Below are 72089 nucleotides of genomic sequence, written 5' to 3' on the forward strand. Positions count from 1 at the left end.
TTCAGGCAGAAGAAGGGATCTGTCTTTGTCGTGGCTACAGATACACTTTTCTCACCTGGCTCTTATGTCTCACATTGCATTATCATTCCACCAATTCCAGACTGGAATAACAGTGGCAGAATGTATCACTGCAAATGATTATATGGAATAGAAATGTGCAGTTTTCATGCTTGCATGTGCATTACGGTTAAAAAGAGGCTCAGCTTCATATGATATAAGCAAATATTATATTTTCTGATTTTTTACAAATCCGGAACCAATATTTGTCAGGTGTTTTATACTCGTTCTGCTTCTGAGCTGCAGTGAGCAGATCATTTATTTCAGAATAAATCCTGGAAAAGAATGGAACTGCTTTTTCATTAGCGATTACAGTGTGCAGAAGTTAAATATATGACGTGATTTAGTTATTGGTAATTACTGACTGTAATTGTAATTGACCAAATTGTAATATTTTCCCATTAATCAACAAATAATATCAGCTGCCAAAATATCATGCACCCCTTATTTTGGAGCAGATGGGGACACTCATTTTCCCCTAGGTTTTTTTTCTGCTGTCTTCTGTTTTTGAAACCATCTGCAGATTCTGCACCTACTGCCGCCTCGGACCAGCAGTTGTTCCACCTGCAGCCCATTAACACAGATGTCTCGCTGCACACAGATACAGATACAAATACACACACACACACACACACACAGATTCAACCATTGCCCCACACACACACACACAGAGGCACTGCTGTGCTGTCTCACCCCTGAGACAAAGCTCTCACTACCACACCCTCCAAAAATAACCCCCTTTTCTTGTTCCCTACTCCAAAAAAATGTCACTGTCACATTGCGATTGCAAACAGGTTCACCTGAGGTCTGTATTTTGCCTCCTGCCTTTCTCTCTGTCCTTTCTACTTCTTTTTCTCTATATATATATTTTTTTCCTCTGTAACTCTCCCACTCACGCTACCTTTTCCAGAAGGCTCCCCCAGGTTGTGCCATTGCTTCTCTCTGATCGTCATCCCTTCAGGGCTGTAATCATTATGTTCTTCCATCCTCATGAAGGGAGATATATAGCTCTTTTCCTTCACTTGAATGGATGTGTTTTTTTTTTTTCTTGTCTAATGTCATCATTACTGGTAGAGACTACTGCAGTTATGCAGAGAGAGTGTTGCTGGAGATGGGGACTGGGGAAAAGAGGGAGGGCAATTCATATCTCACCCTTCAAGGCCTGGCACCAATTCACACTGGTACACAACCACTTCACAGCCACTAGAGCCAATCTAGCTGTAATGCAACCTCCTCCAGTCAACCAAAGCAGCAGCAGTGACACTTAACGCATGCTCATATGGCGAAGACTCTGTTCCATCAAGCCCATACAGCTACTGCTCAGACAAAACAACTGCAGTCAGACAAAACCAATTCTCACTTAATCTCAACAATATCTTCCTTCACTTCCTATATACAAGAATATTAAATCTTTACGTGACTGGCTGCATTGATTAACATAGAAGGAAACTGTGCACGCCACATGTGAGACATAAAATATAGTACCATTATTTAGGTAGGCTAGCCTTTGCTGCAGACAACATAGTAAAAAAATGCAGGAGGCTAAACTAATTAATCAGAAAATATGTTGCGCAACTTATGGGAGCTGCTGTTATATTAGTATTTTTCTTTTCCTTTTGGCACATATTGACAATGATGTTTTTTATATCGTCCAAAAAAGAAAAAAATCAATGATAAACAATCTAAGACTTGGAATAACATCTATTTTAATTAAAGGAGTAAATCTTTTCTACGTAAGTTCCTTTTTAGTTTTATTTTAAGCCATTATTCTGACACCTAGTGGCCTGGACATAGGTGTTCTGTATTAAACCTTTTTTAAACATGGCTGCCCCCTTTTGGGGGACACAATCTATGGAACACAAACAGGTTCATTCCTAGATTACAAAGCATTTTGCGAGCAGTCTTTTATATTATAGTATTATATAAATTGTACTATATAGACAATATTTTAAAATAACTAGTATAAAATGTTTTGTTCTCCCCGCATCCAAAAACACATGTTGGTATGTGGATTAGCTAAAGTGCGTGTGAATGTGTGAGTGAGTCTCACACTGTGAAGGATTGGCACCCCCTCCAGGGTGTGTTCCCACCTTGTGCCCACTGATTCCGGGTAGGCTCCGGACCCAACACAACCCTGAATCAGTAACAGACAATGATTGGATGATTTTTGCTACGTTATGTTGATGCAAATGACTCCTTCGCTCCTTTAACGTGTATCAATTGTTTTTGTCTTTTCCACCTGAGGTCACCTGAAGTTTTCCGATAGTGAGGAAATGTGGTGTTATGAACTGTCCTTACGAGGGCTATACCATACCTGTGAGTGTCCTATGGGAGGTGGTAGTGAACTGTTGTCTCATCAATGTGTCCTGGAAAGACAGATGGCCCATGGCAAAAAAATAAAAAATAATGAGAAACAAACAGAAAACAACACATTCCTGAGAGCATCCAAAATGCCAGGCCTTACTCATTCATTTATTTATTAAACATGTGTCTACTCCCCACCTTTTCCTTTCGTTCAAGGTAAGAATGCAACAATGACATTGAATGTTAAGTGCAGGGTGTTTATTTGTTCTTTGTCTACCTTGAGAGAGAGAGAAAGAGAGAGAAGGGGGGAATAAACCTGCAAACAACAACAAGAATAAAAAAAACTACAAAAAAACCTGATTCCCTTAAGCCTTTCTCTTTCTTTTTACTGTTTTCTGCTTTTGAAATCAGGGCTCTCTTCTCCTCTGGTGGTCTTAGGTGATTTGACTCAAAGAGAAGCAGAAGACAATGAAGAAGAAGAAAAAGACTATTTTTTGTAATGTTCTCTTTCTATATGATTAAAAGGAGATGAAAAACCCAGCAGAGTTTGATGTCTGAGAAAAGGTTGCTTGCATGTGTGTGTGTGTGTGTGTGCATGTGTGTGTGTGTGTGCACTGACAGTCTGTTTGTGCTTGCCTTCTCTGTTTTTTTTTTCTCGAAATCTTTCAGTTCAGTTTATTTCAAGGTATGTCCAAAATTAGGTAGATCCCCTTTATAATGAATGTAGACAGACTTCTACATAAACCTCCACCTCTCTTGTTATCTTTGTTTGGTGCATTCTCATTCTTATTCACTCACTTCCTTTCTGTATATCATAACATGATTTTTGTCTCTTCTATGAAATCTCATTCATTCTTTTCAGTATTCACTTTTTTCTTCACTCTTCTTCATTCCTGTATGTCATCTCTCTCTCTCTCTCTCTCTCTCTCTCTCTCTCTGTATACATACATATATATATATATATATATATATATATATATATACAGGGGTTAGACAATGAAACTGAAACACCTGTTATTTTAGTGTGGGAGGTTTCATGGCTAAATTGGAGCAGCCTGGTGGCCAATCTTCATTAATTGCACAATGCACCAGTAAGACCATGTGCACCAATGGTTCAAACATTGTATCCTGAAGGCGATGCCATGTATCAGGACGACAATGCACCAATACACACAGCAAGACTGGTGAAAGATTGGTTTGATGAACATGAAAGTGAAGTTGAACATCTCCCATGGCCTGCACAGTCACCAGATCTAAATATTATTGAGCCACTTTGGGGTGTTTTGGAGGAGCGAGTCAGGAAACGTTTTCCTCCACCAGCATCACGTAGTGACCTGGCCACTATCCTGCAAGAAGAATGGCTTAAAATCCCTCTGACCACTGTGCAGGACTTGTATATGTCATTCCCAAGACGAATTGACGCTGTATTGGCCGCAAACGGAGGCCCTACACCACACTAATAAATTATTGTTGGCTAAAACCAGGTGTTTCAGTTTTATTGTCCAACACCTGTACATATATTTTCTTTATATATTATAAAGAAAACCAATGTTTATGTTTTTATGTTCTATTTTTTATGACCACTGGTTCTTAATATACACTGAAAACCAAAGAGTTTTGAAAAATGGGTGTAATTTCCTTTAAATCAGTTCTGACTGATTTCGGATGATTAGATTGTATTGAAACACAGTCACATTTTTAAAGGCTCTGCACATTGTGTTCAATGTGTTAAAAAACAGATAATTGACAGAAATACGAGGCAAGAATTTGAATTTGAAAATAGGGATATGCAGGTCTGGGCATGTTTAGAATTTAGATTAATTTTCACCTCGCTCTCTTGCTCTCTCTCTCTCTCTCTCTCTCTCTCTCTCTCTCACACACACACACACATACACACACAGTTTCTCTAGCGCTGTTACACTACTAGATTGTGCTCTGCCCTTGCCACCTATTCTCATTCCACTTTTGCTTCTCATTGCTTCAATGCCCTTACTACCACACTGACCAATCACAGCAGAGAGAGAGAGAGAGAGAGAAGGGAGACACTGAGAACCTGTAGATCAAACGAGAATGACAGAGAGGGAGAGAGAGAGAGAGAGAGAGAGAGAGAGAGAGAGAGAGAGAGAGAGAGAGAGAGAGAAGGGAAGAGACATACTAAAAAGCTAGGACGAAAACAGAGGGAAGGGGGATATGACAAAGCAAAGGTTTAGAATTACATCGAACATCAATTTAGCCCAGGAAAGAGCGATTGTTTCTGTCTATCTGTGCACCTGGGCTCTCTCTGAACAGAAGGACAGGGAGAGAGAGAGAGAGAGAGAGAGAGAGAGAGAGAGAGAGAGAGAGAGAGAGAGAGAGAGAGAGAAGAGAGCGAACACAAGCCACCAGAATTATTATTCTGAGTCAACAGCCTTCCGGTCCGTGGGGAAATAATCTGCTGAAAAAATAATTCTTTTACTCGACACATTTGGCTGTTCAGAAATGCATTTCTCACCTCAGAGGGAGAGAGTGAGAAAAAGTCTGTGTGGTTTCCACACAATTTCTTCATGTTTTATTGCGGACCACCTCATTTCTGGCCCAACACAGACCCCCCACTCTGATCCCAATACACCTTTAGAGCGTAAATACATTGACTGCCAAAAGTCTGGGGACAACAATAGTTCAATTTGGTGCTACATATTGATCAGTTTGTAATAAAATAACATTTCAAAATTGATGTCTAAGCTTACTGCCTCCCTGGCATTATAATATCCATTTTAAGTTTTGCAAATCAACTGATTAGCAGCCACATTTGAATCTACGGTTGACATGCTCAATGCCAAGCATTAGACAGATGGGTATAATTCCCCCCAGCATTGTGCTCTGGTGCAATGGGGCTGTTCTCAGAAGTGATGGAGCTCCATTCAAAACTATTTTGGATGATTTAGAGTGATGTCAGTGATTCAGAACTAATCAATACCTGACTTCACTAATGCTCTTGTGGCTGAAGGCCAACAACTCCTAACAGAAAAGTCATAACATCTGGTGCAAAGTCTTCCCAGATAAGTAGGGACAGTTCCTATTAATAACCTTGATGTCAGACGAAATGTTGAACAAGCTATTGTCTGCATACTTCTGGCCATATTGTGTATGTGATTTGTAAACAGGAAGAAAAAGAGCAAGAAATGAACACGTACACACACACACACACACACACACACTGGAAATGTGTGTATGCCTGTCCTATCCACTCAGTGTATCTGTAGAGTAAGGCAGATAAAAATGAAGACAGATGCAGATCTCAATGTAACGTGATGTGACTGGAGGCTGAATATTTGGTGTGTGTGTGTTTGTGTGTTTGTGTGTACGCACCAGGATTTCCCAAACCAGGGGTGGTAATCCTAGAGTAAGTCAGTTGATTTACAAAATGAATTATTATCAATATTTCACTCACAAGGCTTTCTCTTACCACTACACGGCTGAGTGAAAAGAGTTCCTTTTTTTGTTAGTTCACTTATTTATGACTGTTACCCACATATCATAAACTCATTCAACCTTTTCAGTTTTAATCCCTCCATTCTCCCTCTCTTTTACCGAAGCCCTGGAAAACTATGGTTTTGCATATTGTTTTTTTTCGCTTAGTTTTTATTGTGATAATAAATTCATTTTAATTGTTGGATCAAGATGCTGCATTATTTATTTCATTATCACAATATAAATATTGTTTGATTGTGATACATTTTTTATTTCATTATTAGGACATATATTTTTTCAATAATGTCAAGTCTCATGAAAGGGAGCATATGGAGTCATGGGGACTCAGTGTTGCCCTATGAAAACACCCAAAAATACAAAACACGTATTATTAAAAGTTTGGATGATGGGATGGATGATTATTTGGTCTACATTATACAATCATGGGCTACTCATTTCTGTTTAACTCCATCAAATACAGATTGTTACTGTGCCTTGCATACAGGATGTGCAACAGCTTAAGCAGCTTTAACATAAATAAAACTATAATAATTTGATATTTCAATACAATGTTTATAATGTCATTATAATATATACAATAATTTGTTATTGTGACAATGAATACTTGTTATTATGATAAAATGCAATAAAAATATGCAAAACCATGTTTTCTCTGTGTGCTCCAGTTTCCTCCCATGGTCCAAAAACATGCATTGATAGGTGGATTGGCTACTCAGTGTGTAAATAAATGCACACAGATGTAATATGTCCAAAGGACTATGGACAGCCCTAATAACTGATTTAAACTGGGTTACTGTTGCAGCTCTTTTATGAAACATCTCTGTTCTTGTTTTATTTTCCAAACGTGGATGTACTCTAATATATTTGTGTTTGCATTTTTCTGTGAGGAATAAACATTTTGTGCATGTTTCTCTGAGCAGTCACTTGAAAAATATGTTTTGACCATCTTTTCAGGATTTTCTGCTACAGTAATTGGACAAGGTGCCAAAATCCTGAATCTTTTACGTTTTCATGTTATTATTCACTTTGTGTTCAGTGTGTAGTCACTGAAGACATCTTGATAAAATAGCTTTTATGTTTTCTGACATTATTTCTTGGATGGAATAACACTGGATCATATCAGCATTCATCTGAGATTTGTAGCTTGCTAGCAGCAACACCAAGTCCTACTCATTGGAATGACAGAAAAGTAACCATGCCTCCTGTTTATTGGCTGAAAGTTAAGGTCTTTTTATCTATTGTTTTTTGTTTGATTCTTTACAAAGCCTAGGACAGATACAAGAACCAAATTTTTCATTTGAGTACACATTTTATAGAAAGCTTCCAGGACATGGAGAGAATTACTCTAGATATTAAAATATAGGGGGTCCTCGACTTACGACATTGAACCGTTCCTACGTTGCGTTGTTAAGTCGGAACATACGTACATACTGTACGTAAATAACATACTGTAAGCACTTATCCTATCCTAACACCTATCCTAACACAATTATCAAAAACAGCTCGGTCCCGAGCCGCGTAACCGTGTATTCTTCCGCCGCGCACACCAAACACGAAGTTCGCGTTACGACGTTTACGACGCAAAACCACTCAAGTCGAAACAAGGCTTTATACAGTAAATGGGAGATGTGTCGTAACCACGAAACATCGTAACTCGGGACTGACATAACCTGAGGACCTCCTGTACATGCAGAGTATTATGGGATTGTGTCACACGCTTGCCCTGTCCTGTACTGTCCTATGTCTGTTTCCCTCATATAGCACATGGCCCTGTTTGTTTTTGTTCTTGTCTCCGCTCTAGTCCAGCCTCTGTCATTAGTGTTTCCAGGTGTTCCTCATTTATCCTGTCCATTTATACGCCATTGTTTGCAGTGCTCTCTTGTGTATGTAGATGTGTGATCCATGTCTCTGTGTCTCCTAGTTTACCCATGTCTACCCTGTCTGTCCCTCTCTAGTCCTGTTCAGTTTAATGTAGTTTGTTTTCTCGTGTTGGTTTTGTTATAGTTTTGTTTTGTCCTTTTAATAAACACACCTTGTGTGTGCGTCCGCCTCTTCGTCTTCCCTGTCCAGCCATGACAGATTGTTACAGGAACTGGAAATTATAGAGTAAGCATACAATATCACACTGTAATATAATACTGTAAAACAGTATTTTATTGCAAAAAATATTGTAAGATTTACTGTTAAATAACACCAATTATTTTCAATGTAAATTCATGCCATTACATTCACTTCTCACACACTTACTAATCTTAAAGCTGTCCATTGTCCTTTGCACACCCTGCTGCTCAGGGCTAATGTACAGTAAGCTTGCTTCTGGTAGAGAAAAAACAAAAGGAGTACAAAGAGGTGGGTGGTTATGTTAAGGCAGAGTGTTATGTTGGATTTTGCTCAGACACACACACACACACACACACACACACTCACTCTTTATTGATTACCCAGAGTGAGGCGGAGGTCACCAGTCATGCGTCTGACTTTTTCCCGCCCTTCCGTCTCCCTTCTTCCATTTGTCTCTGTCTCCATTCTTCCATTCCCCCTTCTTTTCCCCTCTTTCCTCCCTCCCTCCATCTATCCATCTGTCCCCTCTCTCTCTTTCCCCTTGTCTACTCATGTGTCCTTCATTTGACACTCATAAATCAATCAATCAATCCAATTTCTTTGCCTCAAGCTGTGGCCTGGAAAATGGAAAGAGGAGGAAAAAAAATGGCGAGAGAAAAAGAGGGAGAGCACGAACATTGTTCTTAATCTCCATTCAAATCTTATTAAGATAAGGGATTGAATAATGAGGCATTATTTCATTTGATTAACGTTCCTCAAAGCTTCAGATTAGGTGTGGAGAAGCAGCATTAGGGCGAGTAAAAAGGTACAAATAAAGGCAAGAGAGCAGTCTTTTGTATGTGTGAGAAAGCGCCAGAAAGAGATTTTATAGTGTGTGTGTGTGTGTGTGTGTGTGTGTGTGTGTGTGTGTGTGTGTGTGTGTGTGTGTGTGTGTGTGAGCGAGTGTGCGTATATGTACACTGGGATACATGATGGGGTCAGCAGTATTTTGCTGTGCTGTTCAGGGAGAGAATTAAAAAATCGAAGTGACCGATGCTGCACCCCGTACAGGAGAGAACAGCCACAAACGGGAAGCACAGGGAAATTTAAACTAATCCCTCATCACACACACACACACACACAGTAAAACTGCTCTCTGGCTCTTTCTCACACAGTTTCACGCGCACACACAAATCCCCTCATATGCTGCTTTATAAGGAGAATGGCGTATAAGGAAGAAGCAGTATGGTCTAAATGTACATGTACACTGTACGTCCATATGTATGCAGACAAACACCCTTTATGGTCCAAACTGAACCTGACCCCAGCCAAACCAGACTCAACCCGGCCAAACAGGACAGAACATGACTGAACTGTATGTGAGGAAATAGAACAAACTGGAACCAAACAGACAGAACAACTAATACTTACCAAACTGGAACTAACACAACCAGTCATAACTGGGACAAACTGATCTAACATGATCATACCTCATTAACTTAAACTGGATCAAAATCGTGCAAACCCAGTGAGAACCAGACTGAACTGGACCTAACTAAACCTGTTGTACTGGACTGACCTGGACTGAATCTGATGTGAGCAGTTGAGCCCAGTTGGGTTCAGATTAATGCTTTATGATCTGCAAGGAACTGCAATGAGTCTACATACAACACCCACATTCACGGGCACAACACAGATACAGCCTGCAAACATGAAAAATCAATAACACACACCTCTCTCCCTTTTAACTCTCTCTCTCTCTTTCTTAAATTCAAATTCATATTCAAAGTTGCTTTATTGACATGACAAATATCTACAGCTGTATTGGCAAAGCTATGTTCAATATCTTTACTACACTATAGAATTTATATTATTCAATTTAAACAAGTAATAATGGACAGGATGCTAGTAACAACAATAATATTATTAATCATAATAGTAGTAGTAACAATAGTAATAATAGTAGTAATAATATTAATTAATAAACAATAAAATAACATACAAAAATCTGTCTCCTCTGATAGGCCTCTACATGTATCCTCTGTCTCCTTTCTCTCTCTTTTTTCTGTTCCCTTTCTCTCTTCCAGCTCTCTTTCCCTTCTCCTCGTTTGCAATCACCCATTCACTTCTGTTTTCCTGAACCTGAATCAGACTTTTCCAAATGCAGCACTGACCAGCACTGACCCCTCACTCCCCAGGGCACAAGACACACACCTCACACACACGCACACTGCTATGATTTACTGTTGACTCTCTCTCAGCTGCACACTGCCGTTCATTACACGAGCCACTGCCTTAATCCTCACTCACTCCCCACCCAGCCAGCACCATCCACGGATCAATACAGATGGAATAAATCAATCGATTCCTGCAACACCAATACTCTCTCTCTCTCTCTCTATCTGTCTTCCTCTTGTATTTCTTTTCTTTTCCTGCTCCCTCTATCTTTCAGTCCCACCTTTTTGTTTTCCATTTCATTTCTTCACTTTCACACACCACCTTCTCCCTCCACATGTCCTTCCTTTTCCCTTCATTTGCTTTTCTTTTTCCTTTCAACCTTCCTCACCTCTCCGCACCTTTCTATGTGACCTCTATCCAGTTTCTCCAGAGCATCTCTCTCTCTCTCTCTCCTTCTCAATTTTCCTTTCCTATGCTTTTTCACTCTTCTGATGGAGGATCAGTTTATCTACCCTTTCCTTTAATTCTCTCTCTCTTTCTTACAATCCTTCCCTCTCTACTATACCTCCTTTCTGCTCCCCTCGTCTTTTCTCGTTTATCGCTTGCCTGCTCCATCCCACTCTCCCCTGCACTCTCTAAGTGTAGCTCTCTCTCTCTCTCTCTCTCTCTCTCTCTCTTGTTCTCTCTCTCTCTGGCACAGCCTCCCTCATTTTTCTCTTCATGCTGTCGCTTCTTCTGCAGGCAATCTAGCTGTGCACTGGGCTGTGAAAGACACACAGACACACACACACACATAGGGTGAATACACACTTGAATGCAAATGTCCACACATCTAGTGTGAGCACAGAGACCACATACACTAACACAATGACTATATCTCTCTTTCATACACTCTTTTGCTCTCTCTTCTCTCTCTCTCTCTCTCTCTCTCTCTCTCATCCTTATTCAGCCCCTCCTGCTTTCTCTTCTCTCTCTCTCTGTCCACTTTCAATCCCTGCTCTCTCACACTCTCTCTCTCCCCTCTTCCAAGTCTCCCTCAGTATTTTCTTCTTTTCCTTCACTCTTTCTCTCTTCTTTTTTCTCATATTCTCTCCTTTTTCTTCTTCCCAGTCTGTCTTTGTCTCCTCTCATTCACTGTTTGCCCCCATTCCATCCCCACTAACTCCCCTTCCCCACTCATTCTCATTGTCACCCCTCTCTTCTCTCACTCTCTCACTTCTGGAGCAGCAGCTATTTTGACGATGAATGAAGAGAGTTATGCTGCGATGGAGAAATATGGTTTGCTAGTGTCTCTTTCTCCTCTGATAGGCCTCTACATTTATCCTCTCTCTCTCGCTCTCTCTCTCTCTCTCCAACAGCTATTATGCAAACCACAGCAGAGCAGCACACACCTGAATCATCCGCAGCTTCCAGAGCGTGACAAACAGCGGCTGCTCTTTGAGCTCAGTGGGTATTAACAGTCTCAGCCCAGATGAAGTGTGTGAAACTGCAGAAAGCCGTCGCTCAGCATTACAGCCATTCATAAATACACATCAGCAGCCTAGCCGTGCACCATAACTACTCTGTTTTTATTCCCACCTCCCACTTTATCAACTTTATCAGAAATAGCAGCCTTGCAGCACCACTTCCAACAGAGATGTTCACGCGAGGCAATTGCTGCTTGTCTGAGTCATGTCTTGAGCGTCTGGAGTGCTAGACCAGGTTCGAGACAATAGACTCAGGTGTGAATCCAAGGTGAATCTCAAGTCTCTGGGGTGTGAGTCCAAGTCAAGTCTCAAAACTCTGAGGTACCACTTGGAGTTGAGTCTCTGATCTCAGGGATTTAGGTCAGTGTCTGGTGTTTGTGGGCTGTGAGTTTGATTTTAATCTAGAGTCTTTGGGGCATGAGCCTGAGCTGGGTCTCCAGCATCTGGGTTATTTGAGTGGAGTTTTATGTCTCTGGAGTGTCAGTCTGAGCCAAGCCTGAAGTCTCTGGGTTCTTGGATCTCTGGAGTGTGAGTCTGAACTGAATTTCAAGTCTCTGGATTAATTAAGTCGAGATCTGTCCCATAGTGAGCTGGTAGGCACTGACTGCACAAACAGCTGTTTAAGTAGGCAGCTTTCTAACGGTCGTCTGTCCTCATGAGACTCTTAAAGAGCGATTGCGTCACGGCTTGTTCTCACCCACCGCACGCAACAGGTGATTTTATTTATTTTATTTATTTATTTTTTTTTACCTCAGTGGCTAGCGTTGCCTCAGGGCTTCAGTGGGGTAGAATCTAATGTTCCAGTTTCTTTGCAATTTTAATTATATTCGGCCAGATTAAGATATATTAGTAGACAGCATAGTGAGGTATCTAAGAATTGTGACAGCCAATGTGTTGGGAGCAGGTAAAATGCTCTCTAGTTAGACAGCTCACTAGGTTTTGGGACAGACCCTAAGTGTACTAGTGTGATTCCAGTCTACTGTCTCCAGGATGTGGTTCAAATGGTGCTTTTCCACTGCATGGTACCTACTCGATTTGACTCGGCTCTGCTTAGCTTTTGCTGCTTGGCCCGAGAGACTTGTAAATAACAATGAATTGCAGACATCCAGCAAAAACTAGCCCTTAATATAATCTCCAGTCTGCAGTAGTGATCACATTTGTTTTTATGTGACTCAAACAGCAGCTGTTAAAATTACACTATGGTTTTTGAAGAGGTGCAGATACTCCTTTGAGTTAGTGGTCAATAAAAGACTGTAAAAGTTGATCTCTCTGAACTGGTGCATGGAGCCGTGTTCAAACACAAATTACAAGAACAACATGCAAATACAGAATGAGTAAACAGTGCTGCTATTGTTGTGGTTTCCAAAGCTTGTGGTTCCTGTTAGAGTTTGTGTTTTGTGATGTCACCGGCTACATTTATGGGAAAAGCCATAAAAAACCTACTAAGGAAAACCTACTAAGTACCAGGTCCCAAAAATCAAAAGTAGACACCACGCAGTGGAAAAGCAACAACAGATGAGAGTCTCTGCAAATGGAGGGGAATCCTAATTGTATCTTGAGACTCTGAGGTACAAGTCGACTTTGTAGAGTGTCAAATATTGTACTTCAACTACCCTGTAGGCAATAAGCAAACAAGATAATGTGTTAATGATGGCATGAGGGAGTAAAACAGCTGTACAATTCAGAAGATTTTTCCTCATTTGCTAGCTCTTTAGTCTGTCTGTGCACCAAAATCTGATCTAATGTGTTGACAAGGCATTAGTGTCAGTAAAAAAGGAAATGAAACAAAGGACTTGGTCACACATTCTATTCTTTCTCTGCTCGTGGCAAATAGACCTCCAAACGTTGAAAATCATAAAAAGAGATTAGGCCACTGCCCTACTCCTGCATTTTCTCCTCAAACACGCCGTTCCAAAAGATGCTTACTTAAACAAACTAGAGAGAACTGCTGTCCCTCACATTTGTAAAAGTTCCCTTTAAATCAGTATTAAAGCATGTTAATCCAGCAGTTGTTTGGACACCTTCCTTGTATTTCCACTTAGTGGTGACTGTATTAGAAAAACCTTGTAGGTCCACTTTCAACAGGGATGTTTGTGTCTGTTGATACGCCTTAGTCAATTAATGTCAGTCCAAGTCTCCAGTCTCTGGGGTGCAAGTCTGAGTCAAGTCTCAAGTCTCTGGATGTGAGATTAACTGACAGCTGACAGCTGTAATAGCTATAATAGCTGACCATTGATGAATGCTGTAAAAAATTGGCTGACAAACTCTTCATGAAAGCAGGGAGTCCCCAGTTTGTAACTATACATTTGTAGAGTGGGCCTATAGGGTACATGTTTCTAATAAAGTGGCCACAGAGTGGAAGCACTAGGAAGGTGTCTAAACAACTGCTGAGCGCTAGGCTATATTTATATTGACTAAATGACCGCTGATTGGACAGAAGGATTGGAAAACCACTAAAATTGACAAAGACTCTAATTTAAAAATGTCATGTACTGAAAATATTGATTGGGGAATGTCATACCAATAAAACTTCTTTGAGTTGACTTGGATGACCTTTTTGGGGAATGGCCACTGAAAGGACAGAGGGTTTAGAAATAAGGCTTCACTCACACCCTCACTCCATCATTCCCATATTACCTCATCATCTTTTTTCCCTCGTTCCCCTGGATCCTTAATATATCTTTAGTTTGCTCCCTACTTCACTGATTACCTCAGTCATTCACTCAATCTACATCACATCCCATTCCATCATTGCCTTGTTTCCCCACTCTGTTGATCCTTTGGTTCCTTACTGTTTCATTGTTTCATTCTCTTTTCCCCTAGACCCTTCCCTCACTCCCTAGTCACTTTGCATCCTTGTCCCTCACGCTCTTATTCCCTTGCTCCCTCACACATTCATGGCTTTACTTCCTCATTAGCGAGCTTATTTATTCCCTCATGCCCCCCCATGATTGCATTTCTCCCTTATTACTTCACCTCTTCATTACTTTACTACCTTTTTCCCTCATTGATTATTGATTCACTGTATATTTTTTCCTAATGTCTTTATTCCCTTACTCCTTCTTTGTCTAGTTCCTTTCATTCTTTTTTTATCCCTCATCTCTCTCTTGTTCATATGTCATGTTGAGACAAAGCAGAGTGGTGAGGTGGTATCCCGCTCACTCTGCGAGACAGACATTGAGAGAGAGAGAGAGAGAGAGAGAGAGAGAGAGAGAGAAAGAGAGACTAGCCAAAATTATATGGACATTTGAACATCACACATTTCACATTTATTAATATATAATAAAGTTGACACAATTTGGAAGCATGTCTAAATGGATTTGTATGCAGCAGCATTACCTTTACACTTTGCAGAACTGAGGGATCGAACCCAAAATCTGAAAAGCAGCTCAAGACAATAAATGCTCGTCCACTAAAACCTAAACACTGAAAATATGCATTCTGGTAGGGACCGCATATTTTCTGGCATTACAGGACTACTTTTTGCAGTGCATTGTGGGTTGTTTGAGTGCAATAAATAAATAAATAAATAAATAAATAAATAAATAAATAAATAAACATTCCCCACTATGTTTTAGGACACTATTACAAAATGGCGAACCCCACTATGTAGTGAATAGGACACCGTTTTGGACCACAGCGTAAAATGCTACAGACATGTTGTTGTTGTTCACAATTCTCTTGACTTATTTAGTGAGGATGTAAAGTCATGAGAAATGTGTAAATTGATACTGATGGTTGTAAGTGGTAACATGCATTTAAAAAAAATGCTTCTTTATAATTCTGTGTGTGTCTTAGTTTTTCCTTTTTTTAATTCATGAAATGGCTGGAGCATGACAAGCCATGAATATATAAAAACATACAGCCATAGATTACATGCTACAAGCACTGCAGGGGTATACATCATAATGAAAGCTATCGAACCTAATGGTTTACACACATACACGTGCACGCACGTGAATACACACACACACACACACACACAATACAGAGAGAGAGAGAGAGAGAGAGAGAGAGACAGAGAGAGAGAGAGAGAGAGACATAGACTAACACTGCCATCTCGTGACTATTTATGTCAACTACACTTTTCATTATTCAGTCAATTATCTAATGCTTAGAGTTTAAGGAATAATTAAGTGATGTAAAACTTTTTGTTTGTTTATTTATTTATTTGTTTGTTTGTTTTGTTTTAATCTAGGAACCTTACCTAGTTCAAGAATCCTTTGTGATGGTGTTCTTCAAGTATCTTTAATAAAAACAAAACTTTCCTTATTTCATGGAGGCATTTTTAGAGTTCTGCTAGTTCCAAAAATTGAAGAACCCTTAAAGGATCTATCAGGAACCGTCTGTCTTTTAGTTAAGCTTTCATAATTCGCGAACCAATACAAAAGATCACAAATGACAAAATAAAACCTCTTTACATTCTTTAAAATTGTTTTTCCTTCCCCTTCTGTCTCCTGAAAACATATAATTCCAGTTACAAATAGTTTTTCTTTTGTTGTGGTTTGTTTGTCTGTCAGCAACATACTGTGAATGTATGAACAAAATGAGACACAGAAATGAACAAAACAGAGAGTAAGAAAAGGGTGTGAGGGAAAGAAAAAGGAAAATCAAGGACTGAAATTGAAAATAGTCAGAGGTAAGAAGCAACAAAGAAAAATGATGAGAGTGAAATGATGAATAGAAAGAGACATCAAGAGATAGAGATAAAAGGCAGGAAGGAGAGAGAGAGAGAGAGAGAGAGAGAGAGAGAGAGAGAGAGAGAGAGAGAGAGAGAGAGAGAGAGAGATGGGTATTGATTTCAGCCTCAGTAAATGGAGGCTGTAGCTCCTGCTGCCGCTGCTGCTGGATGAAGAGCTTTTGAATGAGAGCTGCTCCTCAATCAGAGACCCACTAACAGCTGCAGTGGAATGTGTGTCGGAGTCTGGTAATCAGTGGGAGCTCAGACACCGTTCTTGATTCTGTTTATGACTGGCTCAAAGAGATGCTTCTGATCTACTCTATACAGATGTTTCTGATACAAAAACACTATATTAATATCCCTGAGATTATTAATATATAGAGCCCTTTGAACTCCCATTTACTCTCTTCAGAGGATGCTGTCAAACTTTTGGATATTCCAGCGCTTGACTGCTTTATACTCCTTGAATATGCAGATGTTAAAATCACATGCAGCTCGTCTAGAATGTCCCTTTCTATTGGGAATGGTTTTCTAAGTAGATTATACAATTTGCAGTTTTTTCTCCCCATTAAACATAGTATAGTATGGTGGAGGGCGGCACGGTGGCGCAGCAGGTAGTGTCATACAGCTCCAGGGGCCTGGAGGTTGTGGATTCGATTCCTGCTCTGGGTGACTGTCTGTGAGGAGTTGGTGTGTTCTCCCCGTGTCTGTGTGGATTTCCTCCAGGTGCTCCAGTTTCCTCCCACAATCCAAAAACACACATTGCAGGTGGATTGGCGACTCAAAAGGTGTGTGTGTGTGTGTGTGTGGGTTGCCCTGTGAAGGACTGGCGCCCCCTCCAGGGTGTATTCCCGCCTTGCGCCCAATGATTCCATTTACATTTACATTTACATTTATGCATTTGGCAGACGCTTTTATCCAAAGCGACTTACAAAAGAGGAGCTAACATTCGAACTACAGCACAAATTATGCAAAATACCTTACATTAAGTGCAGTATGCCAGGAAGTAATAAGTGTTGTAGTAGGTTAGTTATGTTAGTTAAATGTTAGTAGGCGCTCCTTTGAGGAACGGAGAGGGCGGGCGCTAACGTATGGTTTTAAGAGTCTATTGAGGTAGATGGGAGCAGAACCAGTGAATACTCTGAAGGCCATCATTAGTGATTTGAATTTGATGCGAGCAGCTAAGGGTAGCCAATGCAGCTCAACTAATAGGGGCGTGACATGTGCCCTTTTTGGTTGGTTGAAGACCAGGCGTGCTGCCGCATTCTGGATCATCTGTAGCGGTCTCACAGCACAGGTCGGAAGACCTGTCAGGAGGGCGTTGCAATAGTCTAGACGGGAGATTACTAACGTCTGAACGAGGAGCTGTGTTGTATGTTGAGTTAGGTATGGCCTAATCTTCCTTATGTTGAATAGGGAGAAGCGGCACGATCGAGCTACAGCGGTAACATGATCTGCGAAGGTCAGCTGGTCGTCAACCATGACACCTAGGTTTCTTACAACCTTGGTGGGAGCCACTGATAGGGACCCTAGCTTGATGCTGATGTTGTGGAGAATAGCTTGCTTGGCTGGGAGGACCAGTAGTTCAGTTTTGGATAAATTCAATTGGAGGTGATGTTCCTTCATCCATGTAGATATGTCAGAGAGACAGTCAGAGATTCGAGTTGCCACTGAAGTGTCTCCTGGAGGAAAGGATAAATAGAGCTGTGTGTCATCTGCATAGCAGTGATAGGAGAAGCCGTGCGAATGTATGATTGGGCCTAGAGAGGTAGTGTACAAGGCAAAGAGGAGGGGTCCCAGCACCGAGCCTTGGGGCACACCTGTGGTGAGGTGGTGTCGCGCTGATGTTTGTCCAAGCCATGACAGACTGAAGGATCGTCCAGTGAGATAAGACTCAAACCAGGAGAGTGCATTGTTCTTGAAGCCCATGTCAGTGAGTTTGTTTAGTAAGATGATTCCAGGTAGGCTCTGGACCCACCACGACCCTGAATTGGATAAGAGGTTACAGATAATGAATGAATGAATAGTATACACATAAATAATACATATTGTGCAAACCTTTTGTGTACCTTATTGCGTGTAGTCTTCAAAATGTGAGATTAATATGTTGGTGTTGCTGTAATTCATTAACAACATTGCTATTATTAACTAAGCTTCTAGAGTAAATGTATGTTCTAGTATGTTCTCCGTGTGTCTAAGTCGTCAACCCTGCAGCTGGGGCTGTTTATGAAATTCCCTCCAAGTTGAACTTTCCAGAACTAACAGGAATATATCTGACTCATGTTCAGCTACATTTCTTAACGCATTCTCAGCGCACTGGTTTCTGATTGGTCAAATTGCACCGGTTAAAAGTGGACAACCTATCAGGGGAAAAAACGCATTTACAGCGAAGAGAATGGTCATGCATCGAACACGACACTTCAGTTTCGACAGTGTTGAACGGGTTGCCAAGTTGTGCACAAACGAGGCCTGCCATTTTCGTGGTGGAAAATTCTCGATACTTCCGTTTACTTATATGTGCGTACCATTTAATGTATATGAGTCTATGAAGAGTCTTTGATGTTAATTCCAAGAAGCTGTATTTTTAAGTTGCAATAAATATTTAATATAATTACCACAGTAATATTATTATTAAAATATGCAGAACTATACATACTGTATGCAACCCAGTATCATGCTGTTCCAAATTTCTTTACTTTTGGTTTATATTAAACTAAAACTAACGATTAAACAAATTGCATCCCACATATACAAACACACTATAAAGCAGCCGAATTCATTATTTACAAGAGGCATTCTGACAACGTATGTGTATATATTGTGGCCGTCTTTAAAATATAATATAAATAAGCTTTACATTTAGAGAGCGCTTATGACACAAAATCTGAGGTACAATATAAACGATTGTGGTCATATATATATTTTATTGTACTAGGCGTACATTGCAAGAAGGGGAAGTCAAATGAAATCTGGCAACCCAATAGTTCATATAGTGCGGTGGGCGGTCTGCGTCCGCTGTCGTCTCACAGTAGTTTCTGGAACCTCATGGTTACACCATGGAGAAGGTAAGTACCATTACCATCGAGAAAATAAAGATTATTTTCCATTGTTTACAAAACGCAAGCATCAAAACAAACTATTATTAGGAGAACACATCTGCTGAGTCTTATAATGTTCACGGAGGCTGTAATATCTGCGAGACAAATCAGTAAAAGCGGCAATGATAGAAGTTGGTTAGCTGGAGAGCTAGCATTTGCCGTTCCTGTCCTTGTGTGACAGGAGCGGCTCATTGTTAGCTCGGTGCTAAATGAGTATTTCAACTGATTAAACAGTAGCGTTAGCGAGTTTTATGTGGCAGATTATATATTCTCTGGTATAGATAGCGTACTCCTGTTTCGTTATCTGTTCAGTTTATTCATTGGTAAATTAGCTCGTATCGGCTATGAAATTAAGCGCTTGGCTTAGCCAGAGTCTTGGCCAAGATTTTGCTGTTACTGCAGGGGACTGCGACAGGTTTAATGTGTTGTTTACTGCTCTGAGGCCCATTTAAACTAACCAATTTCTTCTGAAATAAAATGCTCGTTCCTTGCATGTTTATTAGACGTTGCTTTGGCAGAATTCAAACATAAATTGAAACTTGACAGTTTAGAACGTTAGTTAACGTTTTTCAGTCAAGCAAAAGTGCCTTAAAATATTTGACAACTCTTGGAAAAGTGTGAATTGTTGTTATGACCCGTCATTTATTCTGAATATAATACCCCCCCCCAGGTCCAATGTGTTGTACATATCATATACTTATCATATATGTAACATCACCGTTTTCCAACCTTCCCTTAGTCTTCAGTATGAAACAAAATGTTTTCAGGTCGTTCATTAGTAAATTAGTCAATCCACAACAACCAAGAAAATCAAAACAGCATTTCTCTGGCACAAAATGCACTTGACAGATAAGTGTATGTTCTGATTATTCCCACGAATCACGTGATATACTGCTGTAGGCTAAGAAAGGCTGGACAAAAAGAAAAGTGAAAATATATATGGTAGTGTTTAAGCATAGTTTCTATATATGTAAATATGTTCTGTCTTCAGTTATTGAAATTAGGTTTGTAAATCATTTATGTCCTGTAAGGCACTGAGTTGGAACATTTTAGCAGACCTGTTTGAGTACCATATTTATTGTAATTTGTAATGTGCCAGTATATATCTCTTGCTCATTAAGTGGTCATAAGGGGTTGCTGGAAATTCTGTATCAGTTTTGGAAGTTGACATGGAATTTGTCCAGGTAAAAGTTCTGGAAAACAAACTTCTAAAATAAAGTGGAGTCTGTGTTAGGAGTGCAGCTATAAAGTGGTGCAATGTGTCTTTGTAGCTTTACCTTTTCCATTTCTTAAGCTGGTCAGCTGTTGCAGATTGAGATGCTATAGACAGTAAACTATTTTTTGTCCTAATTTAGTTCACATATCAGTTTTTTATGCTTCAATCTTTAATTTATCTTCTTTACATTTATGGTACATTATGGTATGCATTGTAATACAACTAAATGTATACATGTAGGCAGTCTCCAGGCTTTGAATCAGTTTGCTGACTCAGTTGTGGCTGCTGTTAATGATCGTCTGTCAGTGACATTTATGGCACTCTGTTCAGAACATGTGCGATACTGCAGCTGACACTTGAGTTCCTTTTAAATACAATAAGAGACCATGGACCTCTTTGGATATACAATGTGTTGATTATGATTTTACTATGGTTTTGTGAACTTTATAGCTCATTAGTAGGTTGTGTTTGCTGCAAATCAAAACACAGGTACAGTTATTTATATAGAGGCTGATGCTGCCACTTTTATTTGTAAAGACTTAAAGCACATTTTCTGAATCTGTTTCAGAGCTTAGATTAAGGCTGCTTCATACACCGAAAACCTACAAGCGGATGTCTGGCCTGTTTTAATTGCAGTGCTAGAGAATATCAATCTGCTACATGTTGCCGTTGTGGTTCTGGTAGAGATGTTGATACAAATTTTAAGCACTAGCATTAGGTCTAATTCTTAAATTCTGCTGTATATTTTTACTGTTTTTCTACTGTTACCATACATATTCTTCTGGTTTATAGTGTGTTGTGTTTACTTTGAGATTATAGTACAATTATGGAAAATAGAAAGTTCCTTTCATAATAAATTTATTTCATGATTCAAGATTAAACCCATGTAGGAGAGGTATGTGATGGAATGTTACTACAGGACTAGAGATTGTAATGTTATAGGCCTAGAGATTGATCCAGGATATAGGATCTGTGTAAGATATGATACCCCTTAATTTATGCACTGTAGGCAGATAATGCGTGCCATGAATGATGCAGGTTAAATTGTTAACATTGATTTAATCATAATTTCTATAATTATCTGAACCAGTTACGTAGCAGGATACAAGGAGTTGTATGAATTATTGCGCTGTTAGCCTCTTTATCCTAATCATGTTGCTTTGTTTCGATACATTTACTGTTCTATAGGTAGTGAATTGTGGACTGTTGCTAGATTCTCTCATCAGCACTGTTTATTGGTGACTGTTTGCTCTCAGCATCTTTCCACAAACCATGTTTCCACCCGTGCAGCTGGTTATGTTTTGAAAAATGTACCCTCTGTACTTTTTGTTTTGGCGGAATGAGTATTTCCCTTTTTTTCTTTGTCTCTCTCCTGGGCATCTTCACATGTCATGACAACAGTCTAAATACTCTTTTTAAATTTGACATATTAATGTATTAATATGATATTTTCCCAGGTATCTCAGCTGAAAGACCAGGGAAATAAGGCGCTGAGTGCAGGAAACATTGATGAGGCAGTGCGCTGCTACACTGAGGCTTTGGCCTTAGATCCAAACAATCATGTCCTCTTCAGCAACCGCTCTGCTGCTTACGCCAAAAAGGGGGACTATGACAATGCACTGAAGGATGCCTGCCAGACCGTCAAGATCAAGCCAGATTGGGGAAAGGTAAATAAAATTATTACTACTTTTTAAAGACTGATGTTCTATTTCGTCATTGTCAGATCAGGTTAATTGGTGTTAAGAGAAGTGCTTAAGTGCTCAACATGTGATATGGGAATTCTGGGTTGATACTGATATCCGAAATTACAAATACTTGCGCAAACACTCTCTCCCCCTCGCTCTCCAAAACAGATAAAAAAACTCCAAAAAAACTATTTTTGCTTAATCCAATGTGAATTTGCTTTAATTACAAAAAGATAAAAAAAATTATCAGTTATTAATATCAGTGTTGGCTACTCCAAGGTGCTAATTATCTGTTTTTGTATCTGCCCAAAAATTCAAAATCGGTGCATCCCCAGATTAAACGTAAAGAATTACCAGTGGACCAGTAGCATGGTATCTATTTACCAATAGAGTAATTTAGAGTGTTTAAGCACTAACTCTGTGCTTCTCCACACTGTTGGAGTTGGACGAATCAGCTCTCTCCTTAAGATCAACAGCATTTCCCAGTGTTCTTCTGGCATAAAATAAATGCATCAGCATTTATTGGTTTGAAATATTGGCAAAATCAAAGCCTTACCCCAATGCTGATGATCTTTGAAAACGTAACTACCTGCAGATGCCAATAGAATCCCCATATCATTGTGCACCACTAGTTAAGGATAATGAAGATAAAATACTCTTCACCACGCGCAAAATAAATTTTCTCAATTTTTTATTGTCTGGGAACATATCGAAATGCAATGCAGCTACTTGTGTGTAAAGCCAATATGCAGAGGGGTGGAAGAACGGTTGCATTGTATGGTCGAATCAGTTAATCATGCACATGCAAAGGTTTCACCTGGAAGAACACAAGGAGTTCCTGCTAGCTAACTCACAGGAAGACACCAAAATGCAGTAGACTCTTGCTGATGCTCTCGAGAAATGTTATGAATGTTGACCTGTATGTTAGGTGGTACATCCACTAGAGGGCAGTTCAGAATCTAAAGTCTCTAATGACGTGGAAGTGATTGTGTGATATGTTCTTGCTATGATTAAAGGTGAAAGGGGTTATTTTGTAAACAGCAACAGTCTGTGAGGCCATTAAATACTTCTTAAAAATGTTTTCATTCGTTTGTCTGAAGGCAGTGGTCATGTTTTGCTTGAACTCTCAGCTCAACTGCCCCAGAGGTGGTACTGCCCCGTTCGGTCTATCCGTAAGCTTTCAGAGCATCCATGTTGACAAACATAAACGCAGATTATGAACAGCATGCTTAGTGTGTATTTGTGTTGAAGGTAAATGAGCCTTTAAAGTTATTACTTGTTTAACAATGATGCATATATTGTCACTCAGGGCAGGGAACACTAACATGATTTAGTTGTTTTAATTTCAGGGTTACTCACGAAAAGCTGCAGCCTTGGAATTTCTAGGAAAACTTGAGGATGCCAAAGCAACCTATGAAGAGGGCCTCAGACAAGAGCCATCCAACCAGCAGTTAAAGGAGGGGCTTCAAAATATTGAGGCACGGCTAGCAGGTATAAAGTCTTTATGGCATGCTTATACCTCAGTATCTTTAATTCTGAGAAATCAAAATTATTGCCTTTACAGACTACTGTATCAAAGCTGCATCCAGTTGCATGTCTTTTACAATTGGCAGCTCTGAATCTGGTGCCTTTTTTTTAAGTGATGTAGCACATCAAAATGCTGTGCTGCTATTTGTGTGTAAAGCCAGTAAGCCAAGGGGTGGAAGAGCAGTTGCGTTGTACAATCCAACCGATTAATCAAGCACATGTAAAGGTTTCACCTGGAAGAACACCAGGAGTTCATGCTAGTAAACTCACAGGAAAACACATGATTAGTCTTCATTAAAACTGGAAAAAAAAGCTAGCTGAAATGCAGAGAAAGACTTTCAATTTATTTATGTGTTTACTGTGTTACCATATTTCTGACCATTTGAGGCATGCTCAACACATGATCTTGATGCTTTACAACCCATGACTCTCTACATTATTGATGTATATTACATTGCAGTGGTAATTTTCTTTCTTCAATGCGTTCTGCCCCAGAAAAGAAAATTATGAACCCATTTGCCATGCCCAACCTGTATCAGAAGCTAGAGGCAGACCCTCGGACACGGGCACTGCTGACTGACCCCAGCTACAGAGAGCTGCTGGAGCAGCTTCGCACCAAGCCATCTGAACTTGGAACGTGAGTTCTGTTCCCTTCAAAGCATTTCCCTCACACTTTCATCTTTCTTTTCCCAATTTACTCTTTTTATTTAATTTTATTTATTTATTTATTTCCTCAGACTATTTTTTTTATTTAATTCTCTCTCCAAAGAACCTCTGGCTGCACAGAGAAGTTTGGATCACTTCTTTCCATTGCTCTTATCTTTCATTTCCCCTTTTGTGCCTGTTTCTCTCTGCCTGTCAATCCCCTAAGCCCATGCTTCAGTAGTAGTGTTCTTGCACACTCGCTAACATTTCTATTCCTCCAGTCCATAAACTCACAGCTCATCCAGTTGCTTCTTACACACCTTTCCCACACCTAGTGCTTTGCTGCTTTCCACTGCTCATCCTTTTTTATTCCTGTCACTGTATAACAATATGATTTTCGTTTGTGTTCTCTCACTCACTCACTCACTCATTTGCCCTGTGTAGGAGGTTGCAGGATCCAAGAGTGATGACGACTCTTTCAGTTTTACTGGGTTTGGACCTGTCTGGCATGGATGAAGATGAGGAGCCTTCACCACCACCTCCACCTAAACCCAAAGAGACAGCTCCACCTCCTCCCAAAGATGAAGACTTGCCAGAAAACAAGAGACTGGTACAAACTCAATCATAAATGTTGACAAGAGTATGACATTATAATAGGTCAATGTTCCAAATTGAGCTAAAATTTTAAACCTATTTTTAAGTGCTTGTGGGGAAAATGAAACGGACATTATTATGCAAAAGTTGAGGGTGAGCCTTGTCAGATGTCTCTCTGAAAGGCAATAACTGCCCAATGTCTCCAGAAAACACATTTCTGTTTCTTGTAATGCAGTGTTGCTTTGTCTGTTGAATTTAACATGCAGTATTGCATATGCTAAATGTAAAGCACTTTTTCCAATGTGTAACTCGATAAATAAATTAATTTGTTAAAATTAAAGCTTTAAAAAAAAATCTAGTCCAGTCTGAAATGTTGCATAAATTTTATTGTTAGTCTGCTAAATTGCTGGCGGGTGAATAATCAAATGTGTGTGTGTGTGTGTATATAAAGATGTTATCATGTCACGTTAACCTGTAACATTAACATTTCGAAAGGAAAAAGTGTTTACATGTTACATGACTTATGAAACTTTGCTCTTTCTTGTAGGCACTGAAGGAGAAAGAGCTTGGGAATGAAGCGTACAAAAAGAAAGACTTTGCCGCTGCCCTCAAACACTATGAGGAGGCGTGCAAGCATGACTCCACTAACATGACTTACCTGTCCAATCAGGCCGGTATGTATTTTAAATGATAACATACAGCATCTTTTCATTTTTTGCACTCACGCTTTGTCTACTCTCCCTCACTGACACACACACACTCACTCGAAGTGGGTTTATGCTCGCACAAACACACACCATATGTTGCAGGAGCTGTTTGTGTGTAGCATAAATTTCCCCAAGCCCCCCTCAAGCTGCTTGTTATATTGGTTCCACGGTCAGACAGTGTGCCTGTTTTTTCTTCACAGCAGGGAAAGCATAAATATTTAATAAAGTAACCCTCCTAATTGAAGCGTTTAACATAGTGTCTCTCTCTGTCACGCTCTCTCTCTCTCTCTCTCTCTCTCTCTCTCTCTCTCTCTCTCTCTCTCCAGGGCAAAACTGTCTTTAAAAAAAAAACAGCTTGTGTTGTCTGTATGCATTTATTTGATTATGCATTAGTCTCAGGAAGCACCTTGCATTTTGATGTGTTCTAATTGGCCATGCATACGTCAGCTTTACTGAGATCTTATTTAGCATTTGGAAGCATCTGGTGTCTTTGACTTGCAAATATTGACATCTAGTAGTTCTATCTACTGGACACTGGTGAAATTATAGATGAAAATCTTATTGAAAAATTGTATGTATGTGTTTGTAAAATATATACACATATTCACCAGTCACTTAATAAAGTACAGCTACCTTGTATCTACATTCATTGTCCATTATATCAGCTCCACTTTCAGTGACGTTGAGGTGGTGGCATGTTATGGTATAAATGTTGACACAGTGCTGGTGGAGTTTTAAACAGGTAATGGTCAGTGTTTGACTGAGAATAGTCCACCAACTAATAACGTCCATCCAACAGCATTCTGTGACCACTATTGACAGACTAAAGGAAGACCAGCACAAACTGTCCAACCATAGATGAACTACCAAGGAAACAATTAATTTCTGTCTTTATAGCATGCTGAAATACTGATAGTATAAATCTACAGATCATAATCTAATCATATACATACCCTACAAAAACATTTATGGATACTCGGTTACTGCCTTTGTTTCTTTCTGTAGGGAGCTCTCTGCAGCATGAATGTACATATTTATTCTTCCAAAGACTAAAATAAAATTTAATAAAACTTCCTGGAACAGGAACAAGAATAAAAAGATGAAAAAAAAAAAAAATATTAACACTGACCTTTTGCCATAATGTCTTTCAGACTCTGGGTAGTAAACTTGGTTATTAAATCATACATTCAGATAAAGTACAAATTATGGTTTGCTTTAACATTTTCAGTTATAGTTGAGGTGAAAGTGTCTGTATTCTTTTGTGTCAGCATTTTTGTTTTAAATTCATTTTCAGCTGTGTTCTTTGAGATGGGAGAATTTGACAAGTGTAGAGAATATTGCGAGAAAGCCATTGAAGTTGGGAGAGAGAATCGGGAAGACTACAGACAAATAGCCAAGTAAGTGTTTGGGTACATGTGCTGTTATAACCATTTGTCCTATTGTAGAGAACACAGCAGGGGTTAATTTACTGTCCACACACTTGGTCACCACAAAAAAAGATGTTCACAGATATTCAGACACTATTCTGCCTTGTCACCTCTCAGATCATAACGGAATAAAAAATAAGAGTGTAACATGGACATATTTAGTCACATTTGGTTTTCACTATATTGTGCAAAGTTATAATTTTATTTTCATTCTCAGGGCCTATGCCAGGATTGGCAACTCCTATTTCAAGCAGGAGAGGTATAAGGAATCCATTCAGTTCTTTAACAAAAGTCTGACAGAGCACCGCACTCCCGAGGTGCTGAAGAAGTGCCAGCAGGTAAGTTGGCTCTGAAATTAGACCATAGCCTGGTTATTAAAGACAGATATAAAAAAGATACATCAAATAAAATGAAATCAAAGTTTATTTGGCACATAGTCATACATAAATGCCTTGATAACTGCTCACTTGTGAAAGAAATGTAAAGTCAAAAAAGGATTGATCTGTAAGACAAATATTAAGATTACATAAAATATAATTCATTCATTATCTGTAAGCACTTATCCAGTTCAGGTGGGTCCAGAGCCTACCTGGAATCATTGGATTACACCGGAATACACCATGGAGGGGCTACCTAAAATATATTTTTTTTTAAAATGTTAAAAAAAATGTATTTATTATAGTATAATATAATTAGTGGAGTTGTGCAAATAACAGTACGGTAAACTTCATTAGAGAGATGAATTTGTAGCATGTAAAGTGTGAGTACATCTTCAAAATAATTGAGTTGTACTTTTTTTAATGTTGTGCTGTTGTTCAATTTTCCTGCCCATTGACCTGTCATAGGCTCACAACTTCAACGGTTCTCAAACTGGTCTTTTGAACCCTCCAAAATGTTCACATTTATTCTGTGTTGTTGTGGGATAGCTCTACAGTGAGGCTGAAACACTTTGGGCATTGTTGAGTAATGGTTTTAGGACCACTGGGGAAAATGGGCATTAAAACATACAGGATATTGCTGCTATAGGAACTGAAACTTCTAGACCAATATAAGAATAAGGTTTTTACTGTCATTCATTTCAAGTGAAAGTGTGTTTTGTCCTACAGGCAGAGAAGATAGTGAAGGACCAAGAGAAATTGGCTTACATTGACCCAGATCTGGCACTGGAGGAGAAAAACAAGGGAAATGAGGCCTTCCAGAAAGGTATGGCAGTCTTGAAGTGGTTGCACATTGTGTGTGATTGATTGATTGATACGTTGTTTGATTTTGTTTACTTCACTTGACAAATTTTGTTTCATTCCAGTAACTGATTATTGTCATTCGAGAGGTAATAAGTGTTGACTTTACAGAGCTACAGAAACACAAATACACCATCTTGATAAAGTCCTGTGAAGTGTGTTTTTGATTAAAGCTGAGCCCTGATATACATTTTATGACACATTTTCCACACACTGATGCAGTTTTTCAGATAGAGAGTGTAGCAAATCTGTCTTTAGCCATCCAATCTATCCCCAGAATGATTGGAGGCCCTCTTGTATTTTCAAACAGTTTCCTGTTGTGTAAAATGGTCTGCAATGTCACTGGTCAAGTGATTCATATAATGGCAAATAAGAAAGCTGGAAGGATAAAAAAAAAATAAAAGATGAACAGATTCACAGGCGCAGCATGCATGCAGTGGACCACAGAGATGGAGGAAGTGCTATTGAATACTAGCAAATGCACAAATGGCTTGGTGTCAAATAATTATCACACCTCAAATGACAAAGAGGTTGGTGATTGAGAAAGTCGTGCTGTGTAGGTTTATCTTAAGGTGAAAAATGCTATATGATTCAAATGATTCATGATTTTAATATCCATGACTAGTGGCTTTAATATATGCAAGTCATGAAGTGTCTTGGAAGAAACTCAAGAAATTAATATCTGAACAAGTCAGGAGCTGTAAATGACTGCAGTCTCTTTACTGTGTGTGTATACATTTGTAGGAGACTATCCTCTGGCCATGAAGCACTACACAGAGGCTATAAAGAGGAACCCCAGTGACGCCAAGCTCTTCAGCAACAGAGCAGCTTGCTACACCAAACTACTGGAGTTCCAGTTGGCACTTAAGGTACAGAACTGAGGAATTGTAAACGTATCCTCAAAACTAACTTAATTACATGCAGCACTGCCCATATTTTATTGCATTAAATACGTTCATGCATTTATCCAAAGTCATGATTTGTTTTGTCTTTTTATATAGGATTGTGAGGAATGCATCAAACTGGACCCCATTTTCAGTAAGTTTTATAACTTATTTTAAAATGTTTTATTGCTTAATTTTTTTTAAATTAATTTATTTATATAAATGTGTTTATTTTTTAATATAAATCTGTCTTGTCTGCTCATATAGTTAAAGGGTACACGCGTAAGGCTGCAGCACTTGAAGCAATGAAGGACTATTCCAAAGCCATGGATGCCTACCAGAAAGCTCTGGAGCTGGATTCCAACTCTAAGGTATTACTTAATAACTCAAAACACCAATAATGAGTGACGGAAATATACCTTGAACTTTATGTTACTGATTTTAATTTAATAAAACCTTACAATAGCTGAACATTAGAATATAAACGTTGAATATTCAATGTTTGAGCTGGAAAAATATTGCCATATTCAGTCAGCTCAAAATGGGAAAGATTATTTGATTTCCCCAAGTGATTTTATGTTACTGAACTAGATTTTGTTTTTCTTCCTCAAAATGCAACACAACAGCAGACATTTAGATTGTTTAGTTTGCATTCCTTCCAACCACCGAAAAAATAAATGTTATGCATATCATAGTGCAGAAGAATTATGGTATCACCCACGCTTATCTGTGTGCAGGAAGCAACAGAGGGTCTGCAGCGCTGCATGGTGAGTCAGGCCGTGCGAAATGACAGCCCAGAGGAAGTGAAGCGGAGGGCCATGGCTGACCCCGAGGTGCAGCAGATCATGTCTGACCCTGCCATGCGCATGATCTTGGAGCAGATGCAGAAAGACCCTCAGGCCCTCAGCGAGTAAGATATCCACACATGTCTGGCTCATGCTTTTTTCCACCAACCTGTAATTTCTTTCACTCTTGACACTTTATATCACTTATTTAAATATGCTTAGAACCAAAAAAATATTAGCTAGTTGCATATGTACATAGTGGAGTTACGGCATCAGTTTTAAAATGTCCCCTAATACAAAGGAATGTTCATAGAGATGTGTCTGTGTGTGGTTGCCGTGGTCAAGTTACTGTGCCAGACTGAAACTTTTCTTTCTGTCTCTCCCTGCAGTCACCTGAAGAACCCAGTTATTGCCCAGAAGATTCAGAAACTGATAGATGTTGGACTCATAGCCATTCGGTAATCATTAGAGAACATTGAGAATATCCAGGGCTACCACCATCCAGATGAACACCGCCACAAGACCACAGAGGGAAGAAGATGCTATTCCAATCAGATTCTCGCTCACCAAAATGTACACATCTTTGTGATAGGATTTTTTTTTATTATTATTATTATTTCAGTGTAAGGCCTTAATTAGCTTCATAAAACCTGTTATGTCAAACATATAACATGCAAAACTACATTTTTCGCAGAACAATCTAGTTCAGGTGTTCTATCAAGTGTTCATGTCTCATTTTATTTTTTTTGCCATTGAGAATGTGTAGCTGAAGCTTGTCAGTGTATTAGCACATAAAGAAGCACTGGAGAGAATCTTGTGTTGTACCAGATTTTTTTTTTTTTTTTTTTTATCTCATCTCCCCAACTCACTCAATTCACATCACACTTAGACTGGCATTTTTTTCATGGCCCTCCTGGATGCAGTATGAATTGCAAAAACATTTTGAGATGCTTATTGCTATCATTAAACAAAAACATGACAATTTGTTTATTTTGTTGCTACTTGGGGTGTGGTAGTATGTGATCAAGATGAATTTCAGGACTCTTATAAATTCTTATCAGTCACCTCGGGGTAAGAGTGCATGTCTGTGGTTGGTTTCTTGCTGATACTGTAATCATATTCATGGGAAAGTCACCATGTTTTAAGATTGGCTGCCTACATCTGGTTCAAAATCACTGTGAAACTGAGCAGTGTGTTTGATTATTTATACTTATTCAAGCTCAACAGAAGGAAGGCTAGGCTCCTTGTTAATCCACCACCACCTGTTTAGGTATTAATTTCCAGAAGGTAACTGCTTCTTTGTATTTGTAACCTATTTTAAAAAGAAGGGGTGAATTTCATGCAGGTGAGACCGTTTTAATATGGACATGAAAGCTGAGGCCCAAGGGAAAAATGATCCTAGATTAGCACTCTTAATTTGAGGAGTCAGATAATATGCAAGTTCCCATGTTGTAGTTCAAATAAAATACTGTTTAGCTTTGCTCAGTGGATTGAGACAAATTTAGAAACTAAATCACATCGTGGTGCTCATAAAATATATATATCTCACATTTATAGGTTGAGCTCTGTTTTATTGATTGTCGCAGTGATTTAATATACAAAGAAACATCTTAGGGACCCACCCACCCCTTAGTGTTTTAATATCTCTAAAAAGATACTAGGCTTCAAATCTGAAATAGCATCTTAAGAGTTTCAAGTGTTTCACTTGTTTACAGGGTGCCTTTGAGTTACAAAATTTGGAGGTGGGTCTCTCTCTGCACCATGGTTCCCAGTTTACCTGAAAAAGAGCTTCGTGTCTGTGGGACTTGGGAGCACCCCTTTGCCTGTTGTTCATCTCATGTTTTCATATTCAGCATCAAGAGCAGAATGGGACTTTGGCCTTATGAATGTCTTTGGCTGTTGTCATGCTCCATGTCTTTTCACTTAAATAAACTCTTTGACTGACGACATGAAGGGGTATTTATCTTGTTTCGACTTGAGTTGCTCCTAACAGTCACATTTTGGTCAACGATGACAGAACACAAATGGCTGACACTCAAATTATTGCCTGTGGTCACTTCTTAAAATAGGCCTTGATTTCCTTTTTTCTATGGCACTTACTGTAATCTGAAAGGTGGTTTGGGGGTGGATCGGTAAGCACATCACATATACAAGACATATTTATGGTTAGAAAAATCTAGTTTTTATTCAATGTCAGTTCACAACAATCACATAGTGGTGCCAGTGTGAAAATAGTAGTTGAGAAGTAGTGTTTATTGGTGAATTATAGAAAAAAGTGTTGGTTTGTTTGCAGTACTAATTGACAGCAGGGTGAAATAGATATTGCAACCTATGATCAACAATGGCCCACAGACTCATTTTTAATGCCTAATTCTTCTTTGTCAAATCTTGAGAGAGGGAGGACTGGAAAGTTTCCTGTAAGAATTCTAATTGCCGTTAATACAAATAAATCACCGAACAGTGTTACAACACATTTAACACTCAACACTTTGGAGCTCATACCTTTAAAGTTCTTATATGTAATGCTGATGTGTAGCCATCTTGTGGTTCGTATCACTATTAAAGTGGTTCTGTAAGATTCTCTAGAACAATTTCACAAAACCATTCTTCCAGAAGTGCATTTGTGCGGTCAGACACAGGTGTTGGATGTGAAGGCCTGGCTCAAAGTCACCGCTGTAATTCATCCCAAAGGTCTTCTATCAGGTTGCAGGCCAGTCATGTTCTTCCACACCAAACTCGCCCATTCCATGTCTTTATGCTCTTTATTGCTTTGTTCACTGATGCTCAGTTATGTTGGAACATGGAAGGACCATCCTCAAGCTGTTCCCACAAAATTGGGAGTATAAAATTTTCCTAAATGCTCAAGCATTAAGAGTTCCTTTCACTAGAACCATAGGGCCAAGCCCAACTCATGAAAAACAACCCCACACCATAATCCCCCTTCACCAAACTTTACACTTGGCGCAATGCAGTCTGACAAGTACCATTCTCCTGGCAATTGCCAAACCCAGACTCATCCATTGGATTGCCAGACAGAAAAGCATGATTTGTCACTCCGGAAAACACATCTCCAATGTTCTAGTGTCCAGAGGCAATGTGCTTTTCACCTCTGCATCTAATGCTTTGTGTTGTGCTTGGTGATGTAAGGCTTGGATGCGGCTGCTTGGCCATGGAAACCCATTCCATGAAGCTCTCTATGCACCGTTCTTGAGCTAATCTGAAGGCCACAGGAAAGTTGCTGACCTTTGGGCACTATAAAACACAGCATCTGCTGACCCTGCTCTGTTATTTTATGTGGCCTACCTCTTATTGAGTTGCTGCCAGATGTGGTTATGTTATGAAACCACTGACACTGTAATATTTAGTAGCGAGGACATTGCACGACTGTAGTTGCTGCACAGGTGGCATCCTATCACGGTACTACACTGGAATTTACTGAGCAACCCTTCCTTTCACAAATGTTTTTCTGCATGTGTAGGTGCTTGGTTTTATATCTGTGGCCATATAAGTGATTGGAGCACCTGTATATGTACACATAGTACTGTGCAGAAGTCTTAGGCACCTAAGATAATTATATATATTTAAACTATTGCCTTCTCTTTAAGTGTGGAAGAACAATGTTTTATTCAGAATCTCCTTTATTGCATGAATTTGTTAAATCAACAGCACACATTATTTAAATTCATTATTTATTAACCAGTAAAATTAGGTATTGGATGATATAATGCTATTTGGTTGTATTCTAATGTTGTGCGTTATTCGTTGTTTGTTTGTTTGTTTTTAGCAAAAAAAAAAACACCCTCAGATAAACAGCTTTTTAAATCTCAGAATCTCTTAATATATTTCTATATCTCTTGTAAGAAATAATTTGGGGGTTCAATGTTGTGTTTTCATTGCTAATGACAAATGGAAACGCCTGAGGTGCAGAAGTATGTGAGGGTGCATCAGTGATCATGAAACTGGTGTCTTGCATATCTCATTATTTTCTACATAGAGAGATGTTCCTATCAAGACAACATTTATTTTCCTGGGAGGTACATGATTACTAGAAAGACAAGGCCAGGTGTCATTCTATATGTGCTGCAATGGCTTCATAGACACAGTGTGTGTGTTTGCTTGCATGAATTTCAAATTATTATTTTTTTATCTTTGGTTTTTTATTATAGAATTTAAAAAATGATCAAAAAAGAGATAAACAGAGGCAGTCATATTTCACTCCCTTTCACTACATTAGAAATTATTACCTAGAAAACACTCCTTTAAAGGGCGGCACGGTGGCGCAGCAGGTAGTGTCGCAGTCACACAGCTCCAGGGGCCTGGAGGTTGTGGGTTCGATTCCCGCTCCGGGTGACTGTCTGTGAGGACAGTCTCCTGTCTGTGACTGTCTGTGAGGACAGAGGTGTGTTCTCCCCGTGTCCGCGTGGGTTTCCTCCGGGTGCTCCGGTTTCCTCCCACAGTCCAAAAACACACGTTGCAGGTGGATTGGCGACTTGAAAGTGAATGTGTGTGTGTCTGTGTTTCCCTGTGAAGGACTGGCGTCCCCTCCAGGGTGTATTCCCGCCTTGCGCCCGATGATTCCAGGTAGGCTCTGGACCCCCCGCGACCCTAAATTGGATAAGCGGTTACAGATAATGGATGGATGGATGGAAACACTCCTTTAAATACCTTAAAAGTAGCTTAAAGGTAGGGTGACCAGACGTCCTCTTTTTCCCGGACATGTCCTCTTTTTTAGACTTAAAAAATGTCCGGGCGGAATTTCACAAACGTCCGGGATTTTGTTTTTCTAGAGCTTACATAGAACTTCGAGAAGCGTTTCGTTCACAAACTAGTCCCGCCCTCCCCTACTCCGATTGGTTCGCTTGAATGAAAAGGGGGCGTGGTGAAGTAGCCCAAAATCTTCGGATTGGACGGTCTGACTGTAGAGCTACCGTTATTGGTCGATAACCTTCTCTGTAAACATTTAATTGGTCAGTCTGCACATCAGTAGTTATACACCCCCCCACCCCCGCGGAGACGTGTCCTCTTTTTCACCATCTCAGATCTGGTCACCCTACTTAAAGGTATATCTAGCGTCTGCAGTACATGCGAATCTATGCAAATAGTCCCACTCTATCTCCACTCAGGCCTTCATCATTCATCTGCAGTTTGAATGTATCTTGAAAGCTCGAACCCACAAGATAATAGAATTGAGTTCCATAGGTTTCTGAGGTAAAAAAAAATTGAAAGGTAGAAAAAAATCCTTTTTTTTCATGATATCCCTATCATGAAAAAAAAAAAAGATTTTTTTCCGCATGCACTGACTGCAGAGGCACTGTAGCTTTAAAACAGAATTTTCAGTCATGGCTTTGATTGTTTTTTAGCTCATGAATAAGCAAATGGAAAAAAATACAACAAGGACATGTTATTGAAGAGAAAATTTGATTTTCACGGGAGGGTATCTTTAAGGATTTCCGTTACAGTTGTACTCGTTTCTCACCACAGATGATGTGGTAGTTGCGAACCTTACCCAAGAGATGGCACTATCACCTCTCCTGATATCGAGCCCTTCATTTATTTTTTTCATTGATCACTTCTACTGCATAGTAACAGCTCACATTGTCCTGTGTAATTTCCCCTTTACATAATATTATTTTTATATGAATATAGGAACTATGTCCTCTGTCCAGACTGTGCACAAATGCATACTATGTGGTGTATTTGGTTGTAGATGATTTCCTCAGTACTTGGGCCTTGTATCTGAGCTTGGTGTGTAAGCAAATATGGGCCCCAAAGTTTTTTGTGATGGTTGTTGTTTTGCTATTTTAAAACTAAATTAAAGCAAAAGAGGATGCATATGTAAAAGGAAAAGGAACCCTACTCTAATCATAATCTAGGCTTAAGAAATGTGTAAAAGCGGAACAGCCACTTTTCAGGCCGAATGAAACCTTAAAGGGTGAGAGAGAGAGAGAGAGAGAGAGAGAGAGAGAGAGACTAGAGGAAGTGAAACTGCTGTCACAAGCTGTGGCAGAGTGAGAGAATCGAAGGGAGTGAGAGAGTAAAATAGTGGCAGTCTAAGGGCATAGTCTGTTTTACAAGACACTTTAAGTACCACAAACAAGGTAAGAAAGCAAAAGAATGTGTTAATTGGGAGGGAGAAGTAATGGGGTTTGTGTGCGTGTGTGTGTGTCTCTGTGTGGGTGTATTTCGTTGATTCTAGTCTTTTGCAGTGGAAAACAAGTGTTAGGCCTTGGCTTAACCTCATGGACGAGGCCTGTTTTCTTGATGCTCTTTTAAAGTAACTCAGCTAGATTAAAATATAGATGTTGATATAAATGCCTTGGCTTTTAACCTGATTTTGAATATACATCTTGTATAGGAACTTATTGTAGGAAATATTGAAATAGAAACCTTTTCTGTTTGAACAAATACAGGGTGAGGAGTACATCATCAGTACATTATCAATGATGACATCACATATTCATACAGAAATTTTCATTAATAACAAATATTTTTAAATAAAAAAGTTTTAGGAGTAAGTGTAGATTGTGATACGTAGAGTGTGATACATTGTGTCCAAATAATATCCGATATAATTAATTAATTCAGTTATATTAAGCTGCACTCATTCTGGACTCATGTCTAATTCTATGCATAGCTTGTATAACTGCTATAGAAAAGCATGAACACATGAACTTTAATTGACCTTGCTCAGTGTCAAACATTGGTCAGTGAGGTGTTACGCCTCACAGCATTGAGCTTTGGAGGATTGGTCAAGTATTCTCTAGCATGATGGAGCCCTGTACAATGCCTTTGAACTGTGCTGGAATGACTTTTGTGATCCAGAGCTAGTCTCACTTACCTCACTCACTAATAGTCTTCTGACGCAATGGAATGAAATACTGAAGAATGAGTGACGAAACTGACCCTTGTTCCATTATTAACCACAATATGAAATTTACTAAGAACAGAAAATATAACATTTGAAAACCTTATACTAAATGTCATGGTCCTGTGCCTTGTGTGTGTGTGTGTGTTCAGCATGGCAGTGTGGGACTTGTCTGTCAGTGTAGAAGAACTTGGAGAGGAGGCACCACCTCTAAAAATCAGCGTGACCTCTGACCTCCACATTGGAGGAGTCATCCTCAAAGTGGTGGAAAAAACACGTAAGTCTGAAAACCCATTCAGACTTTGACTTGCAAATATGCTGCTTGACCTCTTAAAAAATCATCTGAGCTTGGCTTGAATATAACAAGTACACTTTCAGAAGTCTATAATTATTACAGATATTTTGCAGTCATTTGTATGCAATTACATAATACTTACTTAATTCATTATAGTGACCATTACAGAAATTACCAGATAGAATTATAGTCCAGTTAGATCATACTTTTGATACAGACAACCATGACTACAACTGAAATAAATCCTGTTCTATGCTTCAGAGATACAGAAGGACTGGTCAGACCATGCTCTGTGGTGGGAGCAGAAGCAGCAGTGGCTACTGAAGCCGTCTTGGACACTGGATAAATGTGGAATCCATGCAGATGCTCGGCTTTGCCTCACTCCTCAGCACAAGCCCGTAAAACTAACCATGCCCAATGGGATGACCCTCAGACTACGGGTCTGCTTCTCCAGCCCAGTGTTCCGCACTGTCATTGGCATCTGCAAACTCCTTAGTGAGTACTGCTCTATTCAAACTGCTTCAAAACTCTTTCACCTAGAGCGCTGGGTTTCTCAAAGTTTTTTGTATTATTAAGATGATTATTAACTGATAGAGGGAGCATTGTGTTAAATACTTACTCTACCAATTAAGATTATCTTAATACTACAGAGCTTTTGGATAACTTGGTAATAATCCACAAATTTATTTAAAAAATCATTATTTATTTCTTCATCTGTTTAAATAGTTATTGGATGGGGCTTTATTATTCCAGAGAACACAGTTCCACTGATCCCCTGTATGTCCAGTGCTAGGAGACTTTATACACCTGTAGCAGCGGCTTGATATTGTGTTGCTGGTGTTCCAGTGCTTTACATTATGTTGGTAATATTTTTAATTAGATGAAACTTTATTAAATGGGTTTTGGACATACAGTGTAAAGAAAAATATACATTTCATTTACATTATTGGTGTAATCATAACCATAATATCAGTGGTACACAAATGGAACCCCAAACACTGGAATCAGTTTATCACAACTGGAAAATTCCAGGAGGATGATAAGCTGGTGGGGATTTTTTATTTGTCAGCCCACTACATGTGACTGTTCTCAGCTTATTCCTCTTACTCCAGATATCCGTCACCCAGAGGAGCTGTCACTTCTCAGGCCAGCAGAAGAGAAGAAGAAAAAGAAGCAAAAGGATGAGGGAGAAGAAGTGTTTGACATCACTTCTGCACCACTACCAACAAGTACATGTTTTTTTTAGTAAAGTGACTCAGCAACTGTGTTGTCTAAAAAAAAAAACAGTGAAACTGAACTTCTCATTTAAACTTCATCTTGATGTACAGTTGTGTAGAGGCTGTACACCTTATTCTGATGACAGTATGTGTTACACGTCCATTTATGAATAGCAAGTGTTTGACCACTGATTCTTGTAGGGATATTTTTGTGCAAAGTGTCTTGCATTCAGTCAACCACTAACTAACTTACTATGTCACACATTTCCTAGTCAAACATTCACATTAACTCAGTCATTCACTCACTCACTACTTCAGCCACTCATTCACACATACGGATATCTTTTTAATATTAAATACTTCATAGAGCCGACTTGTTCATTCAGTCAGTCACTCACTCACACATTCACACACTCAATCAATTACTCACTGATATTTATTCACTTAATCACTCAATCACTCACTCATAAAACTGGAACCTTGGATACTGGACTGAAGGCCAGTGGACACAGAACAGTAACAGATTTTGTGGTGCCAGGGTTTCATTACTTTTTGTAGTGGAACAATGCCCAGAGAGGTAAAAATGGTCATTAGTAAAAGTGAATGAATTATACATAGAATGTAAATCATAATTCAGAAGTTATGTCAGTAACAGTTTAGTCTTGTTGTTTACAACCTTCTGAATTTCCAATATTAAAATCTCACTTGATTCCAGATTGCACTTTATGTGTAAGATGTGATTGGTTGACCGGTGTGATTTCTGACTGCAGGTTCCATCGTGAAGTTGGCCAATGGCATGCCTGCATTCTTCGCAGAGTCTCCTCAGATGGAGGCTGTGTACAGGATGCTGTCAGTCAGCCAGTCAGCCCCGCCCCCAGAGACCATTGCTAAGCTGTACCGGCCAACCAGTAAAGTAGACAAAGCACAAGTCAACAGCAGGTTAGCGTACTCCTCTTAGTGTGTTGAGCTGTCCAATGATACTGTGTTAGCAGCAGCATGAAAGGAAGCAGAGGCTGTACAGCCTCAGAGCTGAAAAGGTTCACCGTTTCAGCTCGGGTGTGCCCCTTGTGGTGCAGTTCCTAACACTGACTGAGCAAGTGAGTCTGATGTGAGTAAGTGTATGTGTGAGTAAATAGGTATTTATGTGATTGTGTGTGAGTGAATAAGTATGTATGCGATTGTGTGAGTGAATGAGTATCTGAGTGAGTGAGAGAGGTAGTAGGTGCTTTGCATTTAAAAAGCAATGCATTGAATTTAAGTACTTTGAATTAGCACAGATATGGACTTTGAATTTACTTACATTAAGCAATAATTATGAATGTATTTTAAATTTTTATGCAATATAATGTATTTGTGTGTAAATATATACATTTGAGTATGTTAAATGTGGAAGATTTGAGTGTATTAGATAATTTCATGCATGTGATCATATGCTGTCAGTTGCTCCAGCTCCTTTGTGGCTGTAGCCTCTCTTGGGGGGAACTGGAACTGTTCAGTTTGCTTTTGCTTTTATTTGTCTTCTCACAGATATAGCCATAAGCCACTCAGAAGCACTGTCTATTCTAGTTATATAAAGTGAATGAAGCAATTTAAAAGTTATATTGAACATGAGGGCTACAATCACAGACTCTATCATAGGAACATACTGCTTACAATACATCATTTAAACCAGAACATTGCTTGAGCAGCTTTTAACATTTTGAGTTTGGGTCTGGAGAATCGGTGCAAGGCAGGATCACACAATCCCTCACGCACTCACATCTATGGTCACTTTTGAATAGTACAAACCAGTACAAACATGTTTTTGGACAGTGGGAGGATAATGGGGCATAGAGGAAACCTACACAGACACAGAGAGAACACACCACACTCCTCACATACAGTGACTATAAGCTGGAGCTGCATGACAGCAATACAACATGTTACACCACCATGCTGCTCCAGACTTGATTCATTAACTGTAAACAAAAAAACATAAAAAAAAGATAGAATAAACAGACAGGCTCTTTCTGCTTCTTGTCTGAAATGCTCTCTGAATAACCTGTTTTTTCATGCCGTAGTATTGCATTAGCATTTTGCAGAGCCTTTGACCGATATTCTGCACAGATGGCATATATCATGTATTATGAAAGAACTGCTCTTACACTGTTCTCTTTGTCTTCAGGTGGTTGGACTCATCTCGCTCTCTCTTGCAGCAGGGAGTGAGTGAAAATGATAAACTACTCATGAGATTTAAATACTACAGCTTCCATGACCTTGCACCTCAGGTAGATATACAAAGACAGCTGTATATTACACTGCAATACATTTACATTTTCTTTTGTAATGTAAACAAAGGTTCATGCAGCAGTTATACAATATGATGTGCATGGAATGTGGGATGTTATGAATGTTGGAAAATGTTGTGAGTGAAATGAATATGAAGTATCTGGTGAAATGGATGAGCTGCTCCATTTGAAAGGACCGTCATATGCTCAGTTTTACACAGACGTCCTTGGGGTTTTGAATTGAGACACACTTTTGTACATTAAAGCATCAAACATTTCTTCTTTTATGAAGAGTATAATTTGTTTTTATAATTTTGCACTAGATGAGGATTTAATGGTATACAGCCACAAGAACATTACTGAGGTCAGGAACTGATGCTCAATGATCAGTTCTGGATTAAAAAGGCCAGTGCAGCTAAATTCAGAGATATGGAACAGTACTCCATCTCTCCAGAGAACACAGATGGACGGCTTTGCAGACCAATGTTGTGGAGCTTTGTACACCTCTTGTTGATGCTCAGCATTGAGCATTGTTTGTGCAGAGTGTATCATTTTATTTCATGCTTTTCTCTACAGACTGCAATTGACCTTTTGACATGTAGTGTCAGTTTGACATTTCAATGCAGTTCTTGTTGCACCTGAAGCCTTAGTTTTAGAGATGCAGGATGACTTACTATCTCTTCAGTTTGCCCTTTAAAGCTGATAATCCTGTTATTTCTCTTTATGTCCAGTTTGATGCAGTGCGTCTGACCCAGCTGTATGAACAGGCCAAGTGGGCCATTCTCCTGGAGCAGATTGATTGCACAGAGGAGGAGATGATGATCTTTGCTGCCCTTCAGGTAAATAACATAGCAGTCAAAAGACCAGTTTGCACAACTGAACTATTCATTATAGATATGAAACAATTATTGCTGTTAACTTTAATAATGTTTTAGAATGTTTTATAATGTTTCATTATAATTAACTACTGTTAGTATATATTGGCATTGCATATGTTTTTTGACATTGCAAGCATTTGTTTAGTAATAAATTTGTAGTTATGGTAAAGTTGTTCATTTGTAGTGATTTGATCATTTTCTGTAACCTTTATTTAATTGACTGATGTACAAAGAAAAGCTTTCCAATGATTTCACTGACCAAATTCATTTCATTTTGTAAATATTAAAAAATAATAATTTGAAATATTCAGCACATTGCAGAAAAAACTGGACCAGTGCAAAATAAGAATAAAATGTATATAGAATAGTTATAGAAGGTACAGTATTTTTAAACATTCCACTATAAGCAGGAGAGTGTAAAAGCCTCAGTCACTAAATCATCAGCCTCTGAAAGTAAAGATGAGTCATGGCTAACCACTTTGTGACAAACTTAATGAGAGAACTTTCCAGCAGTTTTAAAAGAATGTTTCTCAGCACAAAGACTGCAAAGAATTTGGGTAAGAATTTAAAAATTATAAACAGAATTGCTGATACATCCAAGCCAATAGGTGTCCATATAACCGCTGTAATATGAAGACGAGTCATTGTAGAAAGTTGCTAATTGATTTTAATACATTTTCCCCTCAAGTACCACATAGGAAAAGTTTCCACCACAGAGCAGCTGGTGGCATCCAGTCCAGCCATGGATGACCTAGACTCGGCTTTGCAGTGTCTGGAGGTCAAGATGGAGGGAGAGACCAGTGCGGATGAAATGCTGGTGCGTATGTACAAGATCAATTGTATTGGTTTACACTATGGTTTTGTGTTCTGTCTTGTATCTAGAACTCCATGGGCAATGTGAAGATTTGATTTTTAAAAAATTGCATGAATACAGCTGAGGTTCACTACTGAGGGTGTGCAGGTGTTAGGTAGAAAAAGTGGGTCTGTTTTACTTTTGTGTCACAATATGTTTATTGTTTGTCTCAGGAAACAATGACAGCACCAGAGCTGCATGACTATTTGAAGATATTTAGGTAAGATAGTTAACAATTACACTCACTATGATTTAAACACACATTCTTATAGCTGTATAATGAACATTATTCTCATCTCTTCAGGCCAAAAAAACAGACGCTTAAGAAATATAAGCAGTTCTGGTTCACTTTCAAGGACACGTCCATTTCTTACTACAAAAGTAAAGAAGAAAGCTGCAAGGAGCCCATACAGCAGATGAACCTCAAAGGTACAGATGTTTATTATTATAAGCACACGTGAGAAATGAAATGTGCAGAAATATACATTAAACTACATGCCCATATTATACATAATGACACAACACCATAGGTCATCAAAATGTTAGCTCTGCGCACGTCTAAAATGTTGTTGCTTTCATGTTGAGCTGCTAGTGAGAAATTAAGGATTCAGGAGGGGACACAACATTCCATGAAGAAGGTTGTGCAGAGATAAAGATAAAGAGATAAAGATAGTGACATACTACTAGAATCCCACAAGGGTGTTGTATTCTTGTTTATACTCTTTCATTTAAAGACCCAGTGAATATTCCTTCATTAGAATCTCTCTCTCTCTCTCTCTCTCTCTCTCTCTCTCTCTCTCTCTCTCACATACACACACAAACTTCCTCAGGCTGTGAGGTGGCTCCAGATGTGAGTGTGGCTGCTCAAAAGTTTTGTATCCGGTTGTTGATTCCTGAACCCGAGGGCATGAATGAGGTCTATCTGCGCTGTGATAATGTAAGTGCCGTCCATTAACTCTGCATAGGTTCACTGCTCTTTAGATTCAGTGTAATTCATGTCAGGTGTTCATGTTGGAAAACATACGTCTGTAAAAAAAGAAAAAGAAAAAAAAAGGCAGGATAATGAATTTTGACATGAAGCATATACTACTATGTCATAACTTCAATAGCAATTCTGTAAACTAACCACTACTAACCACTGGGGGTTTGTGGTGGGTATAAAATGTCCCATGCAGTGCGACAGTTAGGGTTAAGATGTCACAGAATACAAATATTGGCACTACATGTTCAGACCATCTTCAACTTTGAAAATACAGTATTAAGACTAGACAGGGATAAAGCCTAGTCCTGGAATACACAGCATTTTGAATTGTGATTTTCTATTGAAAAGAGGATATAATCCAGGACTAGGCTTAATCTCCCTCTGGGAAACCATTCCTACAGGTTTACTTTAAATCATTTTGAATGCTTTTAATCTTAACTACATTTTGTTTGTAGAATTTGTTTTTTTTTTAATTCAACATGCTTGATGAACATTAAATGAGAATTCAAGAAATGGCTTCGATACAAATGCTTAACTTCCTGCTGAAACCTGTTGAATCAACATGAAGCCAGTTATTTATATCACTGTTACTGAACACTTTTAAGGGATGATAAAACTGAACAATCTCCACAGGATCTTAGTGAGCTTGCAGTATATAGTTTGGTAATTTTGTGCCGTGCATGGGCAGTGTCTTATTCCAGTCTGACCATATGGTACCTGTGTGCTGGAAATGTACTCGATGGAATAAAACACAGAACAACTTTGGATCAAATTGGTTGCAAGTTATTTGTGATGAATGAGACACACAAAAGACAATGGCACTACTATAAAAACAAACAAAATAAACATGGTAGTAGACATTAACCAAAGCTGAGTGTTTTAAGTTGAATGTATGTGGTATGTCTTGAGTAAAGACCCCTTTGTCTCTTCTGTATCACTGTTCAGGAACAGCAGTACAGCAAATGGATGGCTGCCTGCCGCTTAGCCTCGAAGGGAAAGACCCTGGCAGATGCTACGTTTTCCAGTGAGGTCCAGAGTATTCAGTCCTTCCTTGCCATGCAGAGGACCACACCAGGCAGTAAGACTGTCCAGAATGATGATAGCATTAACACACACAGCCTTGTCTCCCCCCGCTACCAGAAGAAGTACAAACCCAAACAGGTACCCCCAAATGTCCATGCCATAGTTCAGTCATATTCGGAGTTGGTTCTATTGTTTTTGTTTGAACTAGTAACATACATACACATGGTTAGCAGATTTTAAAGCTTGATGGTACTTTGAAAGAGCAGTTCTTTGACTCAGTGACAAAGTGTGTCTGAAAAAAATGTCTTTATAGAAAAGTCTGCCCTCTCTGTGGCCATTTTGGAACATTTAATTGAATGTATCTCATAGAAGACCAGGTTCTTTTCTTTGAATGAAAATCCACATTAAAACCCACAGTAACCTTTAAAATATATTTGGAACACTAACAAAATCTGACAAAAATCATATCAATGAAAGGCAGATTTGTCCTGTAAACATCATGTTGAGCGTGATGAGTATTCTTGTTAATTTTTCAGTAGTGTCTGGCCTTTTCCCTCATAATATCTTTTTCTATTTTTTCCCTCCATTTCTCTCCCCTTTAGCTGACTCCTCGTATTCTGGAGGCATATCAGAATGTGGCTCAGCTTTCGCTAACAGACGCCATCCTGAGGTTTCTGCAGATATGGCAAGCTTTGCCGGACTTTGGCCTTTCTTATTTTGTGGTCAGGTAAGGTCTTTACATAGCTATTAAAACAGTGGTCTTTCTTTAATAGTTAGTTAATAATTTATGTTATGCTCTAAAATTTGTTTACTGCTTCTTTAAATAATGTTCTTTTAATTCTTTCTTGTTTTATTTCCTTTTTTTAATTGCACCAAGGGGAGGGGGGCTGTAACCCAATTTCCTTGTCCTAGGGGAGAACTACATAAAATGTGCAATGACAATAAAGGCTCATTTCATTTCAACTTTAAATTTGGAATCTTCTCATCTTCTGTGCTGCTTAACTTAGTAAAGTTCTAACTACATTTCCAGATAGCCATTCAGATAAATGTGACTTTAACAAGAACTTGATATTTATCATCTTATTTACTTATCTCTTGCACCATGTGGCTAGGTTTAAAGGCTGTCGTAAAGATGAGGTGCTGGGTATCGCCAATAACCGTCTTATCCGCATTGATCTGAGTTTAGAGGAGGTTGTGAAAACATGGAGGTACAACACAATGAGGCAGTGGAATGTCAACTGGGACATTAAACAGGTGTGTTACATTGATGTGCTTTGTTGAAAATTAGTTTTTCTATCAACAAAGAAGCTAGAAATGGAAATGCTTTTCTGTTCTTTATAAAGGCACACTGACATATGCTTCTTAACAATGCATGGTACTAAGTAATTCATTACCGGAACATGGTTATATTTTCTTGTAACAAAGCAGTGTAAAACATTACTGTTAATGATTTAAAGTATTGCATTTACCTATACATTTTTACTATAAAAAACTTGACATAAGGTAAGGTCTGGTATTTTTACTCCTGGGCTCCCCCTATATTTGCAGTGTGTAATTCACTTTTACAACATGGTCCTGAAATCAAGGGAGAGGGGGAGGGCGGGGGTGATTTCCTACCCTCCTCCAAAAGTTACATAGTGCAGTTTCTGCAGTGCTGAGCCCGGAGTTCAGCGAAGCCGATGCTTACAGTTCAGTGAAGCATCACAATGATTTTAAAGCTGTAATTTTAAGGGAAAGCTACTACTATTCTTTAAATCACAAAGCGATATAGATTGTTCATGTCTGTCCTTGCTGACTCTGTGATTTCGATTACAAATGTAGCTCTTTTGGGTTCCAGGTTGCCATCGAGTTCAACGGTAATGTAAATATCGCCTTCAGCTGTGTGACGGCAGACTGCAAGATTGTGCATGAGTACATCGGTGGTTACATATTTATGTCCACACGGAACCGTGAACAAAACGACACACTGAACGAGGAGCTCTTCCACAAACTGACAGGAGGCCATGAAGCTCTCTGAAAGCAACCTGTGTATCAAATATAGAAAATGTACACAATAGAGAAAGACTCTTCATCAAAAACCCTTTTTGTTTGGAAAAAAAAGCTCTACAAAGACTACATGATCCTGAATCTCAATAAGTGTTCAGCCCACACTGAAACACAAGACAAGGTGACCTGTTAAAACAAGATCATCCCTTTTATCTCAGTAAGATTTTAAGTAAAATATTTTTCAGATTTAGAGGTTTAGAGGTAACTGTTTAGAGATTTTTTTTGTACAAAAAACCACAAAAAAAAAACTTAAATATACGAGTAAAAATAATACAAGTAAAATTAAATATAAATGTTGGATATGAGTATTTTAAAGAGTATCATGCTACAATTGCTGAAGAGGTAGAGAACTATACTTGCTGTGTCCTAAAAATGTATATTTTGTGTGACTCATACAATCAAATGATCCAATTATTTTTAATTATCTTTTGGATAGTTGGGATATTTGTGGACTAAAGATGACAACAGACTGTCAGATAGTAGTTGTAGGTGTAGGTATATGTTCTAGGCATGCATTTTGGAATAAAACAATTAAGTAAATGTACTCTTTTTGAATGTGTGAATAGTTCAAACATATTTTATCTTTTTTGGCTTTAAAAATTTGCTAAGAGAAATTTATATTCATCATGTTTTTATCTATACTCTCAAAATCATCCCACAAATTTACAGTGAACATTAATGAACAGCATGCAGAGGTGGCTGCATCTTAATGAAGTATAATTAAACTGGAGTTTCATTCATTCATTATCTGTAACCGCTTATCCAGTTCAGGGTCACGGTGGGTCCAGAGTCTACATGGAATCATTGGGCGCAAGGCAGGAATACACCTTGGAGGGTACGCCAGTCCTTCACAGGGCAACACACACACATTTACTCACACCTACAGACAGTTTTTTTTGAATGGCCAATCCACCTACCAACATGTGTTTTTGGACCATGGGAGGAAACCAGAGCACCTGGAGGAAACCCACAGGGAGAATACACCAAACTCCTCACAGACAGTCACCCGGAGTGGGATTCGAATACACAACTTCCAGGTCCCTGGAGCTGTGTGACTGTGATACTACCTGCTGCACCATAATTTTATTTTAGACCAAAATTATCCAAAAAGAGAAGAGCTGAGTAGGACAAACTTCAGTTCCTATGCTTATACATGCTGGATATGTTAAGAATTACCCCTGCTGTTCTATAAATTGCTCAGAAGTGTTTTAAGTTGTTATTTGTGTACTTGCATTCAAGGGGCTTAATATTTCTTAATATTTTCTTGCAGTTTATTTACCCAAACATGTTTTTATTTCATTTTGGCAAAAGTCAAATCTACCTGCCTCTATCTCATTACTAGGTAGATAAAATACCATCCTGTAAATGTGCCTTTTAAAGTATTTTATTGTAAAATGTATTTTTTTATCTGTCAACAGTCTGCTCGGATGTCAACATTTATATGTTGGGGTTGCACTTGGTTTAGCACAGGAAACCACAGTGCTCAACAATACTGCCAGGTGCAATTAATGGATTGTGCCTCCATGTGTGCAGTTATGTTATTTAAAGTTGTGTATGGGAGTATTTTGGTTTCTAAGTAAAAAATACATACATATCCTCCACAGAATACTTTATACACACATTTTAATGCATTTCTACAACTTAAAATGTGCCTGTGCAAAAGTTAAAGTACTTTTTACAGGTTCACTGCAAATGCAAGTGCAATTATTTGTCATTGTACAACAAAATGTGTCTCCGGCACACACACACACACACCCACCCAAGTGCACTGTGCACTAGTGAACGTGAACACACCAGGAGCAGTGGGTGTCCTGGGAGAAGTTGTGGGTTATGTACCTTTCTCAAGGTCACGTGAGCTGTGGGTTAGCATGGTGCTGTTACTTCAGTCCCATCACCCCCAATTGTCCTGTTGGTTGCAAGAATCAAACCAGTGACTTTCCAGCCCTCTTCCATACCCATGCTTCCCCCATTAATCTTTCCACAGTGGCCCCTTGTTTGTCTCAGGTAATAAAGCGATTGCTCATTGATACATGTACTGGATATGTAATGAATACTGTCAAACAAATTCAGTATTTTTTGGTGTCAGAAACCATAATATCATTAACATATCACTTGCAATTATTTTTACAATGATTAAACAAAACAGCAATAAGCTAACAATATAAACTGCACCCTGAACAAGCTCTTGCTCTCACTCTGAGAAAAAGTCAAAACATCCAATCAAGGAGGTTGGTCAAGAGGCTGTCCAAAATTTTATACAGGTGTGAGCTTTTGAGTTACGATTATGTGTAATGCAATGGACTAGTGAAAGTGTCTCTTTAATTTGCTTATATCAGTTTAGGCTAATTAAAACTTATTTGAAATAATTGGTTTAAGAATGTATTTCAACGTCTTTTTCAGAATCATCACTATTTCTTCCACAAACTTCTTGCTAAAATAGATGATTTTAGCAAGTCAGAGTGAGTCAGATTAATTTTCTTAAAGACCAAATCCAGTGAACATCAATTTATAAACCTTGTTTACATGTGTGGTGCTCTTTATTAGATAAAATGTAATATGAATGAAAATAAGAAGTCACTGCCATGACTGAGCATTTCTGATTTGAAACACTCAAGGGTGATTTCAGATAGCCATGTTTTTCTGACATCATAAACCTTAGGAACCAAAGTTGTAATCTTGCAGGGGAGAACTTCAAAGCTGTAGGTAGAGGGGTTTATGAAGGAAATTACATAATCATAGATCCATGCATAATAAATAAGGGTGAGGTTCCTGACCAATAAAAATGTTGTGAAAAATATGCAGAGCAACAAATGGACAGTCTATAAGTGTAGAACTCCATGATGCCGCTTTATTATAAACAGAGTTAATAAAATAGACATGTAGTGTAGAAACAAATATGTGTTTTAAAAGCTAAATCCTGTAACGTTATTGACCGCCAAGAGTTCACTTTAAAGAATCGACTCAAAGAATCGATTCATTCGGGTTCACTGATGATCAAAATGGCGGATTCCGTGGTGAGTAATAAGTCTCTTGTTGTTGTTTTTTTCCCTTGAACGAGCGTTTACACTAAAAAACACTGCTTTATTGAACCCCGATTAACAGTGTGTCGTGTTCTTTTTTAACAGACAGAGATTGTGGAGGGCTGCCGCCTCCCTGTGCTCCGGAAAAATCAAGAAAATGAAGACGAGTGGCGTAAGTGCTAACGTACTCCGACAACAGCCGCTGCTGTAACTGTATTACACGCTACGTTATAGGTTTACAAATGTTGACATGAAATATGTTCTTTATTAACAAAGACTTGATTTGACTTTCTGTTGACTAATGTACTCTAATTAATTGTACAGTAATAACATAGCTTGTAGTAAAGAAATAGAATATTTACAATAATATGTAATAGAATATTCATATTAGCCCTTGACTAAGGTCCTTATGGGACTGGCTATATGATAGCAACATTAAAACATCAAGCTGTATAATGTCAATTATGAGTACTTCATCTATATAAAACAAATTCATTTTAAGAAGTCCAAAGAGAAATAACTGGATAATAACAGCATCCTTATGGAATATGCTTTATAATAAGTAGTCTTTATTAAGTAGAGGTGTAATAACAAGTAAATTTAAAAATTGATTAAGTGGTTGCTAGAGATTTTCAGGTGCAGGGTTGTTATAGTATTTCAGGAGTTTGCTACAGTGTCTCAGGTGGGTGCTATGTTATTGGCAAAATGTTCCATGGTGATTGCTGTTGTATCCTAGGTGGTTGCATGGAAGGACACTAGTGTGTTTTTTTTTTTTTTTTTCAATTGATGATGTTTCCCAGGTAAAGTTAGAGATTCAAAGCATCTTTTTATTCAGGTTTTAATATAAAGTGTATGCTGCAAAAACATGTTGTTCTGAAATCGAATGAAATGCAAGAAATATATAGGTCCCAATTTAAGGATTTATTTGTGCCCTACATTGTGATTACACAACCGTGTTGAATTTGTCAGGTATTTAGGATACTTTTCATTCCTTCTAGCACTGGCTGAAATCCTCAGTGTCAAGGATACCCCTGGGAGAAAGCTCTTTTATGTTCACTATATTGACTGTAAGTACTGTTATACACATAGTCATATACACATAGTTTTGAGAGATTTCACTGTTGAGCAATATGGCACATACTAACATTGTTTATTTGTAGTTAACAAGCGTCTGGATGAATGGGTTACTCTGGACCGACTGGACCAGAAAAAGCTCCAGGTTCCAAAGAAGGAGGCCAAGACACCCACAAAGAACGGCCTGCCAGGGTCTCGACCCAGCTCGCCAGAGAGAGATGTGGTAAGAGATGCCATGCTAGATCACTCTGATCCACTGAGTGCATTTGTTTGTTTACTATTAATGGAGGCCCACTCACCTGTTTGGGGATTAAAAGAAACAAGTAGTTATGGTCACGTTGTGAAACTCTGTGCTAAATTCCAGGTGTTTTTTGTTTGTTTGTTTTGTTTTAATTTTTTGTTTGTTTATTTTTTCTTTCCTGTCCCCTCTTCCTCTTCTATATGTGTTAGCCAATGCAGAAAATCCAGTCTAATATTAAAAATAAAAATATGCTAGAAAAAATATTCAGGTTTTACCATGAATTTTTTCTTTTAACTGTGCTCTCTTCCTTTCTATTCAAATTCAGAGGAAGAGTCTAGATCTCAACGTTCAATCTGCATCAACTCCTTCCAGAGGCAAAACCCTTCCCACGCCGGTACAAATAACCTTTGCCCATTCTACACTGAAAACACTCTTTTCTTAATACAAGGCTTTTGGATGAATGGTCTAAGTATACCATTCTGTTTAAAATGGCCATTATGAAAACATCTCTTTAAAGTGGGAGGGATATGCTTAAACTGAGATTTGCCTCATTTGTATTTAAATAGAAAAGTAAATTTGTTTCATTTGGAGGTGCCAGACAAGGATGGATAATCATATTTTTTTCATGGAATATTGGTTTTGATTTGTTCTAGAGCAAATTAAGGCAGTGGTGTTAGAAGATCATGAGTTTATACAGGTCTGGTCGTATTGATAAAGGGCTGGTGTGGCTAGACAGCTGATCATGTGGATTCTAGAATTATTGGAGTAAAAATTGTAGCTACACTGGTCCTTTGCAAGCTAGCTTGGGCATTGCTATTAACAGCCATTGCTGCAGTCGAAAGACGTGGTAGCTTAGAATATTTTTGTCTTTGTTTCATGTTTAAAAAATAGGTCTCATTTTCTGGTTGGTTTTTACAGAAGAGAAAAGCAGAATCTGTTTCCTTGGCGTCTCAAGTTACTGCTGCAACATCAGTGCCTTCACTGCCGAGTTCTGCAGAAGCCACACAGGCACCTGTTTACCCAGCAGTCAGAGAAAATTTCAGCACAAAATCCAGAGATGATGAACAACTCACTTCCATCACCACAGTAACGGTCTGTTTAGACTTTGTATTTTTATTTATTTATTTTTTTACAAAATTTACAAGATTGTAGACCGTCAGCTTTTGTGATTCTGTTTCAAGGTATATGAGTAAATGTGCTCTATGTATTTTATCTTTTCTAGCAGAATGGCACAGCTCGTCGTGTTCTCCCACCTCAGCAGCCTGGCAGGAAGAGAAAAAATTGTGGCACGGATGAGGTAAGCACTGCAACACAGGACTTCTCAGTTTTCTTAAAACAGAAAGGAAAACATGTAAAATCATGAATTTTCTTGTCATTGTACAACTTAAAACAAAATGCATCTTCTGCTTTTAACCTGTCTGTGAAACACCCACCAACACCCACACACAAGGGGCAGTGAGCACATGCAACCAGAGGTAAAATGGTTTTTAGTAATTTATATAATAAAGCAGTTAAGTGCAATCTTTGTGTATTTTAACTTGAGTGAAGTAGTACTACAACACTAATATAATACACACCTATGCAACATAAGTAGATACTGGTAAAATCTTGGGATTACAGATTCATTATTCATGATGGCACTTTTACATATCCTTCTTATCACAGCGTTGGTCTAAAATCCACATATTTCATATTCAAGAAGCCTTAAAAATTAATTTCTTAACACTGACATAATGAAGACCAGAAATTGAGCCTCATTTACCATTTCTCCATGAATAAAATCTGTTATGCTTTAAATTTTCTTGCTCTACTTTTAAATGAGTGTGTCCCAAAAGCTTTTACAACCTTTTTTTTTTAATAGATGATAAAGGTATTCCAGTTTAACAGCCCTCACACCACCACTGGCTGTCTGCCTCCAGGAGAGGTCCGTCTCATTTCTCTCATTTCTGTATCATTGACTGTTTGCTGTGTTTTTGTCAGAGAAGTAGAGAGGAGGAGCCACATGCACACTTTAGTCATGTTCAAAACTCTGCTAAGCACAGGGCAAAAAGAATGAAACTAAGAGTTTATAAATGGTTTGGATTTATTAACTTTAAAGAAGAGTTGCTCAGAGTCATATTTTTGTTGTTCACTTAGGAGGAAATGATTGACTATTAAATCATTTTTACTGAATGCTAAATGAAAGGAAAGACTTATAAATTGCTAACCTCATTTAATCTGAGGATTTTCCCTTAAAGATCTCTTCAATTTTTTAAATCAAATACTTGTTAATGTGTAATTTCCAGTGTTATTTTTGTAATAAATTCTTCTATCAATCTTCCTCTTGTATCAGGACTCTCAGGACAGTTCAGATGGAATCCCCTCAGCGCCCCGAATGACTGGCAGCTTGGTGTCTGATCGCAGCCATGATGATATTGTCACACGAATGAAAAACATTGACTGCATCGAGCTGGGGCGTCATCGTCTCAAACCCTGGTATTTCTCACCATATCCACAGGAGCTGACCACTCTGCCCATCCTCTACCTCTGCGAGTTCTGCCTCAAGTACCTTAAGAGCCTCAAGTGTTTACAAAGGCACTTGGTAAGAGACATTCTTCACATCTCACAGGGATTTAGCACAAAGCTAAGTACTGTAACTTAGGGTTTGTTGTTTCTCCATAGAGACCAGAGGTGGTAACCACACTGCAGTAAACTCCTAGGTTAAGCAGCCAGGCCTTGAAACATGAAATATATTCGTAACCTTTGAGTTTATATATGCTGCTATATTTTTGTTACATGGGCTGAATTTTTAACTTGTGGCAGCAGTGTTACTAAAACTTGACTTCACCTGCTCTCCTTCAAACAGATAATAACTGTGCTTAATTATGTGCATCGTAAATCTGTAATAATTTACTTATTCATTCATTTTGTGTTGTTTCTTTTATTGTGCACAGACAAAGTGCAACCTCCGGCATCCTCCAGGAAATGAGATCTACCGCAAAGGTACAATCTCATTTTTTGAGATTGATGGCAGAAAAAACAAGGTAAGTAAATTTAATTGCTGACTAGTTTATTACTTTGTGTAGTTGATGCAGCATCACTCTTGCCCATTATAAGTGTTAATAGTTGAAATTAGTTTATCGAAAGCAACTTTAAGGTAATTTCTTGTGGCAGGATTTTGGTTTTAGAGTGTACACACACACGTGGCCCAATTGAATTAAACCGTGCTGGAGTACAATTGTCCCCCCTCCCCTGCTGGCCAGTGCTCACACTTTGTTTTAATGTTTCAAACCCAAGCATGCTTATGTCATCAGACCAAAAAAAAGGCACCTTTGCACAGTACAATGAGGTTCAAGATTGTATCTTATGGCTTATTTGGAGTCGCTTTTTCTGCAGTGTTCTCTGCTCTCTAGCATGCCATATAGATTTATTGATTGTGTTGCACAGGTATTTTCTTCTTATCGTACTGCCTCTATACAATTCATTTTACAGAATTAAAAAAAATAATAATTACATGTACAGAATTTTTTCTCAGATACTACCATGCACCTTAGCAGTAGACCCTATATATATCTTTGATAAGAGTGATGCCTTTACCACATGTGTGATTTTATATACCATACCTGGACACTTGCTCACACTGCCATGAACCATTTTTTAAATAAATAATTTATTTTCATTTTTCACTTTCCTATATATATTTTGATATTTGAAGTCTTATGTTTTCCAGTTGCAGATTTTATATTTTCAGATTCCGATCTTTTTTTTTTTTTTTTTTTCAGTTTCATATCTTTTTTTTCGGTCACAGATCTTATTTTCACTTTCAGATCCTTTCAGTTTCAGATTTTTTTCCCCGATATAGCATGGTAGATGGGACCTCACACTTGTTTATATTAGGCCTAATATATATTAAAACCCATATTTGACCCTAATATAGCTCCATAGAACCACGCTCAAGTCCAACTGAATCGTTCCTGGGTACTCCTCCTCAAGCAGGCACTGTATGGAGCACTCACGCTAGTCAAACTAACTGGATTTTGCAGGGTCAGAAGTGCTCAGGCGCTGTACAGTTTGCCTAGTCTGAATACACACTTTATATACATTAAGCCATGCTTATTATATACTCTTGTTTTGCAGATGTATTCCCAGAACCTGTGCTTATTAGCAAAATGCTTTTTGGACCATAAGACTCTGTACTATGACACAGATCCCTTCCTTTTTTATGTTATGACTGCACATGACTCCAAAGGATTCCACATAGTGGGCTACTTCTCTAAGGTAGAAGCTCTGTTCTGCTTACGTTTGGCATGATATTAGTTTTTGAAACAACTTGCGTGCACTGCACATTTAAGGTTTATATGTTTCCACACAACTTTGTGATGTCCAAAGTAACTGTCATTTTGCCAGGTCTGTCTAACATTTTGCATTAAATTCTGTATAGTCACAGACATACTGAAGGCTTTGTTAAAATGTTTGCATGTTATTTTTTTTTAAGGAAAAAGAATCAACAGAAGATTATAATGTGGCCTGTATTCTGACATTACCGCCGTACCAGAGAAGAGGCTATGGTAAACTGCTGATTGAATTCAGTAAGTTTCTCAGCTGTGTTTATACAAATAAAAGTAATATCTCAAATCTGCCTGGTTTTCCATATGTCTGGGAAGAAATCTGGGTAGAAAAAGAGTCTGTTTTGTAACCGATCACATGTTCTGTGTCTTTCTCTTAGGTTATGAACTGTCTAAAGTGGAGGGTAAGACTGGTACTCCAGAGAAGCCTCTGTCTGATCTGGGCCTGTTGTCTTACCGCTCATACTGGTCTCAAACCATTTTAGAAATCCTCATGGACCTTAAATCAGACAATGGAGAACGACCACAAATCACGATAAAGTATGTCCAATATGTCAAATATTACATCTGTCCAAACTACATACATGTGTACCAGCTTATAATATGATTTATGGGCTAACAAAACTAGAACATTCTAGCTTTACAAAGCAAAGTTTTTGTGAGATTGTAGGAAGATTTAATGCAGTTTTATCTGTCTTTGTTTGCAGTGAAATTAGTGAAATAACCAGTATAAAGAAAGAAGATGTGATATCAACGCTACAGTACCTCAACCTCATCAATTACTACAAGGTAATTGTGAATTTTTCATATTTCATAATGTTTACAAAGAACCAAGAGAATGTAGCATTTTCTTGCCTGAGGACAGCACATCAATTTTTGTGGATTAATTAACTTGTTGTGGCCAACTTGGTGATAGCCACAAAACAAAGTGTCAGAAAGAAGATTGTGGTTTATAGATAACAAGTAAAAGAAACGGGTAAACGCGTTTTTTTTTGGGTGGAGCTTATGAATTACTGACAACCAGTGGTCAGGAAAGGTATTACAGACACCTTTGGTGAGTTGACAATATCTAATAATCTCTGTCTGAATCAAGTAAAATCATAAAGCCTGTTACATGTGTTTTTTGAGATTTGAATTGATGTAAAATGCTGTACTAATGTACTGATGTAAATCTGTACTGAAATGTTACTGTGTAAAGAGTTTTTCAGATGTACATATATCAAATAGTGAAATGATAGTTAGGTTAATCAGTTAGGTTGCATGAAGCAATTTTTAATTGACAAACCATTTGATTAGTTTATTCTTATTCTTATTCTTCTTATTCTTCCCATGATTAATTGTGTCAAGGCAGCTGTTAGATCTAAGAGAACTAAAATGTTAAATAACCCACTGTCTATTGACAGCAGCAAATCATTCATGATTCTTACCAAGGCAGTCTCAGTATTTTGTTGGCAGTGAAAGCCTGACTGAAAATTCTTATATAAATTATTAGAGGACAGAATCGTATAATTGCTTACTCAAAAACGAGCATGTATTTTCATTATTGTTGAGGGTTGTGGGCAGTGGCTCTGTGCAGGAAGACTAACCAGATTTTGCACATTGTGACAGAAGTAGAACAATACTCATTAATGTGTTTTTTTTTTTCTTTTTTAAATGAATGTATTTATTTTTTTATTATTATTTTTTAATGAACATGCGAGGCTACATTTTACTACAATTGGAGATTGGACATGTTGGGCCTTCCTTTTCTTACTAGGCCCAATAACTGGCTTTCAGTAAGAGTGTGTTCCATGTCCTGTGAGGTAATGATTTAAGAGGCTCCTTCAATCTCTTTCACAGGGGCAGTATATTCTCACTCTCTCGGAGGACATTGTAGAGGGTCATGAGCGTGCCATGCAGAAGCGCCATCTTCGCATTGACTCAAAATGTTTGCATTTCACCCCAAAAGACTGGAGCAAAAGGGGCAAGTGGTAAAGAGACAAGCATGGAGACTTTAAAAACTTGGACAAGAAATTTCAGCTTGAACCTTGAAGAGACAAGAGAAAACAAATTAGACCATTTATTTTCATTGCACCTTATTCTTGTAATGGTGCTGATGTGACTAGGTGTCATAATCCCTGTCTTTATGTGCCCTTTGTTCACATTTTTTTCAAGACCAGCGCAAAACAATGAGACAGTATTTTGCTTCAACTTTGCAAGATTATTTTGAAGTGCTTCAAATTTAACTGTCTCCTGTTGGACCTCAGGTTCTTGTTACACTTTTTTGTTTGTTTTCCCATTTCTTGATTGCCCCTTTTATTCTTCAGTTCAAGTCTTAATTAACTGCATTATTAATAAACCTCGCCACAATCCTTTATTCTGAACAGTATATAAGTGCCAAATCAAATGACTGTCAGGATTAATGTTAGATCATTCAAGACATAATGTACTACCACAGCTGTGGAATCAACACTTTCACACATTCACCTACTCAAGGTAAATTTGAGCTGTGATCACTAGTGACTGTATATACTATACTTATCCTCACTGTCCTTTTTTTTTTGTAAAGTAGGCTCTCATGACACTTTATTTGAATGCTTCCTACAAACTTCCTAACACAAGCATAAGTGCTGAATAGCTGTGATTAATCACAAGGTGTTATTACATTGATATAACACTTCTTACAGTATAGTGTTGTGTTTTTGTTTATATTAATGTACTAAAACGATATTTCATAATTCAATTGCAACCATCATTACTTGGTTTTAAATTGCTTTTCCTTTTAAAAGTAAATGTCCTGAGTTTTGTGTGTGTGTGTGTGTGTGTGTGTGTGTGTGTGTGTGTATATATATATATATATATATATTAGTGTGATGCTTCATAAGGGTGTTACAAATTATATAGACTTTCATTTAAAATCCCTTATGTGAATAGAGTTATGAAATAACCTGTCATATAGTTGTAGGCAAAATCATGTGGCTTATGTCGTATAAAGTAATACATGAATATTTATAAAGAAATACTTGAATTTTTATAAACTGCTTATCATTATTCAAGTATTACTTTTTATTCAGTTGTATGCATGTGTTATGAAGTAACCCTCTGTGACCTTCAAATAAAGTGCTACTGAAGCTTTTTTAGCACTACTGCCTCTGAATGGGGGCATTAAAATCTGCATGGGGATGTCCATAACATAAGCAGTGTTGAAATGTTAGTTGATTGTAAAAAAAAAAAAAAAATGAATGTAAACTGCCCTTCACTGCTATAGTACCACTGTCGTTTAATTTAAGTTTAAAACTATTTGTGCATTGTTAAATACGTGACCTGAAATATGTTTATAAATACACTATACTGTGTCAGTTTGAAGACATTTGCTAATTCTGTTTCTTCGGAATTCACAGGCTTTGATAGGGAGTTTCACCTGCTATGATGCAGTAACGATCTCTGAACATTGAAGCTTTGCTAGGAGATTTAATTGCCACAGGATTGTTAGTGAGATCAGGTACCAAGTGTGTTAAAACTAGTTGTTCTCTAAAGAAATCAGTTTGCATAGGCTACAATGAAGTGTGTTTTCGGCATTTACAGAATATTACTGAGTAACATTTTATGTAATTTTCCTAAAAAATAAAAAAGAGGTAAACTTCAGGTACATTTCTGTTTGGCAAGTTACAAGCTGTAAATGTCACAGGTAAGGCAATGGCTTTGTGGTCCCCTAAAAATTTTCTGCATTCACATTTCCATGGGGAAAAGGTGCTTATTTGTACCTTTTAATATCATAAATAAAAATAAATTAATTATTAAATAAAACTCTATGTACTGTTAATGCAACTTAAAAACAGGAATACCATCATAGTGATGACATGTTAAAGTTTATTGCTTTATGTTAAAGATTTGCAGGTGTTTTTAAATACTCCAGTGGCTACTGTCTCTGATTTTACATCTACATTGTGAATCAACAAAGGGGCTGTGGTTAGTGCGCAGAGTGTGGAAACGGTGTTTAGAATTCCAACGGCGCTGTTGTTTGATTCACTTGTACGAGTGCAGCACACACAAATACATCATTATCACGTCAGGGTCACTGCAGTGCTGTGAACAATCTACCACCCAAATAATTCCTGAATTAAAGAAATGGTGAAAAGAACTAACAAAGTATGTAGCACCAGAGGCAGTACAGTCTAGATGAACTACAGCGTCCACCTATATTTTCAGAGGCACTGATAAAATGAACAACGACTGTAGAGTATTGGTGTGAGTTTTTATTTAAATATTTATTTAAAAAAATTATGCCAAGGCAGTGTACACTGTACACCTTAAGTAGAGGTATTATGCTAGTTATGGATTAGTCAGTTTTTTGTTTGGGTCTATGAAGAAATGAGAACAAATGCAGATTTAATGCTTTCACAAATAGGTGGAAGTAAATTAAAATTAAATAAAAGGTGTAGTTTTAACTTACAATGTGAGAAAACTCAAGCTGTATTACTCTGTAAACAAATTATATCAATTTCATGAAGATTCTTGAGCTAAGTCACAATTTGTGTAGTAGCAACAAAAGAGGAAATAATCTAAATTCAGTGGAACTTTCAAAGGGAAACAAAAATGTGCTCATATAATAAACAGCTGATTCACTTTCCTCTTAACAGAACACACATAAATCAACAGTGTCTCCACATGTTAACAAAAGAAAGTATTTGCACACAGGATTTAACTCCCTAATAGTCATCATATAAACACAAGTATCCAGACCCTCCTTGTAATTAAATCACCTTATAGTGCCCCAATTGTTCACACTGGGATTAAATGGCACACATTAAACCTGTGTAATCTCTATATAATATGACTGTCTAATAAAATGGTATGCACTTGAGCAGAAACACATGTGCCTAACATCACCATGCCCAGTGGCATACTTCAGCTTTAGGGGAAATCATCCTCCAAAACAGTGTAACTGATGGACCACTATCCGGTAGGCCTGAAAATTAACTATATTGCATAGATTTCAAATTACATGACCTAAAATTTAAATTACAACCCAAAGCAATGTCTTAACACGTTTTAAATAGGGACATTTATCGTCTATATAACAGAGACCTATCAGAGGCAAGCAAACACTGCTGTGCTCATGACAACGACCACAACTAAATGACCATATTTCACTCTACATTCAGCTTTCAAAATTAAAGCCAGATTTTTGTAGTCTACTTTGTTATAAAAAATAGTCCATGACCTTTATTTAAAGACAATAAATGCAAATTAAATCACACATGCAATAGTCATAAAAACCACAATTAGCTATTTTCTCCAAAATTTTCCACCTTACCATCCAGTAATTTTGGGATGAGTTGGATGACTGTCTCCATAATTCATTTTCTAAGATCAGTAGCAGGCTTCTTGTGGCAAGAAAGCAAAGCAATGCTCTACATCTGGTGTTTTGCTTTTCCAGAAGAGCAGACTGCAGAAGACATGTTGGAAATTGATGGTGGCCTGCAGCCTTGAAGTTACTATAGCAATTTCAAGTTTGTGAAAAACTAAGAAGACTTCTGTCTTGTTTTTATATATATATAAAAGGGTGGCATGGTGGCGCAGCAGGTAGTGTCGCAGTCACACAGTGCCGTAGGTGTGAGTGAATGTGTGTGTTGCCCTGTGAAGGACTGGCGCCCCCTCCAGGGTGTATTCCCACCTTGCGCCCAATGATTCCAGGTAGGCACCGCGACCCTGAACTGGATAAGCGCTTACAGATAATGAATGAATGAATGAATATATATATATATATATTAAAGAAAATTTTTAAAGTGGTCAAAGGCAAATGCATGGAGTCCTTACAATATTGCATATATATATATATATGTATATATATATATATATATATATATATCTTTAAAATGTTATTGAGCAGAGGTAAGGCTCTGGACCCACCGCGACCCTGAACTGGATAAGCGGTTACAGATAATGAATGGATGATTAGAGGTAGAAGTATCCAGCTCATCATATTTAGGTAAAGAACAGATCCTGCAAAACAGTACTTAAGTCAGGACTGGACAGTAATTCAATATCAATATATATCGCAATACAAAATGTTTCAATAACAATTTTATAATTTTAAAAATGTTCAATATTTCAGTATACATAATTTACAACATCTGCCACTGACTGACATTCATTACAGGGCGCTTTCATCAGTTCAGCGCACTAAATGTATAATTTAGTTTAAAAAAAGCCAATAAGTTTATGTTCGATAGTGATGCCATATTTCTTGTTTGTTCTTGGAAGTTTTCCAGTGGATTTTATATTGTGTATATCAATGTTGGAATTTCATTGTATTGACCCAAATTAAAAAAAAAATATTGTGATATACAATTAGGCTATATTGTCCTGGCCTAACTTAAGTATTTTAAAAGTTACTTAAGTATTTTCCAGGATGTACAGTTTTGTGTGGTACTGCTGGGAGGGAGTCTGTGACCTCTTTTGTGTGACTGATTACTGATATAATTATTGATTAACTCTCTCTAATCAAGCCTGTAGCTGCAGCCCCAGATTTACATTGATCCAGTTGTACATCATATGGAAACTGAACCAAGACAGGACGGAAGCAAGGACAGAGTCCACTCTTTGTTTGGAAGCTTGAATATTTTGGACACTGGATGACCAGGGTGTTGGTGAGGAAATGAATACATAGAGAAGGCAAATAAGGTAAGTGCTAGTTGTCCATGTACATGTATCTCTTTGTTGCGCTGTAATGTAGGTCAAACTGCCTCACAAAAAGCACTAAACACTAAAACAAAATTAATAGCATTTTACAGGTTTGTGTTACAAAGAAATGATCACTGTTCACTGATTACTGCTTTGATGTTTATAGCTTAAATCTTCTGTACAATAAACAATATATTATTAGGGTTACTATAACATTGCTTCCATAACAAAACTGTTTCTTTGAAATGGCAGAATATAATTTTCTAATTTATGTTATTGTAATGATATTTTGTATAATTTTAAAAACAATTATGGACTCATGTTAGACCACTTCTGTTGTTCCATTTATCATCAAGTGGTCACACATTGTGAATAACACCTGGTATTTTGTTTTAAGGTACATTCACCTGCAAATTATGGACTAAAAGACATACTATGTATTTCATCAGCTTTAGTGTTTCACCTTATGTTGCTACTCTTTAATTCATACAGGTGTTTACTAAGTTCTGGCACATAAAAGCTTCAGGAGCTCAGCAGTTTTTTTTTTTTTTTTAAAAGACATCCTTTTATAAGCACAGAGGAAGAAAGCCAGGGTTAATTTAGGCAAAAAAAATTGTTAAAACCCAACATACAGTTGAGAAATGACATCCAAACTCAACCTAATGTTCTCCTGCTGAGTTTGGACAAATATTGAAATATCTAGTGGGTGCTGTGTAAACAGGGGTATTACTACTATTTAATATTTAAAAAACAACCTTTCATCTAAAATGTATCTAATATTCATCTAATATTTCCTCATCCTCACATTCCCAGAGCCTAATGCAAAACTTATTAAGCATTAATCACAATGACCATTGTTATGAATATGCAGAAAAGAATCTGAATTACAGTAGCGTAACAAAAGTGTCTGCCTTAATCAAAATGTTTAGACTGTGAAGCAGCTGTGAACCATGAGGAATGACAGGCTCTTGGCTCTTCACAAGGAGCCTGGGCTTCCTGCACAAGCACTAAGTCCATTTACATATAAACAAAGATGCTGTCAGTGCTTTTGAATTATTTAACTCTTTGTATAATTATCACTTAAATGGTGAAATATAAAAAACAATGAAATTATCAGATAATTTGCCCCACTTTGATGCAGTAACTGCCTCTGTTCTTTTGAGAGTTTTTGTGAGTGTTTGATGGTATTTGATGACAGCTCCATGCCAGGTTACATTGTACCCATCTTACCCACACTTGGCTTTGACCATGAGGACCTTAAGTTTATGTGCAGCATGTATTTGTAAAATTTCTACACCTTCTGTAAGAAGAATCACATTTTTACTGCATATTTGTTTATTTTAACCTATTGCCAACATATTGTCATTAACTGAAATTCTCTGTCATGTGCAAATGTAACAGTTATATATTCTGCCACATTTATCCCAGTATTTTAGACTAATGACCTAAAATTATTACCGAAAAATTATTTTATTTGTAAATTTTCTTGTCGGTATTTAGAGTAATCCAAACAGGAGTTTTCAATTGTTTTAAGAATAAGATGGCATTGCAAAATCCATCAGTAATGAATAAGTCTGTCAAAACATAAAATATACTATGCTTAGACTGTACTTTGCATTGCCATTAGAGGTAATGTGATATGCACAACTTTAATCTTGACCTATGAGAAGTGGTTTGCAGTTGACAAGCCAATGTAAATACGAACAAACGTGTATTATTAGACGTTACTAAATCATCTGAAGACTACACCATTGTCCTTTTGATAGTCTGTTGTTTCTAGTGTGAAAAGTCAGTAAATCCACATATGGTCTGGCAATGTACAGTACAACAAATCATAAATTCAAACACTAAGCTAGGTATAACAGAAATTAAAGGCAACAGACGATTGTAGAGGACCACTGTTTTCACGACATAACAACACCCAACTCTTTCATTTGTGCTCATTCATAAGCTCAGCATATTTTAAGGTGGAACGATATTTTTGAGTAAGAAGACTGACTGTAGCTCATTCATGGTTGAAGTCTATAGATTTTTATTTGCTGTTTGATTTATCACAGAAACTCATTTGTAACTCAAGCTGTTTAGCAATCTTTGTTTCCTTTCCACTCTCCAGTAATGCAACTGTAGCATCAAAAAAGCAGAAATATGGAGCTGAAATAGAGCAACTTTCTTCACTCTTTTCATGCTTTTCAACATTTGGAGGGCTGTCCACCTTCCAATCACCTCCAGATGCTGTTTCTCAGCTGAGTCTGAATCTGCAATGAAAGGAGAGAGAGCTCTTGAGCCAGTTTGGACCGATACACTAAGAATTAGAGTGGCATTTTGTGATCCAGAAGTAATCATCCAACATAATGAGCTGACATAACTAATAAACACCATGGAATTGTTACATTTTTTAGACTTCACAGAAGAATAGAAGCTGAACTTTTTGACTTAATGTTAAATAAATAACCACATCGTCTCTGATTTTGCACACTCTGGTATATCATTTTTATATAAATTTGGATGTTGTCAGTGCTGATGTCAGAGTGGATTTGATTGCTGATATCTGATCCAGAGTCTGTCCTCATCTAATAGACTGTGGTTGAACAGAGTAATGGAACACATTAGAGTGAGAAGAATAAGGCCAGTGTTTGCGAATGATGATCTGGTACCTTACGTACAAACACCTCAGTCCCCTGTGCTGAGAAGAGCTCTTGGCACTGCCTCAAGTGATCCATTTTCATGCTTGGACGTTGCGCTTAGCCCAGCTGTTTAAACGTATGAGTAATGTGATTGGTTGAGAAGATCTCAATTAATCAACAGAACGTACTATTTACATTCCATATCCATGAAACTCTGCTCCTTTCTTCCCAACATGTGACTGACACAGGTTGTTTTGCTTTTCCTTAGACACAAAGGGTCTTCTCTCATCAGTCACATGTATCTTGATGCATGCTGGTCCAAATGGCGATGAACGTGATTGATTAGCACACAGTGGGCATGGAGCTACAATATGTTATGCAATATTTCTCTGATGCTCCTGAGGCAGGTACTAAGACAAAGTAGAATAGCAAATGACTGCTGCCTCTGAGGAAGCAGAGCGTTATGTTATACCATCCTGTAGCTTCTTCAGAGGCAGCAATCATAACTCATGTGTGCAGGAATGTTCTTCTTCAGAATCTGCATCAGAGGCAGCAGAGTGTTAAAAAATGATGTAGCTTTCTCAGAGGCAGTTATATTATTATCCATTCAAACAAAACTAATTACTGTGCTTTTTTTCAGCACTTCGAACAAATTATGAAACAGAAATAAGTGTACAGTAACAAAAAAGTAAATAATACTGCACTCTTCCAAAGTCATTTCTGGCAGAGCTGACAAACAAAGTTCTCTACACTCTTAAATATAAAGGTCCTACAAAGGCTTCTTTGAGTTATGCCATAGAATAACCACTTTTGATTCCATAAAGAATCATGTTTGTTAAAAGGATGTGTGAGTGTGAAGAACCTATTAAAGGTTCTTTTAAAGGCACTCAATCTTAAAATTCTTTACCCATTTAAAAGTATTAGCAAAAATGTTTTTTATGGAACTAAAAGTTGTTCATCATTCCTAGAAAGTTTTGGTTGCACCTTTATTTTTAACAGTGTAGGCAGTGCTTTACCGGTAGTATTAGAAAAACCTCTCCAAATGCTTGCTAAATGGCAGCAGTAATTTTGTACCCAATAATGACAGGATTTTAACTTTGCACTCCATAGAAAGGCTCCGAACTAGACTGGGGCTCTCTGCAGAAGCAAAGTAGGAGCTTAGATCCAAACCTAATCTTCAGCCTCAGTGCCTGACTTTACCTCACTAATGCTCTTGTGGCTGAATGCAGTTCTCTCAGTAGTGTTTCCCTGAAAAAAAAAGGAAATCTTCCCTGAAGACAGGTGCCTGGAGGTTGTGGGTTCGATTCCCACTCCGGGTGACTGTCTGTGAGGAGTTGGTGTGTTCTCCCAGTGTCCGTGTGGGTTTCCTCCGGGTGCTCCGGTTTCCTCCCACAGTCCAAAAACACATGTTGGTAGGTGAATTGGTGACTCAAAAGTGTCCGTAGGTGTGAGTGTATGAGTGAATGTGTGTGTCTGTGTTGCCCTGTGAAGGACTGGTGCCCCCTCCAGGGTGTATTCCCACCTTGTGCCCAATGATTAAATGAAGTTACAAAGGTTTTCTTAAAGGCACTTTGTGTTGCATTTATGTATAAAAGTTGCTATAGAAATAAACATTAAGGTGGCACAGTGGTGCAACAGGTAGTGTCGCTGTCACATAGCTCCAGGGTGACTGTCTGTGAGGATTTTGGTGTGTTTTCCCCATGTCCGAGTGGGTCTCCTCCAGGTGCTCCGGTTTCCTCACACTGTCGCAAATCATGCTGGTAGGTGGTTTAGCTCCTCGGGTGTCCATAGGTACAAATGGGTTACCCTATGATGGACTGGCACCCCCACCAGAGTGTGTTCTCACTTTGCACCCAGTGATTCCATGTAGTCTCCAGACCCACCACAACTCTGAACTTATCAAGATAAGGGGTTACAAACAATGAACGAATGAATGAATATTATTGAGCTGTGGAGCTTTGGAACTGTGTTCTCTGGAATAATGGAGCTCCAGTACACTAATGCTCCCATGCCTGATAACCATCAAAGCCTCTCAGGAATGTTCCAACATCTAGCCTAAAGCCTTCCCAGATGAGCAGAAGCTGTTGCTGCAACAAAATGGAGACTTCCTATTGATTCCCTTGATTTCTGAAGAACTGCTGGATGACCAGGTGTCCACAGTTTTATGAACATCTTTCTTCAATAAAGTTATACAGGAATAGGAATAAAAATACATGGGAAAAATGTCTGGTATTCTTCCCAACAGTATTCCATTCTTAGAGGCACATATTTGACATGAAATCAGAGATGACAACCTGCTCTGCTCAGATTGTTCTCAGAAAGTAAGTGGACATTTCACATCTGACCATTTTTCAGAAGGACTAGAGAATGTGTCTCCAGCTGTTGTTTACCAGTTCCAACACTGAGAATAAATCAAACTGAGCAAGAGCAGGCATGAAACAAAGTAAATTATCTGTATTTGGCGACTACTTTATTGTCCATTACTAATTCCTCTGTTGATGTTGTTGCTGTTTGTGCCTGGCGACCTGAGCCTTGTTTGGTTGGGTGCATCCACCACATGTTGAGCTCAACTGTTTAGGAACATTTGGAGAGTCTGTGATGTTTGTGTCATGGGGAAGTTCAACCATGGATTATGACTGACCAGAGAGCACTACCTACCTACAATATACAATGAAGCACATGCTTTATTTACTGTTTAGGCAACAATGATGTAAGCTTCAGATTTCATTTATACACTACTTTGAAGGGCTTACATTGCGCATCCCCAGACTAGATATAGCATCTACACTATATAGCCCACGGACATATTAGGCAGTTTGTCTCCTTTCGCTGCATTCACAGCTTCTAGAGTCTAGCATGGCTTTAGGTAGTGGAATATTTCTGTGAGGATTTGATGGTATTATGTGACTTTAGGAGATTATATTAAATGATTAGTTCTGGATCACCCCTGTAACTCATTCCAGATGCTCCTACTTCACTCTTTCACTGATCCACTATTCCTGGGGGGCTTTATTCTCTTCTAGCCAATGCTTGACATTGGGCCTGGCAAATGTAGGGGCATGCACAGACCCCAGAGGGAACCATTTTGTAGTTACAATGATTTCTTTAGCCTGCTGAACATGATTTAGTGAATTAAGCTGATGTGTGAGTGAGTGAGTGAGTGAGTGAGTGAGTGAGTGAGTGAGTGAGTGAGTGAGTCTCTGTTCACTGAAGTATTTCACATCTACAAATAATACAATTAGTGGAATAATAAATGTATAATTTTTCAGGTATTAATTTAACTCTATAAATGAAAATTTAAAAATACTATGGTAAAAATACCAAGAAATATTTTTAATTATTTGAGATTCACCTAACAATTCATTAATTCATTGTCTGAAACCGCTTATCCAATTCAGGGTGGCGGTGGGTCTGGAGCCTACCTGGAATCACTGGGTACAAGGCAGGAACACACCCTGGAGGGGGTGCCAGTCCTTTACTAACAATACAACATTGGAATATTCCCCAAATTATGAATAATTACCTCTAAGAAAACAAAATGAGACAAAAAATCAAGAAACTTCTGTATTGATCACAGAGACAAGGATTTCTGGTCCTTCCTTAGGAGGTTCAACCCTAAATTGGTCTTTAAACAGGGGGGTATGGACATGCTTTAAACAATGATCTCATAGTGGCTTTTGTGCATTTTGCATTCCTAAAGACCTGCGCAAATGTCCAGTCATCTTGAGTCACACTGTTTGATCTCAGGCATATGATTCTTCTGAGTGTCAGCAAGTCTAGAGGATAATATGTGAAAGCTATGAGTTTGTAGGTTCTCAGTGGAAGGTACCAGTGTCCAGAATCCCATATTTGTTCATGTTTATGTCTAAAGTGATAGGGCAGATCTGGTCTGTGTCTGGAGAACAAGGCTCTGGCGAGCAGGACATAAGGTTAAAATGACTGTACTGACCTCAGTGGCTCTGTTGTTACCTAATAATTATTATTAATATTAGGGGTCATAGCACAGAAGATGCTGGAATGCTTTTGACAGTCTTCTTTATCATCTTCTTCTTCTCCTTCTCCTTTTTTCCACCCAGCTTCTACTTTAAAGCCAATCCCATATATCAAAGTATCATCACATGAAGAAAGGAGAAAATGTTCCCTGAGGATGTCTTTTTTTTCTTTTCTTTTTTTTCTGAATATTTGGTTCATGGCAAACTATGTCATAAAATACTATTTAATATATATGCCATAAAAGTACATTAAGCCCTCTCTCTTTCTTGATGTGATATTTGGTGCTTGTTTTTGCAAACTGCTCTTTGGTGATTTTGCTTGTGATTTTTGATTTTGAATTTCTTTCTAAATGTGTTTATGAAAACTTTATTGCTTAAAACACACTGCTGCTAGTCTCCTTATGGATTGGACCCTTGTTTTCATCAACATGGTAATTGAGATCATACATTATTTTACCTCATACCTTTTAGCTCTAAAACACATTGTGATGAGTTCAAGGACTTAATGAAAATGTTCTAAGATCTGTGATTAGGAGCTGTAACTTTAGCAAAGGAAGACAATTGACCTATTAATATACTTAATTCAATAAGAAATATAGTGTGAGCAGGTGTCCACAAATGTTTGCACATATAATGTAGTTTGGCATAAATATTCTGTTAAAAAAAAAACTATAAAGCTTATGGAGAAACTTAAATCAAATAATAATCCATGAAGCATTGTGACTTGATGATAAATGCTTAAATGTCTTATTGTGTTCTTGTGCAAGAATAACAACTGGCCTAAATGCTCTGTTGTAAACATGTTCTTACTTGGACTATGTCTGAAGCAGTGGAAAAGACACTCTGTGCTGGGTTACTGTTTCTTGGAATACATAAGTATTTATTTGCCAACTGAGATTGAGAGAGTGATGTTGCACGATAGGGTTTACACATGTGATGGAAATGAAGCATCATCAAAAGTCTACTGTAGCAGACTCAGAGATGAAAAAGGTTCTCTTTTGGGAATAGAAGAGAACTGATCTCATGCTTTTGTGAATTTAGAATATGTTCTCCCTCACTGTGCTTTATATTCTGCTCTCACTTCTTACTCCTGTAGGTGCAGAAAAAAGTGAATCCGTAAACACAATAATCCAATTTAATCCAATGCCAGTGACTATACATCAAAAAGCCTTTGACTAGATTCATAAAATAAAACTGCAGATATGTCTTCAGATTGGAATCAGACTTACTTTGTTTATTTTCAGCCTTTAATAAGAAGCAGCAGCTTCTTAAATGCTATGAGACCATCAGCTTCTCTGCATAATCCAGCATATGTAGACCATTTATGCCACACACTGATTGATGCTGGTGTAACCATGGCAACATAAACAACCCAACAGCATCAGGCACTTTCTTTACACTTTTATTTTCTGGTGAAAATCAGACCCAAACTTCATGGTTAGACACATGTTTTGTCTGACCACAGCATGTCATTCTCCTCAACTCTCATATGGAATTATATTATTAAAATCTTTGCTCTTAGTTTGGCACTCACTCTCACTCTGTCTATAAAACTCCCATTCAAAGAGAAGTTGAGATTTTTTGTCAAGTAAAAATCTGTTATTTGTTAATGTTCCTGTTTATTTAAATGACAAAAATACAAAATTATTTCCAGTGTTTTCATAGAACAAAATGCTTTCCTTTTTATTTTATGCCTGAATCTCTCTCTCTCTCTCTCTCTCTCTCTCTCTCTCTCCTCTCTCTCTCTCTCTCTCTCTCTCTCTCTCTCTCCTCTCTCTCTCTCTCTCTCTCTCTCTCTCTCACTCTCACCCACTCACGCTCTCTCTGTCTCTTTCTTTTCATTTTTTTTTCTGAGGAAAATGCACAGTTAAAACAAGGCTCCATATATTTTCCATCAATTAAAAATAGCTTAAAAAGTGTAGCATGCCTTTCTGGACCCTACAGCTATCAGCATGAGCACCCTAATAGCTCTTGTTTAATCATAACACTAAAACGATTCATATATATATATATATATATATATATATATATAAACAATGTTAATAATATTTTTCCGCATTTGTATATTCTGATACGGTGTATTAAATAAACAAAATACTTGCAAAATAATGCTAAAATTCCCTTTGATCAAGCACCTGGAGACTTTGCTCTATGCTGTTATATGAGACAGCAGTTTGAGGCTTTTGCTTGACTCAGATAACATGAGGAGAGCAGATATCTCCAATTTTCTGTCTTTACCAAACAACTCAGAGCCTCAAACGCAATAAACATTCCGGAGCAACAATGTCAGGCATTACTAATCACCTAGCAGGCATTGCTGAACTAATTGGATCATTGTTACTGATGCTGGAGTACACATCATGACTAGCCTATGTGTTCCCACTCTCAAGCAATGTATTATGTCCAATCCTGGTTAGTTATAATAATGTTAATTACATTTATACTTCAGATAAAATAATGATATTTAAAAGTACGTTGTTCACTGTTCACTGCTGTTCTGGCCTGGTATCTAATTATCCGTTACCCTATCCAGCATTATTTTAATCTTAATATTTTATTGAATTATTATTATTATTATTATTATTATTATTATTATTATTATTATTGTTATTATTATTATCAGTTGCGCATGAGAGAAAGAGAGAGAGAGAGAGAGAGAGAGAGAGAACCAGCAAAAGGAGAGTTTTAAGGGCAGTCTTTGTAATACACGTGGGTCTGACTTGAAATCTCCCCCTTTTTCTTTCATGCTTTCTTCTTTCTCTCTCTCTTTCTCTCTCTCACACACACATCAGCCCAGAGGCAAGGCACAGTGGTGTGTGGATTACAGAAGCAGCTTGAGCTCAGAACAGGGGCACGTGGGGAGGCACACACATACACACACACACACACACACACACATTCACCAAGCTGCTTTTTCTTCCTTTTCCTCTCCTCAGATTTGATTCACTGGTCATTCATTTGCAGCGCTGCCTGGTGCAGGTAAGATTCACTCGTTTCTTACTGAGTAAGTTTACTTTGGGCATGATTTCTCTCAGTTAACCTCCGTAGAACTTCAGACTCTGTTTTCTATGAAAATATTATGTACTTAACTCACATAATGATGTAATAGATGAAATGTGTTGAAAGATAATCATTCAATTATTAATTCAAAATTCAAACATGCTTGTGGAAATATATTTCTGTGAGATTGCGGTGATTATCTCTGTATTGTAGGGGCTATGTCCTACACTTTTCTTGTATTATATTTCTATAAACTGTAGTGTTTGTGTGGGTTCATGTTCAAAAGCGGTTAATTCAAGACTTGAAAAATGTTTTCGTTGTTGTTTCTTTTAAACAATTACGTGCAAATGGATTTTGTTCAGTAGTTTGCCTAGAAATCATACCTCATTCCAAAACCTTTGTCTTTGCGCAAACACTCCTTATAACTTCAGCATGAATGGTGGGGAATGACTGTTGTCGGCTGAATAGGTGTATATATGTAAATGTTCTGGTTTGCATTAATTAACATGTAATAAAAATTTACAGTTCTTTGCAGCTTAGATGTGGACCAAGACATAAAAGAATAAACCTTTAGCAAGGGTGTATACAATAAGTCAAGGTCTTGTATTTAAAAAAAAAGAGGAGACAAAGATTTTTCCATGATATAAACCCTTTAAAAAGAAAACCTTGGTTGCTAGCCCTCCACCATGACGTAAGTCAGCTTGTAGGATGGGTGAGA

The 72089-nt window shown here is 38.0% G+C and overlaps 3 protein-coding genes across 4 annotated transcripts; all 3 read left to right on the forward strand.

The window, feature by feature from the left end:
* The first annotated feature begins 19189 nt into the window (after positions 1-19189).
* On the forward strand, positions 19190-31944 carry stip1 (stress-induced phosphoprotein 1). Its single transcript, XM_066662000.1, has 14 exons — positions 19190-19262; positions 21969-22178; positions 23546-23687; positions 24219-24360; positions 24813-24978; positions 25510-25636; positions 26964-27066; positions 27314-27434; positions 28203-28299; positions 29079-29203; positions 29336-29372; positions 29486-29589; positions 29956-30128; positions 30393-31944. The coding sequence occupies exons 1-14, from the start codon at positions 19254-19256 to the stop codon at positions 30463-30465; spliced, it is 1629 nt and encodes a 542-aa protein (XP_066518097.1). The 5' UTR covers positions 19190-19253; the 3' UTR covers positions 30466-31944.
* Positions 31945-36014: 4070 nt separating this feature from the next.
* Positions 36015-46955, forward strand: fermt3a (FERM domain containing kindlin 3a). Its single transcript, XM_066659695.1, has 15 exons — positions 36015-36101; positions 37021-37145; positions 37425-37658; positions 38276-38392; positions 39151-39319; positions 40545-40647; positions 41379-41486; positions 42214-42342; positions 42552-42598; positions 42683-42807; positions 43209-43315; positions 44306-44521; positions 44986-45110; positions 45496-45637; positions 46221-46955. Exons 2-15 carry the CDS (start codon positions 37022-37024, stop codon positions 46398-46400), a joined length of 1926 nt encoding a protein of 641 aa, XP_066515792.1. The 5' UTR covers positions 36015-36101; position 37021; the 3' UTR covers positions 46401-46955.
* Positions 46956-49385: 2430 nt separating this feature from the next.
* On the forward strand, positions 49386-58846 carry kat5b (K(lysine) acetyltransferase 5b). Of its 2 annotated transcripts, none has more exons than XM_066657624.1 (15): positions 49386-49443; positions 49555-49621; positions 50448-50516; positions 50610-50746; positions 51090-51158; positions 51683-51856; positions 51987-52061; positions 52626-52688; positions 53097-53345; positions 53698-53787; positions 54881-55021; positions 55239-55332; positions 55470-55629; positions 55797-55878; positions 56929-58846. In XM_066657624.1, the coding sequence occupies exons 1-15, from the start codon at positions 49420-49422 to the stop codon at positions 57061-57063; spliced, it is 1629 nt and encodes a 542-aa protein (XP_066513721.1). In that variant the 5' UTR covers positions 49386-49419; the 3' UTR covers positions 57064-58846. The 2 variants fall into 2 exon arrangements, with proteins under 2 accessions (XP_066513721.1, XP_066513727.1); XM_066657630.1 differs by having other exon boundaries at positions 51990-52061.
* The last annotated feature ends 13243 nt before the right edge of the window (positions 58847-72089 follow it).

This window comes from Hoplias malabaricus, chromosome 2 (assembly GCF_029633855.1).
Source record: "Hoplias malabaricus isolate fHopMal1 chromosome 2, fHopMal1.hap1, whole genome shotgun sequence".
Classification (NCBI taxonomy): Eukaryota; Metazoa; Chordata; class Actinopteri; order Characiformes; family Erythrinidae; genus Hoplias; species Hoplias malabaricus.

Coding starts and splice junctions, on each gene's coding strand:
- stip1 (XM_066662000.1), top strand. Junction 25,637..26,963: donor TTACCTGTCCAATCAGGCCG/GTATGTATTTTA, acceptor ATTCATTTTCAG/CTGTGTTCTTTGAGATGGGA. Junction 30,129..30,392: donor GACCCTCAGGCCCTCAGCGA/GTAAGATATCCA, acceptor CTCTCCCTGCAG/TCACCTGAAGAACCCAGTTA.
- fermt3a (XM_066659695.1), top strand. CDS start 37,022: ATGGCAGTGTGGGACTTGTCTGTCAGTGTAGAAGAACTTGGAGAGGAG. Junction 37,146..37,424: donor CAAAGTGGTGGAAAAAACAC/GTAAGTCTGAAA, acceptor TCTATGCTTCAG/AGATACAGAAGGACTGGTCA. Junction 45,638..46,220: donor TCAACTGGGACATTAAACAG/GTGTGTTACATT, acceptor TTTGGGTTCCAG/GTTGCCATCGAGTTCAACGG.
- kat5b (XM_066657624.1), top strand. CDS start 49,420: ATGATCAAAATGGCGGATTCCGTG. Junction 52,689..53,096: donor GCTGTCTGCCTCCAGGAGAG/GTCCGTCTCATT, acceptor CTCTTGTATCAG/GACTCTCAGGACAGTTCAGA. Junction 53,346..53,697: donor AGTGTTTACAAAGGCACTTG/GTAAGAGACATT, acceptor TATTGTGCACAG/ACAAAGTGCAACCTCCGGCA.